Raw genomic sequence first — 72,089 nt, 5'->3', positions numbered from 1 at the left:
AACCAGCACGAGAAAAGGACCAATATAACTGATGTGATGACAAACATGACACTAACAACTAGGGATGGGCAACTGAAAAATAGGTCAAAAGACACCGCAGAGAGGCCGACTCAGGTTTACTTCCCTTGAAAAAAAGCACGACTCAATGATGACCATATGGCAGCATATAATAACTATGTATATGTTTTTCATGTAAGAGGCATAAGCAAACTCTCCATATGATTGGAAGGGGTAACCAATCAGAGGAGTATTGACTCAATAACAAGGTTAAGGTGCTCCTAAGTCAAAATCAATGCCACCCAAGTGGAGGAGAGACTTTCTTTTGAGTGCTTTGTTCAAGGGCAACATGACTGACTCTAGCTGCCAACAAAATATGGAAATGTCATCCCGTTCCCTCTCTTTTTGGAATATATAAATTTTTTGTCTTTTTATTTAGGCTGGAAAAAGAAAAAAAAAATGCCATAGTACAGTGGAAAGAACAAGTGTCAAAGAAACAGATGATCTAGTTCCCGGGAGGGGAACATTCCTATGCTCAATGTAGGGAGACAAAAATGGTCAAGGACACTCAAAGGGATGCTCTTTCCATGGGTAAAGTCAAGTTACAGAAGCTAAGTGATTTCATGGTTGACTTTGCAGAAGACGTGGTCAAATAAGTGGCTTAAACATGAGTCCAAGTGAAGTTGGCTCAAGGCCAAAAGGTGCAAATAGTGAAAATGCAATTCAACAGTACAACTCAACACAAAGTAGCCTCTAGGGTATAAGGCTAGAAATTAGCACAGAAGAAAAGAGAATGTGTCTTCAATGCATCAGTCATGGCGGGACTAAAGAGGACTCCCGAGCCTACTCAGTGTAGCAGCATGGGCAACCAATTTCAGTGAGGTTCTAACTAAGATGCCCATGTAAAGGATGGCTCTACCATCGCATCATGATTTCAAAACCGGCGAGTGAAAATGATTTTCTAACCAAGATATGATGGGGTTGACCCTATGGCTAATGTATCGCTGAATGGAGGCTAGTATGCAAGATGCAGCAAAAAATGGTTTTCCCTAACCTAAATGCCAGTGAGAGAACGATACCTGTCATGACGGTCAGCGATCATGGGATTGAAACAACATCTCGTAGAAGTATCCAAAATTTCCTGTAAAAACAACCCACTCTCGACAATCCAAGCCCACATGTCAAAAAATCCATGAGACAAAAATCAATTTTTGAAAAAATATTTTGCAATTTCAAAGTTATATAATGATTTTTGGACTCACAGTTTTTTCATTTTTGTTTGGAGCAAAGAGGGAGAAAATCTAACCAAGCTTTCCTCTAAACAATTGGACCGTTCAAAACACCCCAAAGTCTCCAGGTAATCCTCAAATCCTACTTGTAATGCTTTATGATAGTTTATAAAAGTTTTTTCAAATTTTTGACTATGGGAAACTATGCCCAAAAATTCAACTCTGCGTACACATGGGTTGGATGTGAGTAACCCGCATATACGATTTCCCTACATGTGATTGTGTGTAAAGGTAACCTGCGTGTACATGAGTTAAAGTTTTAACATATAAATTAGCGGTTGAAACTTCAATTTTTTGCAGAATGACTATCACTTGGAGGGAAAGAGAGCATACCACTATAGATAATGAGGTAATGAATGACCAAAATGCATTGGATGCTCTAAGAGGCTATGGCTTACTCAAATTATTTAAAATGCCAAATATGAAAGCCAATACACACTTGCTAGAACTTTTGATCCACTACTAGAGCATAGAGAACAACGTTTTCATGATCAACCAGATGCCTCTATGGATTGATGTTGAAGATATCTATTTCATTACTGGTCTCTCCCAAAGAGGGGAGGTCGTGCATTCGACAGGCAGGACGAAAAGTAGTCTTTCAGTGGAAGACTATGTCTGTATATATTGTCTTGGACATCCAAAGAAGATTACAAGTCAAATTCCAATCAAACATGTGGAAAGTCTATCCTTGAGGATTTTTCTATTTACCATTGCACGGGTAAATGGGTCAGCTTCCCTGCATCAGGTATCACAAGTATTTATGAGCCTGGCAGTGGAATGTCTTACCACAGTATTTGACTAGTGCACGCCTCTTCTAACTAACATGAAGAGTCAATTTACCTCTTTACAGAAGGGTCAAACGAAGAATTTTGGCTATGGAACGATCTTGTTTTAATTCTTCTTTGAGAAGGTACCTGGGCTACGTCCCAAAGTATCAATGTCCATCAGTAGCCCTAGAGATCCACGAATGGGTAGATGGGTGGACCTGATGAAGCACCTCGGGGGTGGTGACGTGCCTAGAATGACCTTTGATGATGAGTTTTTAACTTGGTGGGATCAACAGATCATCGCAGTCAATGACTACCCATATGTCGGCATGGATTTCCGAGGAGATCCAGACTTAATGTTACCACCAAATGTGACATGGGGAGACATAGGTAACAATTTTTAAGTTTTTGTGAGTTTTTAAAGTTTTTTTGGATTTTTTAGTATGAAATAAACTTAGAAAAAATATTTTTGATGAGACAAAATACTAACATAATATAATGACCATGTTCCAGATGTGGGTCCAGTGAGACTTGATGGATTTTCGAGGCACAGGCGTCGTAGAAGAGGGGTCGAAGAGGCAGTAGCTGAGATAGAGAGAGTCGTTTATTCTATTTAGAGAAACTTGGTGAGACTAACTCACCAGGTACCTATGATAGCTATAGAGGATCTGCCTGAGGAGATGCAGCATCGTGTGGTAGGGGTACCATGGGACTAGGTCCAGATACTTCGGCATGTAGCCAACGTTGTGGTTAACTTTTTAGCCACTCATCCTGAGCCCACTCGATAGATAGATCTATGTAAGACTGGACATGATTATGGGCATAAGCCCAAATTTTGAGGGCATCCTGTCCCAATTTTGTATATTATTTTTTGAACACTCCATCTATATACAGGTAATTTTATGATATATATACAAATTCGATTTTTTTGATGTTACTTAATTTGATGAATGACTAATGTGCCAATCTAATGCCTGATTAGAAATGAATTCTGCCAATGAATTCTCAGATCATGGAATGTGAACATATGTGATATAATTAAATGATCGTTGCAACACTCTAACTCTAAAAAATTGGCGATATAAATAAGGATTACAAACTCGATAAGTGCTATTTAATTGTGACACCACCAGTTGTGAGTCTAGATAAACTACCAACGAATCAATCCCATAAGATATTACTTCGGATAGTAAATTAAGAATGACAGTATATTCAGAATGTTGTTCAAAGTAGGGCCAATACATACCCTCCTCAACACCATCAACTGGCCTGATGGATAATAAATCACCCAAGCCGTGGAAGCAAGATTCCGAGTGTGCCTACTTTCACCATCGAAAAATCTGAAATATATCGAGTCGTCCATCAATGCCTGCCAAAGCAATTCAAAAAATACAGATATCAAAAAAACGCTAGACATATATGTACAAAGATACAATATATACAAACAAGCAATTGCTCAGCTGAAGCCTAAGAAAAATACTTCTTAAGGTAGAGCCCATTTCTAGGCTCCGCTAGCTTGTTCCCTTCAAAATCAATTAATTCATAAGCCCCATTTTCTAAAACATGCTTGACAATAAATGGAGCATACCACATAGATTTGAACTTGCCGGCCCCCAGGGCGTCTTTATCTTGGTCATAGACTAAGACAAGGTCGCCTTCAGAAAAAAACTGAGGACAGACAACTTTATGCTATTGAGTTTTAATCCTATTCTTACGGGCTTCGTTTATTTTGGCTGCATCTCGACGCTTCTCATAAAGATGTTCCAAATGAACAAGGCATTCTTCGAGACTAGATGTCTCCGAAAGAAGTTCTACAACTAGCTTAAGGGACAGAATTTCACATTTGATAGAGAAGATAGATTCCAACCCATCAACTAGTTGAAAAGGAGTAAAACCAGTGGCAGTCTTAACTGAGGTTTGATATGCCCAAAGTGTTGGGTACAACATGATGTGCCATTTGGATCGAGTTTTATCAATTATCCTTTATAGGATGGTTTTAAGGGAATTATTCACAGCTTCAACCTACCCATTGGCCTAAGGATACTATGGAGATGAATGCTCCTGCTGAAATTCCAACATGAGAGCCAATTCAGCCATCAGTTGATTTTGGAAGTGACTGCCATGGTCAGTGACAATCTCTCTTAGGATACCAAATCGTGAAATAAGCTGGTTGAAGAGAAACAAGTCTATTGTCTCACTATCATTTTTGAAAGTAGACATGGCCTCAGCCCACTTTGTAAAGTAGTATACAACCACAATGGCGTACTTGTGATTCCCTGCTGAAGGCGGATTAGAGGGCTCTCTCTTTAAGTTTTAGCTTTGTTTTGAAAGATATTAGACTAGTTATGAAAGTTTAGGGGTTTTGATTGTGTTTGGTGGTCGAATTCAATAGAAGAGGGGTAGGACTGAGTAGTTTAGGCCATTGGGCCAATGGATTCAAAGAAGATGGCTTAACTGGATTTGGTTTCTTAACAAGGGATGGTTTCACAGGGCAAGGTAGTCAAACAGGGAACAAATAAAGACTTAAAATAGATAGAATGGACTCAAAATGGGTGAAGGGAAGTTAAGAATCCTTCAACACATTTGAAAGAGTGAACTTGAATGATTACTAATAAAGAGCATTTAAGAGTTCTTTTCCAAATAATTAAAATGAATAAACTAGGAAACATGAGCAATTAAGATTTCATTGTTTATGCTAGTTCAGAGGAAAACATTAAGAATAATAACGATTGAAAACAGATTGCATTCAAGCACTTTCCAAATTACTCTTTTTCGTTTATCATTCAGATATGAAACATAGATGATATAATAAACAAGGAAAACTTTAAAGCACAAGGTATATAAGACTTATTGATCCGGTGTCTGACTCAATAATTCTGTGAAAAGTCCTTTGTATTAATTCTTCATCCCGCTAGCCATACAAAATTTTGTCCGACGACTCTTTATTCCAAAATAATCAATATTACAGCAATGTCTAATAATCCACACTCAATACTCCAATTGAGGGAGTATTTATACAAAAAAATTTACAAAAAATATCTCATAATAGAGTGAGATATATTCTAGGATGACTATGAATAAGTTACAAGAAAATAGAGACAAATGGTCTCGAAGATACGAGAAAAGGTAAACTGACGTTGTGTTGTTCCTATTATTGTGAGTGTGTTGGAGGCATGCCCTATGATTTGGCTCGCTGCTGCCTTCTTTGGTAACTCTATGCTGGCTGCTGGAATATTTGGTGCTAGTGCTGCTCCAAGAGTTGAAGGGACTGTTGTTGAGACTACTGGTATCACATCGGGAGGCTAAGAGGTTGACTATCCCTGCTTGTCCTTTAATGATTTTTCAAGTTCTTGCTCAGTCTCAGTCAGTCATTCATTAAGTTTTAAGAGGAAATCCATCAGCTCTTCTTCATATTTTTGCTTTATAATCTTAGTAGTTTGTGGATGCCTTGAAGGCGGCAGCTTTAGTTGTTTCCTTAGGGCAGCACTATCTTCATATTTCTTTTTGATTAAGGCTTCTGTAGCCTTCACATATTTGGGATCATGACCCAATCCAATAATTATTTCTTCTAAAGACTTTATTCTGTTATCTTTGGCCTGAGAGGAGGCCTTCTCCAGGTGTAGTTGGGCAGTTGTGTCATCCAAGGAATTTTGCAACCTTTGGGCCATCATTGCCTTACCAGAAAAGGTTGAATAAATCATTTCTCCAGTTTGTTTATGCAATTCAATCTGATCCAAAGGATGAATATCCTTTGCCATGACTTCAAAATCTTTTCTGAGATAATCTGTTGTTGATTTACGCTGTTGCACCTTTGGCTTGAAATATCTCATTATCATTTTGCCTTCTTTGATGTCATAGGCTGACATCAATCTCTGTTGATTTGTGGGGGCCATTTTCAAATATTGATTATAAACTTGAAGCCTCAATGGATCATTCCTGGCCTTTATTTCTGTAAACTTTTTCTTGATATCTAAGGCATCTGTCCCTGGTGGCCTAAAAGAAGATACTTCTGCACTTTGTTGTCTTTCTAGCTCCTGTCTCTGTGAGCTAGTGGATGTTCCTCCTATTGGAAGCATTTGTTGGCTCTCTACTCTTTCTTCCCTCTGATGATCTGTAGTCTCTTCAGCAAATTCCTCCTCTGAAAGGGGATTTAGTCTTTGTCTTTTTGTTCCAGGCTGTCTTGAAGGTTCCCTATCATGGGTAGTTGTTTCCCTGTCTCTCTTTTTGTTTCTTTCCTCATTTAGAGGAGTTTGCAAAACTAGAGGTTCTCCCACGTTGCCCTGAGTGGGAGGAGTATGTATTTGGGCCTATTCTTTGGAAGTTTCAAGCTTCTTAGACATTGTAGACTATTTTGTGGTTTGAATGTTGGTCTCTAATTCCTTGCCTTTTGATATTCCTGTTGCTGGTGTGCTTGTTTCTTGTGAAGGTTTCTGAGAGGTTCCCGTGATGGAGGCACCTATTCATGATCTTTGAGATAACTCAAATGGTACCTTCCCAAAAGAATCCAAGTCAAGAGTTTTCTCAAGATCTCTCATAACATTCTCAATATTGACCTGTTCACTATCATCTTCTACTAGGGCCCCTTCCCTCCATTCATCCATATTTGCAAATTGTTCAATCTCTGGAATCCTATGGTGAATGTATGGTGACAACCTATTTTTCATTCTCCTATCATAGATGAAGCTATTAGGGTCATATGCCCTCCAACCAAAACTTTTGTGCAACTTAAGATGATATTCTAGAATTTTCTCTGCTTCTCTCCATGCTTCCCTATCATTGCAAACAAAAGGGCATAACTAATTTTTTATTCTGAGTTGAGCTTTCCTTTTGGATTTGCAAAAATGAACGATGTCTGTATGTATCATTTGTCTGAAATATTCCAATGCAAATAGTCTCATTGGAACGTATTTTTGTAATTTGAAAGGGCAGAGCTCACATCCATATATCCTGATTTCTGTATGGTTCTTGTATAGGTACCAATCACCTATTCTGTACTTCTTGGAGAGCTATAGGATTATTTTAATGTCACCACTAATCCTAGGAGGGGAAACCCCTGTCGATAAGGTGGTTGCTGGGTAAACAAATTGATCAATGAACTCATTGTTTGAGTAAGGGGATTCGAAGGATGCATGGAAGATGGGACTCCAAAAGATAACAAACCTTGGATTGCCTTTAGTGTCAAGTTTCTTGACAGGGAAAGGGAAGTTCTCTAACTGATAATACAACATAAGATGATAGATGAAAGTGGTGTATTTGAAGACTCCTTCATTGTCGAGTCTCAGGAATTGGTCATGAATTTTATTGGCAATATGGGAGGCATAATCATACTTGATAGCAGGGGGGCGTCCATAAGTAAAAATTGACAACAACACTAAGGTTGTGTCATCAACATACTCACTAGTGTTGAATCCCATGATTAAGGATATCATATCAACAATGAGTCTTCCCATGTCTGTGAAGAAATTTTTCAAATAGGGAGGTGCGCCTTTGGGCTGATGTTTAGGAAACATGAATGTCTGATAGATATGGTTCATTTCTGACTGGGACAATTGAGTGGATTTCTCAAGTAAATATCCTATAGAAAGGGGAGTGAGAGCTTGACCAGGGGAAAATTGCAACATTTCATTAATGGATGCAGCTGTTATGGGGAAGAGGACTGTTTGACTTGGGGACATAACAGCTCTGAGGTTAGGGTCATAGTTTGCCTGGCATTGATGAATTAGATCAGGGAAAACATGGACTCAGGGGAGAAAATACCTGGGAAGGTTGGATTCCCACAATCCCAGGATATTTGAGCCATTTAGGTAGTGGTCTCTAGCTTGTCAAAAGACTTTAAGATGGTTTTTATCAGTGGATAAGTCTTTTATCTGAAAGTCTTTATCCGCAAGAGGCAGATAGTCTAAATCTCTATGAGGGGCATTCATGGGTGCAACAAACAAAGCCATAAGGTTTCCATTTCTGGTTCTTGTGGATTCGGAAAGGAATTTGGGTTTTTGGTGAAAGTGGGCAAATTAATAGGTCTGGGAACTTATATGATGAAACAAAGACTAAATTTGCAATGAATTTTGCCTTTCTCTATGGATATTTTATAATGTAAAACCAAAACTTGCAGGGTTTAGGCGGAAATTGGATAAATACCTGTATTTGGGGGAATGAACAGTGTAATTACAGGTGCTGATAGTGGCTAATAGGTTATGGGCTGCATCGGCTGCAATTTTCTTATTAAGGTGGGGGTTGGAAAGCTTTGATAGTTGACTTGGACGTCCTTTGCATGGGAGCACGGGTTGCTGTACAGAAGAATGAAAACGACACCTTTTTGGTTTTATTCACAAAGCCAAAGTTGGCAGGAGTTTTTATTATTCAGGTAGATGACGTAAGCAAGAAAGGATGTTTTTTTCTATGCGGAGGGCAGTAAGTGGTATGGTATCACGCCTCTTTTGGAGACGGGCAGTATTTGGCCGGGAGCAAGCGATTCCATAGGTTTTGCGATGCGTGGTGGGGTATTGTGCGGAAACCACTTTGTGATCGTGTGCTAACACGCAGTCACAAAGTGGTGCATGATATCGTTAATGGTTATTGGATGATGGAGGCACGATCGGACGACTGACAGGAGGCACGATGTGGTGGGGTTTAATGTGAGCGGGCCCGACCCAATTAAAAATTGTTTAATTGTATCAGGAGTGATATGATTGGTTGGGGAGGGTTCTTAATTAACCGTGAGGGTTAATTAATCCCAATTAATGCAGTGGGGGATTAGGCTGTTAACTAGTTACGGGTTAACTAGTTAATCCTATTTAAACATATTTATGGTTATAATTAACCAAAGGGGTGGAATATATAAAATTGGGGATTTTTATATATATTTAAATATTACAGGAAAGGTTGAAATGATGTGGGATTTATATAATACACAGGTTAATAGTTAATATGATAATGTAATGAAAAGCACCAAGTAAAACATTAGGATTGTGTATTTAACTTAGGTTTAAGTGGAAAAAAGGGGTTTTTATGTGATATTGTGTATTTTTCCTAAGTAAAATAAGATTTTACTTAGGAAAAGACTTATGAGAGTGAATGAATGATGATTTTCAGTACTTAGGCTTTTAAATTATTGGGCCGAGGGTTTGGTCCCTCCAGAAGTTAGAGAAATGCTCTGAGCCCTTCTAATTTTCAAATGCCTTAGTACTTAGGGGGAATTGTGAATTTTTTAGGGAAAAATGAGAAGGGGAGTTAATTATTTGACCTTGTCTTCCTTGAAATGCTTCCAATGTGATCTGCCTTGCACTTGTGATGAAAGTGAAAATTAACACATTTAGAGTCATTTATCCATCACATGTAATTCTGCAACATCATCTACCTACCTTACCTACTTTAACCTAACATTTTTTCTTCTTTATTTGGGTGCACTTAAATTGGCAAACCCTTATCACACTTTCTTTTCTTTTACATGTATAAATCTATCTAAGTCTAACCTTATTACATCCAAGGGTTCATATTAAACTGTTGAGCTCCTTTTATTCACTCTACCTATCTACTTATCTGCCAAGATTAAACAGTTTGGTCAGATTTTATTCTCTATCTCTAAAACAGAAAATTGAAAATATGAACTAGTCAAGATTAAGTTGTCTGACTATTCATCAATTGTGGCATAAGTCACATGTTGCACACAATTTGTTTATTACATACGAGTAAAATGTAGTGGCATTTAGACTAGCACATTTTCCTTGGTCTTTATTTTGGTGGGGTTCATTTTCTTTCACTTTTTTTTTACCATTTTATTCTTTTCACCCTTTGATTTTTCTTTTAGGGTATACCCTCTTTACATTTTTTAAATTTTTTGATTTTTTGACAATATGGAAAACCTTTGCAACAAGTAAAGGTATGAACATATTACATAGCCCATCAAGTCAATCATGAAATATGACACCTATTGGTATAGGAGCATAACACTGGCTCCACTTGGGGATGGATTTTCCTGGTGGAAAGTCAAGAACAGTAGGTCGGATGGCCTCGAAATGATTTTAGCTGAACTCTGGAATCTACTTCTGCTTGTTGCTTTATTGTATGTATGACAGTGACACTTTTGAAGCTTAGGGCCTTCTCTTCGGGCTTCAACTCCAGCAAGTTACTATCCAATCAAAACTGTGACATTACAAAGGATATAGTATGTACATGTTAAAAATCAAGATACATTAATAAGCAGGATCAAAGTAATGTTTCAACATCCGACCATTAACTGGCCCTTCTTCTGTTTTTGTGCCATCCAAGTTTTTCAGATAATATGTATTGTTTCCTTGTAAGGCATAGATAATATAAGGTCCTTTCCATAGGAAGTCAAACTTCCCATGTTTTCTCTTATCCTCTCTCCTAGAATCCCATCTTAACACTTTGTCTCCAAGGTAGAAATCTTTTGCCTTGGTCCTTTTATGAAATATTTTCTTAAGATTTTCCTGCAACACTTGGGATCTTTGATATATTTCCTCTCTGGTCTGTTGTAGATTGATGATCTGGTTTACCCTCCTTTGAATATCATTAGGTTCCACCTGAGCTTCTTGAAGTAATTTCATTACAGGAACTCCTAAAGATGAAGGAAATACATCCTCTAGGCCATAGACTAACTCATATGGACTAGTTCCAATAGATTTTTTGGTGGTGAGTCTGTCTGCCCATAGTGCATTTGTAACTTTCTTGTGCCAATTTTTCTTGTTCTCCTCCAATAATTTTTTAATAATATTAATGAGGCTCTTGTTGGAAGACTCAGCCAGAGCATTACCTTAAGGGTAATAGGCTGTGGAATGGCCTAAGGTGATATGGTACTTGTTACAAAAAATTATCATCTTCATGGATTTGATGGCAGCAACATTATCAGTTATGATTTTATCAAGATAGCCAAATCTAGACAATATGTTGGTTTCTAGGAATCCTATGATCACTGTCATTTTCTTGTCTGGAAGGAATGGTTTCTATCCATTTGGTGAAATATTCTGTGGCAATGAGGATCCATTTGTGTTGGCCAGAAGAGGGAGGATGGATTTCTCCAATGAAGTCCAGGCCCCATTGTTGGAAGGGTTTTTCAGTGGAAATTGGTCTCAGGGGTAAAGCTAATACTTTTCTTTTGCCTTCAAAAATTTGACATTTATGGCAAGCAGTGACAAATTTCTTTACATCGGTGAACAAGGTTGGCCAATAAAATCCATCCCTTAGGATCTTTTCTGCAGTTGATATCCAGTGAAGGTGTCCACCATAGTGTCCTGCATGAAATTCTTGGAGAGCCTTGTTAGCTTCTTCTTTTAATAAACAATTCAATAGAATTCCTTCATGATTTTTCCAAAAAAGAGCATTATCTAAAATACAAAACTTTGAAGCTTTAATATTTAAAAACCCTTAATTTGTTCTAGATAACCCTGGAGGAGCCTGCAGGTTTAATAGTACATAAATTACATCAGCATACCAAGGTGAATCTAAGAAGGCTTGGCTGATTTGTGGAGTCGTCATCTCTTGTTCGTTATCCAGTTCATTAATGTCGGGGCTTGACAATTTGTTTTAGTCATGAGTTTGGCTAATCCATGTCCTTTTATTAGCTTTGTAGGTTTTATTTCAATATCATACTTGAATATAGTAGCAATCCATTTACCTCTTTTTACCTCAATTCCATCCTGGGTTAAGATGTCTTTGAAAACAACATTTGGTACATAGGCTATCACATGGGAGTACAATATGTAGACTCTAAAGTCTTTAATAGCTTTTACAAGTGCAAAAGCTTGTTTTTCCATGATTTTGTATTTTAATGGTGCATCCCTAAGTGCTTTACTAAAAAAGGCTATGGGTTTCTCACATCCTTGATCATCCTTTTGTAATAGAACAACTGCTATGGTGTGTTCTAATGCAAATGAAAATATTATGAAGTCTCTATCAAACTTTGGACTTGTAAGGACCAGTGTTCTGGTTAAAGCCATTTTAATTTCTTCAAATGCTTGTTTGGCTTCTACTGTCCATTTAATACTTGAATCCTTTTTTAACATATTATTAAGCAATCTAATTAGTTCAGCTAAGTTAGATATGAATCTTCTCAAAAAATTTATCTTTCCTAGGAAAGCTTGAAGTTCTTTGACATTTCTAGGGTGGGGTATCTGCAGAATAGCTTCTATTCTAGCAGGATCAATTCTAATACCATCTTTGGAAATGATATGGCCCAAGAGTTTACCTTCCTCTAAACCAAACAAGGACTTCTTTGGATTCAAAGAAATACCATATTTTCTGCATTTTAGGAATACTTGTCTAAGATGATCCAAATGTTGTTGATCTGATTTAGAAAAAACAGTTAAGTCATCTAGATATATAACTAGAAAATCATGAATTTCTTTTGCAAATGCTATGTCCAATGCTCTTTGGGAGGTTGCTCCTGCATTTTTAAGTCCAAATGGCATCTTGATGTACATGAATGTGCCCCATGGTGTCATAAAAGCAGTTTTTCCTGGTCATCAGGATGAACCAGAATTTGGTTATACTCTGAGAACCCATCTAAAAGTGAAATTCTAGAAGCACCTACTACCCTTTGTAAAATATGATCCATCTTGGGTAAAGGGTAATTATCCTTCAAAGAAATCTTGTTTACATTTCTTAGATCAACACATAATCTGATTTCTCCAGTTTTCTTCATAGTAGGTACTAAATTAGATAACCACTCTGAAAACTAATAGGAGAAATTATCCCTGCTTCATACATACGTTTGATTTCTTTTTCAATTAAGGGCAGCAGTACAGGGTTAATTCTTCTGAGCTTTTGTTTGAATGGTTTCTGATTTTCTTTCAGAGGTATTGTATATTGAATTGTAGAGGTGTTATATGATTTCAAGTCTTCATAGTTCCAGGCAAAGAAATCCTGGAATTCTCTCATTAGTTCAAAATATTTTAGTTTTTGGTCAGTGGGCAAAGATTTAGATAACTTTACCATTTTCAAATTTTCTTCAGTCCCCAAGTTATATTCCTCAATATCTGCTTTTAATGGTTCCATTTTAAGTTTCTTTGGAATATCATTAGAATCAGAGAGATCTTCTAGAGGAGTTAATACTTTAGGCAAATGATTGTCTTTTAAATTAATGACATCAGATTATCCTTCAATATTCTCATCAGTATCCATTTGCTTAAGGTCCTTCATTTCTTTATTGGTGAACTTTGTTGGATGAAGCATTTGAATTGCACTTTCTTGTGAAATGTCTATTTTTATCTCATTTGTTTGATCAAATTCAATCACTGTATCTACATCTATGTTACTGTTAGAAAATTCTTCATCTAAAGTCAAGAAATTATTAATCTGCTTATCACTATCAAACACTTGCTAGTTCTTTAAATTGTCAGGTATGTCTGGTCTGTGTCTAATCTCAGCTGTGAACTGATGATTAGGTTCGAATGGTAATTTGTAGGTGTTGGAAAACATTGCCAGACTATGAGCTTGCAAGTTATGTTTTCTTGGGATTTTAGCAAGCTGAGTTTCCAGAAATGTATTGAGAATCTCTATAACTGTTCCTCTGTAATATCTCAATCTGGGATCATTTGTTAGATACTTCCCTTTGATCTGTTGAATTATTAAATCAGAATCTCCTATGACAGATACTCTAATTGCCCCTAATCTTTTGACAAGTTTAAGACCTAGCAACAGAGCTTCATATTCTACCATATTATTGGTGCACCTAAAGTTTAATCTGTAGGCATGGCCTTCAGCATGATCATTTTCAAGGTTGTACACCCAAACTCCTGCTCTTGCTCCTAATTTGTTAACTGAACCATCAAATTCTAAGTGCCAAAGAATTTCATGTTCATAATTGGTATCAGGAGTCTCAGGAATCTGTTTAATAGTGAGATCTGGTTTTTTACTTTCTTCTGGTTTCTCTTGGGTATTTGATGTTTCATTGTTCTCAGAGATTTCCTAGATTTGAACACTAGACTTTCCATTTGTAATTTCTTTTGGTTCTGCTACTAAAACTTCTAATTCATTTGAGGGATCACTTTCAGCATTGTAAAGAATGAAAGAATCCATATCAGAGTGTACTGAGTAGATAGGGAAATTTTGGGGTTTCTCCTGACTACTTACTACATATTTCATTAAAGTTTCTCTGTATAGTTTCTTAGGTTGGCCGAAAAATGAAATAGTAGCATATGTCATATTTAATTGAAGAGATCCTTGAAGCTTTGCACCCCAAGATCTGGACAATAACATGCCATACTTTGGTGGAATATCTGCTACTACTATGTCCATTAAGATTGTTTTGGAAGGATATTGAACTAGTGAAACACACAAGTCTTTGATTAATCCTAAACATCTCACCTGACTCAAATCAAAAGAAAAGAGGTCTTTGTATGGCCTGGTGATGTCTAGGTCTAATTTTTCCATTACAGACTTAGGCATTAGGTTATGAGATGCCCCAGAATCAAACATGGCATTATGAAGTATTTTATCATGTATGTTTAAACTTACATAGAAAGGAGGAATTCCTCCATCTAAGGGTTTTCCATTTACTTCAGGACCAAAGATTAATTCAGGTTGGTCATCAAAAACATTTAATGAGTCTTCATTTCCAGAGATTTTGAGTGATCTATTAATTTGGCTTTGGTAGACATCATGTTTAGCTAATTCAGACAATGGAACAACGAATTTTAATTTGCCTACTTCAGTCTCCAGATTAAAAGGTTTTTTAGTCTGAGTTCTTGTATTTCGAACAATTGGATTCTCTCTATCTTCTGTATTTTCTATGTTTTTCTCCTTTTCAAGAGTGGAGTTATGAGCTGAAGTTGTTTCCAAATCAACTTCTGGAGGTTCTTCTACATTTCCTTTGGGAGGAAGAGAAGTGGAGAGTTGTTTGTTATTAGGTTGATTATCGGATACATCTTCAATAATTGAATTAGTAGGATTAGGATCTGATCTAGAAAGAAATATGTACGGGGGTGGTATTGGTCTTACCTTTGTTGGGCTATTTTGTAGCTTTCTGTTTGTTGGTTTCAGGGACATCAATTCTTCTGCTCCTCAGATTATACTGCTTGTGGACTTCATAAATGGTTGTATCATATCCTTCCCTGAAGTCAAATGATTCACCTGACTGAGTTTGGAATTGTTTAAGAATGTGAGCTTCTTGATCCTCTTGGGTCAAGAAAACTTGTTGTTCATTATTGAGTCCCATCAAGTTTATTTGAGTATCTTCTGATGGTTCATCAGAATTTGAGGCTTCAACATAATTTTCCTAGAATGGGGGCCTAATGTTTTGATCAGGACCAGTCTTTCCAGTGTTCTAGTTTTGATTCTTCCTGAAATTTGGATTTCTCCCATTATTGCTTGGTTGACCATCCCAAGGGGATTTCCTTTCAATTATTTCTACTCTATCTCCTAACCTATCCATACCTTTAATAATAGCATCTAGTTTTTGTTCAAAGGCCGAGGGTTCTTCTTTTAATGGTATCCTCCTTTCACTTCTGGCTTTAGCTCACTTGGATATCAGGTTGGCTTCAGCACTGATAGCTATACTTTGCATATCTTCTAAATTCCAAGGAGCTCTTTCCCTAATCTAGTATGCCATATCATAATCAAATCCATCAGGGAATTTGATTAATGCTAAATTTGGAGGAGGTCTGAGGTTTTGAGGGATAGAATTGTAAACATTATTGAATCTAGTGCAGTAATCTTGCACATTTTCTTGTGTTCCTCTCTTCAGGTTTTCATATTCTGATAAGATTTGGAGAGGATTTTTCTTCTTTTCCCATCTATTTAAGAATGTTCTATAAAGAGCTTCTAAGTAATTTATACTATTTGCAAGAAGGGCTCTAAACCAGGTTCTAACTTCTCCAGTCAAACTTTGAACAAAAATTCTTATCCTTACATCATCTGCATCTATTTCATATATCTCAAAGTAATCAATCATTTTTTTGGTATTTCGTTGTGCAGTGTAAGTACCAGAACCATCAAAATGAGTGATTTTACTTTGATAGTCTTGGAGCATAGCCCGTGGATTGGCTGGTAATACCAAGGGAGTATATCTATTTTCCATTGCAGTAGATAGTGATGAAATAATAGTCGGGGTTGGTCTTGGAGTGGTGGATGGAGGAGTGGAAGGGGTGGTTTGAGGTTGAGATGTCTGAGGAAATGTTGATGAACTTGGAGAGGTTGTAGTGATCACAGAAAGGTTTGGTGTTCCTTCAGAGGTAAGCTCAGATTGTATGGAGTTCTACAAATGTCTATCAAGATGTGAAGTGACAACTTCAAGTTGTAAATCTTCAATAAATACTGGGTCATGAACCAAGCAGACCAACTTAGACTCAGAAAAGGTTACAAATAAAGAGGTCTCAAATTTCTAATCAAAGGGTTTGTCCTCAAGGTAGATCCACTTCACAGGACAGGATCTTGATTTGTATAGAGGCCGAGAACTAGCAGAACTTTCTTGGCTTTCTTGTCTCCTAAGAATTTTTGGGATTAGATTAGGATTTTCAAACACAAGTGGTGGATTTGGATCAAGATTAGATCTAGTGTAATGAGTCCTTTCTGAAGCCAGGATTCTAGGTATATTTTTGGTTTTTTCTCTAAGTGGGTTTGACAATACAACTTCAACAGTTTCTTTAAGAGGATTTAGGTATGGGATTTGAACTTTCTTAAAGACATATTTGACAAGAGGAACTGATCAAATGTTTGAAACCAAATGTTCAATCCATAAACTAGACCAGATATAGATTGAACCAACCTTCATTTACTTATGCAATTGCAAAGCAAAAGTAGTTCAAAGGCTACCTGGCTAACTTCAGGCTCCATCAGTAGTTTATAAAATAAACAATAGTAACAAACAAATTATTCAGGTCCCCAGTATGGTTGCCACTATGTTATCTCTCAGATTTTCCTTGAAGTTGTTGGGAACAGGAAAGGGGTCCGAGGTAACCCAAGCCAACTTTTAGATACAGAATCTAGCCAATCTGTACCCAGAGAGGGCTCTCTCTTTAAGTTTTAGCTTTGTTTTGAAAGATATTAGGCTAGTTATGAAAGTTTAGGGGTTTTGATTATGTTTGGTGGTCAAATTCAATAGAAGAGGGGTAGGACTAAGTAGTTTAGGCCATTGGGTCAATGGAGTCAAAGAAGATGGCTTAACTAGATTTGGTTTCTTAACAAGGGAAGGTTTCACAGGGCAAGGTAGTCAAACAGGGAACAAATAAAGACTTAAAATAGATAGAATGGACTCAAAATGGGTGAAGGGCAGTTAAGAATCCTTCAACACATTCAAAAGAGGGAACTTGAAATATTACTAAAAAAGAGCATTTATGAATTCTTTACCAAATAATCAAAAGGAATAAACTAGGAAACAGGAGCAATTAAGATTTCAATGTTTATGTTAGTTCAGAGGAAAACATTAAGAATAATAACGATTGAAAACAGATTGCATTCAAGAACTTTCCGAATTACTCTTTTTCATTTATCATTCAGATACGAAACATAGATGATATAATAAACAATGAAAACTTTAAAACACAAGGTATAGAAGACTTATTGATCCGGTGTCTAACTTAAGAATTCTGTGAAAAGTCCTTTGCATTAATTCTTCATCCAGCTAGCCATACAAAAAAATTTCCAACAACACTTTATTCCAAAATAATCAATAACATAGCAATGTCTAAGAATCCACACTCAATACTCCAATTGATGGAGTATTTATACAAAAAATATCTCATAATAGAGTGAGATATATTCTAGGATGACTATGAATAAGTTACAAGAAAATAGAGACAAATGGTCTCGAAAATAGAAGAAAAGGTAAAATGATGTTGTGTTGTTCCTATTCTTGTGAGTGTGTTGGAGGCAGGCCCTATGATTTGGCTTGCTGCTATCTTCTTTGGTAACTCTGTGCTAGCTGTCGGAATATTTGGTGCTAGTGCTGATCCAAAAGTTGAAGGGACTGTTGTTGAGACTACTGGTATCACATCAGTAGGCTAAGAGGTCGACTCTCCCTACTTGTCCTTTAATGCTTTTTCAAGTTCTTGCTCAGTCTCATTCGGTCGTTCATTAACTTTTAAGAGCAAATCCATCAGGTCTTCTTCAGATTTTTGCTTTATAATCTCAGCAGTTTGTGGATGCCTTGAAGGTGGCAACTTTAGTTGTTTCCTTAGGGCAGCAATATCTTCATATTTCTTTTTGATTAAGGCTTTTGTAGCCTTCACATCTTTGGGATCATGACCCAATCCAATAATTATTTCTTCTAAAGACTTTATTCTATTATCTTTGGCCTGAGAGGAGGCCTTCTCCAAGTGTAGTTGGGCAGTTGTGTTATCCAAGGAATTTTGCAACCTTTGGGCCATCATTGCCTTACCAGTCAAGGTTGAATAAATCATTTCTCTAGTTTGTTTATGCAATTCAATCTGATCCAAAGGATGAATATCCTTTGCCATGACTTCAAAATTTGTTCTGAGATAATCTACTACTGATTTAGGCTGTTGCACCTTTGGTTTGAAATAGCTCATTATCATTTTGCCTTCTTTGATGTCATAGGCTGACATCAATCTCTGTTGATTTGTGGGGGCCATTTTCAAATATTGATTATAAACTTGAAGCCTCAATGGATCATTCCTGGCCTTTATTTCTATAAATGTTTTCTTGATATCTGAGGCATCTGTCCCTGGTGGCCTGAAAGAAGATACCTCTGCACTTTGTTGTCTTTCTAGCTCCTGTCTCTGTGAGCTAGTGGATGTTCCTCCTACTGGAAAAGTTTGTTGGCTCTCTACTCTTTCTTCCCTCTGACTATCTGTAGTCTCTTCAGCAAATTCCTCCTCTAAAAGGGGATTTAGTCTTTGTCTTTTTGTTCCAGGCTGTCCTGAAGGTTCACTGGCAGGGGTAGTTGTTTCCCTGTCTCTCTTTTTGTTTCTTTCCTCATTTAGAGGAGTTTGCAAAACTAGAGGTTCTCCCACATTTCCTTGAGTGGGAGGAGTATGTATTTGGGCCTATTCTTTGGAATTTTCAGTGGTTTGAATGTTGGTCTCTAATTCCTTGCCTTTTGATGTTCTTATGGCTGGTGTGCTTGTTTCCTGTGAAGGTTGCTGAGAGGTTCCCGTGATGGAGGCACCTATTCCTGATCTTTGAGATAAATCAAATGGTACCTGCCCAAAAGAATCCAGGTCAAGCGTTTTCTCAAGATCTCTCATAACATTCTCAATATTGACCTGTTGACTATCATGTTCTACTAGGGTCCCTTCACTCTATTCATCCATATTTTCAAATTGTTCAATCTCTGGAATCCTATGGTGAATGTATGGTGACAACCTATTTTTCATTCTCCTATCACAGATGAAGCTATTAGGGTCGTATGGCCTCCAACCAAAACTTTTGTTTGTTGGAAATACTGAGAGAGGGGGGGGGGGCGTGAATCACTATTTCTTACTATTTATTTTTTAATTGTTCTAGTGATTTCCAACAACCTATATAGATATGTATATGTATACACAGAACACAGAAATCAACAGTTGAATTTAATTCTTTTATTAAAACTCAAGACAGTGCAAAGAAATAAATACAATATAAGTATAAATCTGATTATGAATAGTTTCCAAGCTCTAACTTGGACTTCAGTGAGGCTTCAACGTCCACAGCACCAACTCTGTTTTGTAGTGGTTCTGCACTTAGGAGCACCTACCCCAATGAGTTCAGTCCTGTTCAGTTCTGAGGCTCCAACCTCTTGGGCTCCAACGCAACCTTGGTATAAAAAAGTATGCTGCTACACTCTATTCAGCTGAGGTTGTCTCACTCTTGCTCTCCTATCTCTGCTGCTTCTGCTGCCTCTACTATCTCACGCTTGGGTTCTTCACCACCATAACGGAACCAACAGTTCTCTGTTTCTACTATTTTATACATTCCCATGCCTTTGTCCATTCGTTTCCGCTTACACCGACTCTTAGGCTTCCTCCTCAGTCGCTGTCGTTTCCTCTGACTCGCTTGATCTTTTAGCTTCCCAATACGACCAAATCCATTTATTCCTATCTTGGTCCTCTCCTTTACCGAGGATCTTTGAACTCTAGGAAGGGCCTCTGTTGCAGTAGCTCTAACTGGTTGTAAAGTCATAGCACTCTGACATTGTAAGGCTGAACCCTGGCCAAACTTTGCAGTAGATCTGAAGAAATTGCTTCCAAATCTTCCGAAAGGCAATCTAACTGTGCCATTGGTGCTAGTTATCTTCGATCGGATCTGTGCATCAACCTCCACAAAAGGACGATGATTTTCACGAAACTATCCCGCCGTAACGGACGATCTCATCATGGTGGAAGTCGCCATTGCCATTGCGATCCAAAAACCAAAGGAACGAAATCTAAGAAAACTGATATAAAAGTCTAGAAACACCCTTTTGCCCCGCCATTTCTATTTTATTCCAAAAAACCCTTGTAATCACGCCCATATTAGCCTCTTCCGCATTCGCAATCACAGCCGTTGATCATCGCGATCCAACGGTCACACTCCTTTTTTCCCGCACGTTAAACATCGTGCATATTCCTCGCCATTTGACCATCCGTCACACGATCAGACAACAGTCGCAAGCCCCGATTGCGAAATCTGCATATGCATTAACATGCGGGGGCAGCGGTTCTCATCCGCCATGCGTCGTATTGTGACTGGATCGCACGGCAATATACGGATACCGCCATCCTCCCGTGGGCGGTGCGGGGGATACCACTAGCCCACGAAACCGCCTTTTAATACAGCCCTCTCGCTCGTTAACCTGCATGCATCTTTATCGCCCGCGACCATTGGATCTACCCATCGTGTTGTATCTGTCGTCCATCCTTCGAAATACCCGCTTCAAAAACATTCAGTGGCAGAATCAATAATCAAAACAGCACAATCGCCCTGTGATGTACCTGTAATCATGTTCTTGATAAATTCACGATGGCCTGGTGCATCAATGATGGTACATTAATACTTGGTTGTCTCAAACTTCCAGAGAGCAATGTCAATAGTAATACCACGCTCGTGCTCAGCCTTAATCTTGTCAAGAACCCAGGCATACTTGAATGACCTTTTGTTCATTTCCGCAGCTTCCTTCTCAAAATGCTCAATCACACGCTGTTGGAAATAATACTGAGAGGGGGGGTGAATCAGTATTATCAAATTCTTTTCAATATATCTTCCTTATTTATACTTTGAATAATTCTTCAAATATTGATCATTACTTTGTATGTCAGTATCATAAAATAATGAGCAGGAACAAGAAAAGCAAATAGTCACACAAAAGAACACCAGATATAAGGTGGAAACCCAATGTGGGTGAAAACCACCTGCTGCAATATGTCTCTATCTTCTTTTAATAAGAAACTCCTTTTACAATGATTTTGTACTGGTGCAGCCCTTTACCAGTACGCAGGCTACAACCTGCAGAGAGCTACAACCCTCTTAGCTCTTGTACTAGCCAAGATACTAGTACGTAGGTGCTGGCCTACTGAAGGCTACAACCTTCTCTTTCTTCCAGGGACCACGTTTCATAAATTTTCAGACTGGATCCATGAACATCAATCAATCATCAAGCATATATGCATCAAACAATCTCCTTTTCCCAATTAGCACTGAATCAAGTAAACACTTCTCTGACAGCTGTACCCAGAACACAGTAACAATAACCACACACCAAATTCTGAACCCAGAATACTGCAGAAATAGACAGAGGCAGCTAGATCATAATTTAAAGATATACGCTACTTCAACAACCTGAAACCTGCGTGCAGATCTATAAAGGATAATTCCTTCTTTCAAATATTCAGACACTAATTAACCCAGATTGTCAGATTTATAGATCAAGCATGCACCTCATATAATAGATCAAAATCATGCAAAGATACTATTATTCAAGCATAAAGATTATGACCCATCAAAAGAACTTATCCTTCTTTATGCGCTAAGGTTCCTCCTTCATTCAGATCCAGATCTGCACCATAACCCAATCAAAAATATTTCAGATCTAGCACTTATTAGATATTCAATTCATTCGATGATGCTTTGCCAAATGATCTCCTTCATCTTTTATAGTCTTAGGCCTTCCACAATACCATGGTCCAAAACCATAGGATCAAAAAACTGTTGGACTAATACCATGAACCAACCATGAAAGAGCATGAGATCAATACTTTTGGATGCAATACCATGAGCCAAAACCATAGGATCAAAAAACTATAGGACTAATACCATGAACCAACCATGAAAGTGCGTGAGATCAACACTTTTGGATGCAATACCACGGACCAAAACCATAGGATCAAAAACTGTCGGACTAACACCATGAGCCAACCATGAAAGTGCGTGAAATTTTCTCTTCATGAAAGGAACTTTTCTCTGCATGAATGTGCGTGAACTTTTTCTCTACATGAAATGAACTTTTCTCTGCATAAAAGTGCGTGAACTTTTCTCTCCATGAAATAAACTTTTCTCTGCATAAAAGTGCGCGAACTTTTCTCTACATGAAATAAACTTTTCTCTGCATAAAAGTGCGTGAACTTTTCTCTACATGAAATAAACTTTTCTCTACATGAAAGAAACTTTTATCTTCATGAAAGTGCGTGAACTTTGCTGCACTATAATTTATCATCTGAGATGAGTGGGTTGCCATCAAGTACAACATATGTATCATAATGCCAACAATCTCCCCCTTTGGACTTGATGGCAACAACAACCAATCACTCTCCCCCTTTGACATCAAGGGCAAAGGGTTATGCTCCCCCTAAGAACATGCTCCCCCTGACTATAAACCAGATCTGCAAAGAAGAACCATAATCCATCAAACACCATAAATGACCATGAAAGAGATAGAGACGTATTGCAGCAATATTCAGACCAGCATCCATGATCTCCTTTTGTACTTCCTCCATAATGCCAACAATGCATGATATGCTCCCCCTGAACCTGTGCCATTCGATCTTTGACCAATCCGCAACCCAGCACATGTATGCATATACTTCAGATGAACCTTGCGTACAACCAACAATCAGAAGAGATTCAACAACAAGATGATGCATCAACAACCCCCAGCTTTTGCCTGAGGTATTCAAAGGTCTCCCTAGGCAATGGTTTGGTGAGTATATCAGCAACCTGTTCCTTAGAAGGAACATACTCCAACTTGACCTTTTGTTCAAGCACTTGTTCCCGGAGAAAGTGATACTTGATTGGTATGTGCTTGGTTTTTGAGTGCATGACTGGGTTCTTTGAAATGTTGATTGCTTTGTATTATCACATAAGATGGAGATAGGTGGTGTACAAGTGATTTGAAAATCCTGCAGGGTTTGCATCATCCAAAGGAGTTGAGTGTAGCAAGATGCAGCAGCAACATATTCTGCTTCAGCTGTAGACAAGGCAATCGAACTCTGTTTCTTGCTGAACCAAGATACTAATCTGGAACCCATAAAGAATGCACCACCACTTGTGCTCTTCCTGTCATCCACGCTTCCAGCCCAATCTGCATCAGTATATGCATGAAGTGTGAGATCTATATCTCTAGGATACCATAAGCCATAATTTTGAGTCCCTTGAAGATATTTGAAGATTCTCTTTACTGCCTGAAGATGAGTTTCCTTTGGATTTGCCTGAAATCTTCCAACTATTCCCACTGCATGCATGATGTCTGGTCGGGTACCTGTCAAATAAAGTAGACTTCCAATCATAGATCTGTAGGTTGGTTGATGTACTGCTGTTGATTAATCATTTGCACTGAGGCTACATCCTATGACCATGGGTGTACATACTGGTTTTGCATCTTCCATGCCATATTTCTTCAAAATTTCCTTGAGATACTTGGTTTGAGACAAGAAGATCCCTCCTTCCTTTTGTTGGATTTGCAGGCCAAGAAAATATGTCAATTCTCCAAGCAAGGACATTTCGAATTCTTTCTACATCACCAAGGCAAAGCTTTGACTCATAGATTCTTCATTGTTGCCAAAGATAATGTCATCTACATACACAACAAGTATTAGCAATTTATCATTTTCAATTTTTATATAAAGATTGCTATCTGCTGATCCTTTTGAAAAACCTTGTTGATGAAGATATTTGTCCAAACGATAGTACCAAGCCCTTGGAGCTTGTTTAAGACCATAGAGAGCCTTTTTCAGTCTGCATACAAGATTTGGATCATTTCCAAGAATGAACCCATCTGGCTGCTCAATGTATACTTCTTCTTCTAAGTCTCCATTCAGAAAGGCTGATTTCACGTCCATTTGAAATACTTTGAACTTTTGAAAGCTTGAGAGAGCAAGGAACATTTGGATGGCCTCAAGTCTTGCAACAGGAGCAAAATTCTCCTCAAAATCTATTCCTTCTTGCTGTGCATACCCTTTACAAACAAGTCTTGCCTTGTTTCTAATTACTTCCCCATTTTCATTCAACTTATTTTTGAAGACCCATTTTGTCCCTATAACATTCTTATCCTTTGGTCTAGGAACCAACTCCCAAGTGTTGTTCTTTTCGATATGCTCAAGTTCTTCATCCATTTCTTTGACCCAACATTCATCTTTGCATGCCTCTTTTACATTTTGTGGTTCAGTGGAGAGTAATGCCAAATAGCTTGAAGCTTCTGCAATTGTTCTTCTTGTTTGTACACCTGCTTCTTTCTACCCCAAAATCTGAGATTCTGGATGATTCTTCTGAGCGTACCGGGATGGAGTCTTCTCTTCTATCCTTATCTGTTCCTCTGGTGATTCTTGAGGTTCTTCTTCTTCATCATTCTGTCTTTGAGGGTAGTCTTCATCTTCTTCGATATTTTCATGATTTACTTGCCTAGGAATGTATCCCTTTTCATCAACCACTACATCAATGCTGTCAACAATTCTTCCAAGTCTTTTATTGTAGCACTTATATGCTTTGCTGTGTGGAGAATAACCAAGAAGAATGCCTTCATCTGCTCTAGGTTCAAGTTTGCCAAGTTGCTCATCAATATTCTTAATGTAGCATTTGCTCCCAAAGATTTTGAAGTGCTTTACCGAAGGAGTCTCACCATACCAGAGCTCATGAGGAGTTTAAGTGTTGTTCACTCGGACATTTGTTTTGTTGAGAATAACAACCGCAACATATGCGGCTTCACCCCAGAAAGTTGCGGGAGTTCCAGACTCATCCAGCATAGCATGAGCCATTTGTTGGACTGTTCTGTTCATCCTTTCCACCACTCCATTTTGCTGAGGAGTTCTAGCTGTAGAGAATTCTCTTCTTATCCCATGTTCTTCACAGAAATCGAAAAATTCATTTGAGGTAAACTCCCCACCTTTGTCAGACCTGAGGCACTTAATTTTGTAACCTGATTCATTTTCAACCAAGGCTTTGAAGGATTTGAATTTCTCGAATGCTTCGTCTTTGTGCTTCATAAGTCCTAACCAAACAAACCTAGAGAAATCGTCAATGAATAATATCAAGTATTCTTCTCCTCGAGGTGTCCTTTTCCTAAATGGACCACATACATCTATATGGACTAGCTCAAGAGGCATGCTAGCTGATCCTTCCTTCTCTAGAAAGTTAGTTCTGGTTTGCTTTCCAAACTGACATGATTTGCATATGGTGTTGTCTGGAATTTTGATATCTGGAAGACCACGAACAGCCTGATATTTGCATGCTTTCCTTATTTGTGAAAAGCTTAGATGCCCCAACCTCCAGTGCCATAACCAATGTTCATCATCCTTGCTCAAATAGCATTGTTGTTGTCCTTCTTCAAATATGTATAGATTATTTGGAGTTCTTCTACCTTTGATCATTGTTTCACCTGTATCAAGATCACGAACACGACATCTGTTTGATCTAAATATCACCTTAGTTCCTTGATCACACATCTGGCTTTGACCTTTTCTTTTAACTGAGCAGTGCCTTTTCCTTTTATAGCTGCAGGAGTATCATTTCCAAAAGAAACTTTCTTTCCCTTTTCTAAAGCAGAATATGATTCAAGTTTTTCTTTATCACCTGTCATATGTTTCGAACATCCACTGTCAATGTACCATAGATTTTCTTGTCCTTCTGCATAAAATGCTATCCCACATCTTTCTGTTTGTGGTTCCTTTATTCTCCATGTTCTGGTGCTTGAGGTTTGTTCCTTTGTCTGCTGAAACCTGCTCTTGCATTCATAATCTTCATGACCAAAGTTATTGCAAATAGAACATTCAACTTCATTTTCAAGATCCGAAAAGTTGTTATAGGTCCTTTTTGTAATCCCGATCATACTTCTTTGTTTTTGAGCTTCTCTACTCATGATTGTTTTATATGCAACACATTGAGTTGCTTTGTGACCAAAGTTATGGCAAGAGAAACATTGCCCATTGAAGAAACTTCTGCGATTATCAAATCTACTGGCCAAATGATTGTAATTTCTATTGTCATCCATTCTTGAAGCAAATTGAGAAGATTTTACTTGTGGCTAGTTGTAGCTTGTGTTCATCCTTAAGACAGATTGCCCCTGGTTTACCTGATAGTCTTTGTTCGTTCTTGATGTAATTCATCCCGGCTTTACCTGGTGATCTCCATTGTGCTTTTGCTCATTCCTTCTTGCTGCATCAAGATAACTCTTTGAGGTGGATGCTTGAGATGTTTCTCCATTATACCCCAGACCTGTCTTGTTTAGCAGAGAACGATGTACATTGATGATCTCATCCAAAGTTTCAGATCCTTTGACAAACTTAAGATTAATAGCCTTTGTTTTCTCAATTTCTTTTCTAAGGCCAACAATTTCACCTTCTAACTTTTCAAGATATTTTTCTTTTTCATCAATTTGAAATTGTAGAGTATCAATGATCATATTCTTTTCTTCTATACATGTCTTAAGTCTAGAAATCTCATCATAAAAACTATCCACATCTATATCATCCATGTAATCATCATCTTCAAATGCCATTAAAAGTTTATAGTCATTACCTCGTTCATCTTCATCACTATTTGATAGACCGTCACTGTCTTCATGAGTGTAGTAGCTTTTCTTATTTGCATTATGTTTCTTGTTCCATCTAGCAGGTTCCTTTCCTTTGTCAATCTTATCCTTATGAGGACATTTGGAAGCATAATGACCTACTCTTCCACAAGCAAAACATTTAAAAGGTAGCTTACCTCTAAACCTTCCAGTACCCCGTTGAAGATTTCTGACAAAATTTGATTCTTCTTCTTCTTCTGGCACGTGACTTGATTCATAGTAGTTTCCTTTGCCTGAAGCCTTAAAAACAGCTTCTCTCCTGTCTGATGGACCTCCTTTTCTCATTTCATAAGCAGTTAGAATTCCGTGTAGCTGAGACATAGTAAGAGTTCGTAGATTTTCCTTTTCTTCTATTGCAGATACTTTAGATTCAAACTTGGGGGACAATGATCTTAGGACTTTTTCAACCACAACAGCCTCTTTTATTTCTTCACCCAAGTTTTTCATACAATTAACAATCTCATCTACCCGAAGGAAATAGTTAGCCACACTTTCATCATTATACATTCTGAGATTCTCATACTGAATCCTGAGGGTTTAAAGTTTTGCACGTTTTACCTGTTCATCTCCTTCGTAGCTCAAAACAATCTTGTACCATATTTCTTTTGCGGATTTATATTGCATAACCTTCACGAATTCAGATTGAGATAGACATCCTAGAAGAGTATTAACCGCCTTTGCATTTGTTTCATATTTCTTCTTCTCAGCTGAATCTGTAGGAGTAGCTGATTGAAAAGTATACCCTGTTTCTATAATGTCCCATACTTCTGTACCCAAAGATTGAAGATAGGCAGTAACTCTTATCTTCCAATATAAGAAGTTTGTCCCATCAAAAATTGGTGGCCTAATTGATGCTTCCCTCTCGTAGTTGCTCATGATGTTAGATCTTCCTTCAAGCAATCAAGCTTCTTCAGAAGAACCTGGCTCTAATACCAATTGTTGGAAATAATGCTGAGAGGGGGGGTGAATTAGTATTATCAAATTCTTTTCAATATATCTTCCTTATTTATACTTTGAATAATTCTTCAAATATTGATCATTACTTTGTATGTCAGTATCATAAAATAATGAGCAGGAACAAGAAAAGCAAATAGTCACACAAAAGCACACCAGATATAAGGTGGAAACCCAATGTGGGTGAAAACCACCTGCTGCAATATGTCTCTATCTTCTTTTAATAAGAAACTCCTTTTACAATGATTTTGTACTGGTGCAGTCCTTTACCAGTACGCAGGCTACAACCTGCAGGAGCTACAACCCTCTTAGCTCTTGTACTAGCCAAGATACTAGTACGTAGGTGCTGGCCTACTGAAGGCTACAACCTTCTCTTTCTTCCAGGGACCACATTTCATAAATTTTCAGATTGGATCCATGAACATCAATCAATCATCAAGTATATCTGCATCAAACAATCTCCTTTTCCCAATTAGCATTGAATCAAGTAAACACTTCTCTGACAGCTGTACCCAGAACACAGTAACAGTAACCACACACCAAATTCTGAACCCAGAATACTGCAGCAATAGACAGAGGCAGCTAGATCATAATTTAAAGATATACGCTACTTCAACAACCTGAAACCTGCGTGCAGATCTATAAAGGATAATTCCTTCTTTCAAATATTCAGACACTAATTAACCCAGATTGTCAGATTTATAGATCAAGCATGCGCCTCATATAATAGATTAAAATCATGCAAAGATACTATTATTCAAGCATAAAGATTATGACCCATCAAAAGAACTTATCCTTCTTTATGCGCTAAGGTTCCTCCTTCATTCAGATCCAGATCTGCACCATAACCCAATCACAAATATTTCAGATCTAGCACTTATTAGATATTCAATTCATTCGATGATGCTTTGCCAAATGATCTCCTTCCTCTTTTATAGTCTTAGGCCTTCCACAATACCACGGTCCAAAACCATAGGATCAAAAAATTGTTGGACTAATACCATGAACCAACCATGAAAGAGCGTGAGATCAATACTTTTGGATGCAATACCACGAGCCAAAACCATAGGATCAAAAAACTATAGGACTAATACCATGAACCAACCATGAAAGTGCGTGAGATCAACACTTTTGGATGCAATACCACAGACCAAAACCATAGGATCAAAAACTGTCGGACTAATACCATGAGCCAACCATGAAAGTGCATGAAATTTTCTCTTCATGAAAGGAACTTTTCTCTGCATGAACGTGCGTGAACTTTTTCTCTACATGAAATGAACTTTTCTCTGCATAAAAGTGCGTGAACATTTCTCTCCATGAAATAAACTTTTCTCTGCATAAAAGTGCGTGAACTTTTCTCCACATGAAATAAACTTTTCTCTGCATAAAAGTGCGTGAACTTTTCTCTACATGAAATAAACTTTTCTCTGCATAAAAGTGCGTGAACTTTTCTCTACATGAAGGAAATTTTTATCTTCATGAAAGTGCGTGAACTTTGCTGCACTATAATTTATCATCTGAGATGAGTGGGTTGCCATCAAGTACAACATATGTATCATAATGCCAACACATGCTTGTCGATACCACCAAGATTGTAAATAAGATGACCGGTAGTGGTGGACTTGCCAGAGTCGACATGTCCTATGACCACAATATTGATGTCGGTCTTCTCTTTACCCATGGTTTTCTAAAAACCAAGTATTCTTGAATCAAAAATGCAAATAAGTAGCTTCAGCTTCCCACCAAAAAAGAATCACAGAGCTCCCCTACTTCTCTCTCCACCTGCTCCGATGGCTCTGTGTGATCTTCTTCTTCGGCTGTGTCTGCTCCTCTCATCTCTATCTACTCCTTGAATATTGCTATATTGACATCAATGACAATCCGTGTCCAACAATCTCCCCCTTTGTTATTGATGGCAATATTCTTCTGCTTTCTCCCCCTTTGACATCAATGGCAAAGGGATGCATATGGACTCCCCCTGTCAAACGGCTCCCCCTATCCTGCTACATATTTATGAATGAATTTAGTGATGATAAAGAAATAACCCCCATTTTTTGACGGAGATGTTCGAATGCTTCTCGATGAAGAGGTTTTGTGAAAATATCAGCTATCTGCTCCTTAGTACTGATATATTCCAGGACGATGTTTTGTTCAGCTACTTGTTCACGGAGGAAATGATACTTGATTGGTATGTGTTTAGTTCTTGAATGCATCACAAGATTTTTGCTGAGACTGATAGCACTTGTGTTGTCACAAAAGACGAAAATTGGTTGATTTGTACATACGTGAGATCTTTTAGAGCTTCCTTCATCCATAGTATCTGAGAATAACAGTTTGCTGTAGCAATATACTCAGCTTCGGCTGTGGATAATGATATGGATGATTGTTTTTTGCTAAGCCAGGATACCAAACAGTCTCCTAGGAAGAATGCATTTCCACTAGTGCTTTTCCGATCATCTATACTTCCAGCCCAATCAGCATCGGTGTATGCAGTTACAATCAGTGTTGAGTCCTTTGGGTACCAAAGACCGAAATTAGAAGTTCCCTTCAGATATCTGAGAATTCTTTTTACAGCTAATAAATGGGATTGTTTGGGAGCAGATTGAAATCTTCCCACCATTCCTACTGCTTTCATTATGTCTAGTCGTGTAGCTGTTAAGTATAGAAGGGCTCCAATCATTGACCTGTAATGAGTTGCATCTACTAAAGGGGAGTCATCATCTTTGCTCAGTTTTCAGTTTGTGGTCATAGGTGTGCTTATGGGTGCACAATCCTCCATTCCATATTTTTTGAGCATGGCTTTTAGATATTTGGTTTGAGATATACACAATCCTGCTCTAGTTTGAGATATTTGAAGTCTAAGGAAGTGGGACAACTCTCCTATCATTGACATATCAAAATATTTTGACATGTTTTGAGAAAATTCATGGCTCATTTCATCATTATTACTAGCAAAAATCAGATCATCGACATAAACAAGAGCAACTAGTAACTTACCTTGATTTGTCTTTATGTATAGATTGCTTCCAGCCACTCCCTTTTTGAAGCCTTGTTGTTGTAGATAGTGATCCAGTCTTGCATACCAAGCTCTAGGAGCTTGTTTCAACCCATATAAAGCCTTTTTCAACTTACAAACTAAGTCCTTTCCTGTTGTTAGATCAAAACCTTCTGGCTGCTCCATGTAGACTTCCTCCTTGAGTTCCCCATTTAGAAATGCTAATTTCACATCCATTTGTTAGATTTTGAATCCTTTTGAGCAAGCAAATGCCAAGAACATCCTAATAGCTTCCATACGGGCCACTGGTGCAAATGTCTCTTCAAAGTCATTTCCTTCAATTTATGAATAGCCTTTGCAGACAAGTCTTGCCTTGTTTCTGATAACGTGTCCCTTCTCATTCATTTTATTTTTGAACACCCATTTGGTTCCTATTATGTTTTTGTCCTTTGGATGAGGTACCAGCTCCTATGTCTTGTTCTTCTCAATTTGGGTTATTTCTTCTTCCATGTCTTTTACCCAATGGGGATCCTTACTTGCTTCTGCAAATTTTTCTGGTTCTATCATAGATAGGAGGGAAATGAATTTTCTCTTGGGTGTAATTGTTATCCTTCTTCGGGTCTACACATCTTCATCTTTATCGTCAATGATCTGCTCTTCTGGATGGTGTCTTTGGACATACTTCATCTTTGAAGGGGTATTAGGTGGTTCTCTTTCCTCTTCTTCTTCTTCTTCTTCCTCATCTATTTCTTCTTCTTTAGGTTCTTCTTCTTCAATGAGAGAGTCATCTTCATGTTCTTCACTTTTCTTTACTGGAAGATCTTCATCAACCTTTACATCAATGCTTTACACTATTTTCTTCAGTCGATAATTGAGGCACTTGTAAGCCTTGTTCTGTGTAGAGTATCCAAGAAATATCCCTTCATCAACCCGAGAATCAAACTTTCCTAGTGAACCATAATTTATTTTTATGAAGCACTTGCTTCCAAAGATCTTGAAGTGCTTCACTGAAGCAGGTCTTCCTTTCCATAGCTCATTTTAGAGCCTAGATTTACCTCGGGCTAAAAAGGTAAGATCCAGGGCCAACATCAAACCATGCTCAGCCTGGTAGCTAGCCCTACCAGGTCAAGAGAGGGCTCTCTCTGGGTCAATATCAGCAAATAATGATCTATGGGGCTAGAGATGACTGAAATATCTTCTGATTCTAGACTAGGTATATGTGCAAAAGAGTTGATTTGATAAAATAGTGTTTTGTTGGCTCAAAGGGAAAGGCACATTTTGGGGTTGCGGGGATTGAGGCTCAGTTCTGCAGAGATCTCAATGGGGCAAGGTAGGAATTCGTTTTGGAACTAAAATTTTGGTGAGATGGAAGGAATAGACAGGTGAGGTGTTGAAGAGGGCAAGAGAAATCATGAATCCTCGCCAAACAACTGAAAACATCAAATAACTAAAGCAAACTTCAAGTAGAGCACTCTACTTTCAATGAATTCTACTTACACTCTTGTTTGTTTAGTTCAGAAGAAATAAGATAGACAATGGCATGCAATCACATAAACAAATTCAAAATTACAAAGAGAAGCACTGTACCAAGATAAATTGCCACATGAATCCTAAAGAGCGCTGCAAACCCTAGTCTCAATTCCTTAGCCAAAATGCTGATATGAATGTACAATGAAGCTCAAGGATTTCTCAAGAGTCCAACCATGCTAATGACTGGAAAAAACATAATATAGACAAACATAGCTCATCCTTGCCTCTATGGGTCGAGCTCACATGTTTAGGATCTAATCCAACTGATTCTAAACTGAGAACTAGAAACTAGGCAACATAACAACATGCCTCTAGGAACAAGGGAACTGATTCATTCAGTTTCAAACAACCTCTAACCTGATGAATCTACCTCTACAAGTAAAAATCTAACACATTTACATCATGATCCATCAATTTTCATCAAATTACATCATAAATTTTCCATTAGGAAAGTGAAAAAGTCAAACTAGGCAAAATTGGGTGAAAACCAGAGCAAAACTTGGTCAAACTCGCAATTTTTCCTCTATGCGGTGCGCCTGATTCTCTATGTGTCGCACCTGTTTGGACCCACTTTTGGAGGCCTTCCCGATTTCCAAATGAGCTCTAGGTGTGCTTCCTAGAAATTTCTACCTGTCTACTATCCACCCCAAGTGGAATTTTTCAATTTGGCCTCCATTTTCCCCTCCAAAAGTCCACTCTCCCAACACTACTTCCTGTGTGTCAAAATAAGGGCAGTGAGGTCATTTTTTGAGTGTTTTTGACCTTTTTGAGGGCTCAAAACCTACCCAAATTTCTTGGCCATATGTAGGCAAGTGTGATTTTGCATGAAAAATCAAAAAATGTTGATTTTTTTTTATTTGGAGACCCCTAGCGAAAGCGAGCGCCACATGGCGTGGCGCATAGGGTAGAAAAACCTGTTTTTTGTGCCAAAAATTTGCAAAATGCAAAAATTGCTCCAAATTTCTTGAAATTTGGGCTGAGTCTTCTTTATCAAGCATGATGTTGGGCCAAGGAAGCCTCAGCCAAGATCTGAAGTCCTTCAACCTCTTTTTTCCTCCTTGATGCTCTCTTCAATTTTGCTTTCAAACTCCTGATTCTTGATTGGCACACCAAGTTCTAGGACAAGTAATGATATGACAGGTTTCTAAGCATATTCTTTTCATTGATGGCCTTCTCCAGCTTCCTGTCCAAGTGGATATTGACTCTTTCAAGCCATGACTCACTGTCGGCATTGATTTCTTGCTCCAATGTAGTGAACTCAACCCTCCTCCTTTGGGAAACTTGGCGATTCTCTTGAATGCTTTGCAACTCCATAATCACCTGCTGGTCCTCAAGCTGCTTGTTCCTCTGCTCCAGGTACTATATAGTCCATTGGGCTCTATCCAAGTTGGTAGACTAGGTATCAATGTCTGCCTACTGCTCCTTAATGATTTCTTTAAGGTTTGCGCCCATATTGGTATCATCACCCTCAATGAGGATGAAATCAGTCTCCCGCTCACCTGATGGTCCTTCATCCTATAGTGGCCTTTTGCCTCGGCCCTAAACTTGCGGTGCTGACGATGGAAGCGTGGCCCCTTCCACCCCGGGTGGAGATAACACTCGCTTTGTTGCTACAAACAACCGTCTAGTGCCCTTCTGATAGGTGATGAACACCGGCACACTAGCGGTCTCATGGCCCTCATGCTAATAGGAAGGTCCACCTATCTCATGCCTAGCCTCTGAAGGTCCCTATGAAGCTCTGAAAAACTCACGAGAGATGAAGTCATCCCAAGTGATGCCCTGTAAACCAAGCTGATGAACGACCACAATTTTGATGAAAGAAAAATGATAAATACTGTTAAATTGCTGTTGAGGGGTCTTATGTTGCACAAGAGTGGTCATATTTTCTATGTTTCAGCATATGAAGTAAGGAATGTTCATCATCCGTACCCGAGTAAAATGCATCAGCAGCCTGATTTGATAAGCATACAAGCGGGAGAATCGGCCCTCATAGCTGAAATACTTCATGATGAGTTTCATTAAAGGGGCATATTCATCCTTGAGGTATCGAAAAGGAAACACTCTCTTGAGTTGTCTCAAAAAATCGGGTTTGATGTATGGTTCATAATGCTGCCGGTCAATTTTCTGCCTCTTGTTCCATGGCTCTCCAATGTTAGGTATGCCGGTTGCTAATGAAATGGATTCTGGTGTTAATGTGAAAGTGACACTGGCGAGAGTGGATTTATCTCCATGTAAATGCAACACAAATAAGTGGGCCAACTCATGATGAAACTTAATGCTAGCAACTAGTTCTCAAAAAATTCATAACATGACTGATGCTGGAAATAAAAGATGGCAAGAGGGCATGCCTTTAATTCAACAAGATTGGTTGGTTCCTCTCTGATATGTCTGCCACCTCTATGAGGCCTCCTGGGTGCATGTCCCTTTGTGGGTGAGTCACTTTGGGTGTCCTCTTCATAATCATATGAAGGATAAGATGCCATGGCTATTGGTAGATAAACTGTCTTGGAAAAGTAGGTGCTGATATGTCAAAATGTCTTGAACTGTTTTTGGTGATGTGCTTGACCTTTGCCACCAAGGGAAAACAGTGAAATGAGGGACTGTAAGGGGAGGGAAAAATAGTGGGGGATTAGGGACTGTTGGGATAGATTTAGTTAGGGAAATATGGGATGTGTTGGGAGTTTATGTATAGGATTAGGGTTTGGGGATTTATAATTGGGATTTTGGGAAAGGGAACTTGGGATAGGGGATTAGTGAATGTAGGGTGTAAGGGAACTTAGGGAATAATGAAATCAAGGGACAAATGAGATAAGGGAGTGATGGAGGAATGATAGACTTGGTAGCAAAATAGTTAATCAAACCCTAGGTAGCAAGTTTCTTGGAATGTTAAATAGTAGGGTTTGATTGTTCTTTTTTTTTTTTTTGAACATTCACCATTCATCAATCACCATAATATAAACACCAACTTGGATAATCAACAGAGGTGGAGCTCTACCTACTTGGAACAAGACAAATTCGGGTGTTTTTGGCGATTGGAGGACGTTCTGGCAATTTTCAGACCCTCTAGCTATGTGCGCCGCACATCCAACCCAATGCATCGCGCCCCACGTATGCATCATGCCCGTGTTGTTTTACACTGCGAAATGTGGCCCAATGCGCTGCGCCCAGTGAGTGCATCGCTCCTCCTGCCCAGTGCACCGCGTCGGCAACTTACAACGATTTTTCCCAAACTTCTCACTCACTCACCCAAAATCGTTTTTCGTTGCTTCTCTTTGCTCTTGGAGTCCAAATGAACTTCAAACATTTCGAGAAATGATTTATACATGGAGCTTTTAAATTTTATTTTTTCCAAACCCACTTTCATAATGTTTTGCAAAAGACTTTATTTCAAACTTTGTTTTTGGACTTTTTCACTTCTTTTTAGCTTTGAGATGAACTAAATGACCTGAGCTTTGCTTGTTTTGTAGGTGATGGAGCTTCTGGAGCTAAGGAAGGAAAGCAAGATTACAGATGAAGGAATTTACAATGGGAAAAACAAAATTTTCATGATTTTTTACAATAAAAGCTAAATACTTTGTTTTTTCCTCAAAACAGAGTTTTGAGGAAAAACACATTTTTGAACACTTGGTGATGAAATTTATTGATGTTAAAACCTCCTCATGGCCTGCTGGTAATTATTGGACACTTTGAAACATTTTTTTAATGAAACCCTAGACCTAATTGACAATGAAACCCTAAAGACAACCTTTGCAATTTTAAGATAAAAGAAGATTGTATATGTTTTTTTAAATGAACAAACATGAGCCAACAGGTAGATAACATGAGGGAAACTGGAGGAATGCCACTACCGTCAGATGATCTATGCGCCTAATGGAATGCAAATGACTGGGCGGGACACCTAATATGAAATGAAACAAGAGGATTTGATCTCTGACGAAGGGATGAAGATACCGACACTAACATTGACTCCAATGGGGATGGTAGCTCCTTGGAGGTGCCAAGAACTACAGATCTCTGGGAAAGCAGGCAGTGCCTTCGTCCATTGGGCTATGGAGTTAATAACTTCGAAAAACCAAAACAAATATCTTGACAACAAAACATCAAAACTCAAGACTCAAGACTCAAGACTCATAATTGAAATGAGTAAGACTAACTCAAACTGAAACAAGATACTCAAAAGCTGAAACTAGACATTCAGCAGCTAAAACTAGACACTCAAAACTGACGAAAAAAAATATGACTCAAGACTTACAAAGCTTTTTAATGGTAGCGGACCATCGAGATTTGAGAGCTAGTATATGTTACCTCTTTATTTTATCGTGGGCTTGCTAGATTGATTCGATTGATCGATAGAACCCATGTTACCAACTTATGGAGGAGGATGCTAACTTTCAGTAGCTCATAGAGTGGGTGGTCCCTTTCGTATAGATTTCACTGCTCTAGATGGATGGCTTGGGTAGATGGAATTAGATGGGCTTCAGGCTTTTAGGATATGGTGGGTGGATGTCCATACCCACACTGCCAGGATATGAATCATGATGACAACCACCTGCTTATTGATGAAATATGTACAATCATGTGTAGTGAGCCTTCCAATGTAACCAATCCAACAAATGGCTACTCAATGAAATTCTGTTTTCACTTTCCCCAAGCAGGCAGAATGATGTACATGTAGGCAACTCACAATAACCACTGAAACCAAGGCTTATGATAATGAACCAGGCAACATTTATGTTCTCTAATGATTGCAAAAGAATTCCAAAGGGATCTTGATAATCCTGAAGCACTATTTTGTCTTGATATCCAGCAGCAAAAATACAAGAACTCCCTTCATTCTGATATGAAAGAACCACCAGTTACTGAGTGATAGGAAGGCTATAAGCTTCTGCCATCTGAGTGTTAGCTGTAAATTCCTTGACCGTGAGAAATTCTGGCATATTGTCTCTCTCAAGCTCATATTCCTCAACTTCATGGTCTAGGTCATTCTTAAACAGAAAACAATCTTCAAGATCATCAAACATGACAGCCTTATCATCTTCATGAAATAAAATATTATCTGTTTGTTGATCTATAAAGCTAATTACAATACTATCATCATTTTCAAAAGAGGAAGAAGTTTCACCAACACTTTCTTGACCATGTGCGCACTGCAAATCTGCTTTAGCTTGGGTTGTAACATAACCTTTCAGAAGTTGATCTATCTCATCTTCAGACAAAGGAGATAATACTTTTTGTTTTCTTTTGCTCAAACAGTGATTGTCTTCATTAATTTCAAGCAAAGGAGTATACAAATTTTCCTCATACTGCTGATTCATTTCATGTGTTTCCTGTTGACTATCAAGATGCAAAATTCCTTCATCTTCAAGCAAAGAAAAACCTACTATATGCTGATTATGATCTTGTGTAACAAAGTGATTGGTTTCAATGATTTCCTCATCATCACAACCTAAATCTTCCTCATCATCATGATCTGAATCTAAATCTGAATTAATTGACTTGACTTTATCACATTCTATGATTGAAACTTGACTTTCGTGCATGTTGTCTTCTTCTATGGACAAATCTGAAATAAAACCTTCTCTTTCATCATCTTCTACCATACTAAGATCTTGATCCTGCTACAAATTTTCTTGATCATCTTGATAAGTATCACTCTCTTTATGCTGCTGAAATGGATTTTCATACAGGGCTTCCATGATCTCATCATCCATGAAGTCATCATCTTCATAAACTTTCTCAAGATTTTCAATAAAACTATAAGCATGTTTTCAACAGTTTTGAACCAAATTTAATGATGGATAAGATTCTTTATACCTTTCAAAGAACATGGTATGAAAATATTTCAAACAGTAAATACAAGCAGGCGGCAAAATTTCATACCAAGATTGGGCTTCACCTTCCAAAGTGGCCATGAATATCTTCATCAAGCAATCTTCAGGAAATCAACCTTCAACTTGGGAATATTTATGTGAAATCTAACCAGATTTAAAGCAACATCATTCCTATTATCATCTTTAAACATAGGCAAATTCCTTTGTAAATTTACCTTTGGAATTTTATTTGGAAAACCTGGAATGTGATCTTGGCTCATGGGAGCATACCTTCGATCCAGCGAAACCATTTTGATAACAATGAATTCACCAAGAAATTCTTCAGGCTACTGATTTTTTGAAGGGTAGAGTCGCCATAAAAATTCTGAACCTTGGGATTCTTGACACTGGAGTCGCCAGGTGAATGATTTCAGCCTTCCGATGTCTGATCGTTGTCCACCATCAACAATCAGATCTGAACTTGATTACATTTTACTGAGGAAATTTGCAAGTCAGATGTTTCCGTTTATAAGACTAGACCGGAGATTGACTGAAGTAGCGTTTATCTACTTTCGCTAATGCAAAGTAAGAGCATTTCGAAGGCTACCTGGCTAACTTCAGGCTCCGTCTGTAGTCTATAAAATGAAGAACACTAACAAACAAACAATTTCTTCCCCAGTATGGTTTCCACTATGTTAGAGCCTAGATTTACCTCAGGCTGAAAAGGTAGGATCCAGGGCCAACATCAAACCACGCTTAGCCTGGTAGCTAGCCCTACCAGGTCAGGAGAGGGCTCTCTCCGGGTCAATCTCAGCAAATAATGATCTATGGGGCTTGAGATGACTAAAATATATTCTGATTTTAGGCTAGGTATATGTGAAAAAGAGTTGATTTGATAAAATAGTGTTTTGTTGGCTCAAAGGGAAAGGCACATTTTGGGGTTGTAGGGATTGAGGCTCAGTTCTGCAAAGATCTCAATGGGGCAAGGTAGGCAATCGTTTTGGCACTGAAATTTTGGTGAGATGGAAGGAATATATAGGTGAGGTGTTCAAGAGGGCAATAGAAATCATGAATCCTCCCCAAACAGCTGAAAACATCAAATAACTAAAGCAAACTTCAAGTAGAGCACTGCACTTTCAATGAATTCTACTTACACTCTTGTTTGTTTAGTTAAGAAGAAATAAGATAGATAATGGCATGAAATCACATAAAAAAATTCACAATTACAAAGAGAAGCACTGTACCAAGACAAATTGCCACATGAATCCCAAAGAGTGCTGCAAACCCTGGTCTTAATTCCTTAGCCAAAATGCTGATATGAATGTACAATGAAGCTCAAGGCTTTCTCAAGAGTCCAACCATGCTAATGACTTAAAAACAACATAATATAGACAAACATAGCTCATCCTTGCCTCTATGGGTCGAGCTCACATGTTTACGAGCTGATCCAACTGATTCTAAACTGAGAACTAGAAACTAGGCAACATAACAGCATGCCTCTAGAAACAAGGGAACTGATTCATTCAGTTTCAAACAGCCTCTAAACTGATGAATCTACCTCTACAGGTAAAATTCTATCATATTTACATCATGGTCCATAAATTTTCATCAAATTACATCATAAATTTACCATTAGGAAAGTGAAAAAGTCAAACTAGGCAAAACTAGGCGAAAAACAGAGCAAAACTTGGTCAAACTGGCAATGTTTCCTCTATGCGTCACGCCTGATTCTCTATGCGTCGTGCATGTGTGAACCCACTTTTGGAGACCTTTTAGATGTCCAAATGAGCTCTAGGTGTGCTTTCTGGAAGGATCTTCCTCTCTACCTTCCAACCCAAGTGGAATTTTTCAATTTGGCCTCCATTTACCCCTCCAAAAGTCCATTCTCCCAACACTGCTTCCTATGTGTCAAAATAGGGGAAGTGAAGTCATTTTTTGAGTGTTTTTGACCTTTTTGAGGGCTCAAAACCTGCCCAAATTTCTTGTCCATAGGTAGGAAAGTGTGATTTTTCATGAAAAATCCAAAAATGCTGAGTTTTTGTGATTTGGACTCCCCTAGCAAAAGTGAGCGCCACGTGGCACGACGCATATTGTAGAAAAACCTGTTTTTTGTGCCAAAAATTTGCAAAATGCAAAAATTGCTCCAAATTTCTTGAAATTTGGGCTGAGTCTTCTTTATCAAGCATGATGTTGGGCCAAGGAAGCCTCAGCTAAGATTTGAAGTCCTTCATCCTCTTTTTGCCTCCTTGATGCTCTCTTCAATTTTGCTTTCAAACTCCTGATTCTTGCTTGGCACACCAAGTTCTGGGACAAGTAATGATATGACAGGTTTCTAAGCATATTCTTTTCATTGATGGCCTTCTCCAGCTTCCTGTCCAAGTGGATATTGACTCTTTCAAGCCATGACTCACTGTCAGCATTGATTTCTTGCTCCAATGTAGTGAACTCAACCCTCCTCCTTTGAGAAACTTGGCGATTCTCTTGAATGCTTTGCAACTCCATAATCACCTGCTGGTCCTCAAGCTACTTGTTCCTCTACTCCAGGTATTGTATAGTCCACTGGGCTCTATCCAAGTTGGTATACAAGGTATCAATGTCTACATGCTGCTCCTTAATGATTTCTTTAAGATTTGCACCCATATTGGTATCATCACCCTCAATGAGGATGAAATCAGTCTCCCACTCACCTGATGGTCCTTCCTCCTGTAGTGGCCTCTTGCCTTGGTCCTGAACCTATTGTGCTGACAATGGAAGCGAGGCCCCTTCCACCCTGGGTGGAGATAACACTCGCTTTGCTGCTGCAAACAACCATCTAGTGCCCTTATGATAGGTGATGAACACCGGCACACAAGCGGTCTCATGGCCCTCATGTTGATAGGAAGGTCCACTTGTCTCATGCCCAGCCTCTGAATGTCCCTATGAAGCTCTCAAAAACTCACGAGAGATGAAGTCATCCCAAGTGATGCCCTGTAAACCAAGCTGATGAATGACCACAATTTTTGATGAGAGCAAAATGATAAATACTTTTAAACTGCTGTTGAGGGGTCTTATGCTGCACAAGAGTTGTCATCTTTTCTATGTTTCGGCATATGAAGTAAGGAATGTTCAGCATCTATACCTGGGTAAAATGCATCAGCAACCTAATGTGATAAGCATACAAGCAGGAGAACCGCCCCTCACAGCTGAAATACTTCATGATGAGTTTCATGAAAGGAGCATATTCATCCTTGAGGTCACCGAAAAGGAAACACTCTCTTGAGCCGCCTCAGAAAACTGGGTTTGATGTATGGTTCATAACGCTGCCAGTCAGTTTTCTGCCTCTTGTTCCGTGGCTCTCCAATGTTAGGTATGCCAGTTGCTAATGAAATGGATTCTGGTGTTAATGTGAAAGTGACACCAGCGAGAGTGGCTTGATCTCCATGTAAATGCAACACAAATAAGCGATCCAACTCATGATGAAATTGAATGCTAGCAACCTTCTCACAAAATTCATAACATGACTGATGCTGGAAACAGAAGATGGCAAGAGGGCAGGCTTGTAATGCGGCAAGAGTGGTTGGTTCCTCTCTGATATGTTTGCCACCTCTATGAGGCCTCCTGGGTGCATGTCCCTTTGTGGGTGAGTCACTTTGGGTGTCCTCTTCATAATCATATGAAGGATTAGATGCCATGGCTGCTGGTAGATAGACTGTCTTGGAAAAGTAGGTGCTGATATGTCAAACTGTCTTGAACTGTTTTTGGTGATGTGCTTGACCTCTGCCACCAAGGGAAAATAGTGAAATGAGGGACTGTAAGGGGAGGGAAAAATAGTGGGGGATTAGGGACTATTGGGATAGATTTAGTTAGGGAAATATGGGATGTTTTGGGAGTTTATGTATAGGATTAGGGTTTGGGGATTTATAATTTGGATTTTGGGAAAGGGAACCTGGGATAGGGGATTAGTGAATTTAGGGTGTAAGGGAACTTAGGGAATAATGAAATTAAGGGACAAATGAGATAAGGGAGTGATGGAGGAATAATAGACTTGGTAGCAAAATAGTTAATCAAACCCTAGGCAGCAATTTTCTTGGAATGTTAAATGGTAGGGTTTGATTGTTTTTTTTAAACATTCACCATTCATCAATCACCATAACATAAACACCAACTTGGATAATCAACAGAGGTGGAGCTCTACCTACTTGGAACAAGACAAATTCGGGTGTTTTTGGCGATTGGAGGACGTTCTGGCAATTTTCAGACCCTCTAGCTGTGTGCACCATGCATCTAGCCCAATGCACCGCACCCGTGTTGTTTTACACTGCGAAATGCAGCCCAATGCGTCGCACCAGATGAGTGCATCACACCGGCAACTTACAGCAATTTTTCCTCAAACTTCTCACTCACTCACTCAAAATCATTTTGCCTCACTTCTCTTTGCTCTTCGAGTACAAATGAACTTCAAACATTTGGAGAAATGATTTATACATGGAGATTTTAAATTTTATTTTTGCCAAACCCACTTTCATAATATTTTGCAAATGACTTTATTTCAAACTCTGTCTTTGGACTTTTTCACTTATTTTTGGCTTTGAGATGAACTAAATGACCTGAGCTTTGTTTGTTTTGTAGGTGATGGAGCTTTTGGAGCTAAGGAAGGAAACCAAGATTACAGATGAAGGAGTTTACAATGGGAAAAACAAAATTTTCATGATTTTTTACAATAAAAGCTAAATACTTTTTTTTTTCCTCAAAACAGAGTTTTGAGGAAAAACACATTTTCGAACACTTGGCAATGAAATTTATTGATGCTAAAACCTCCTCATGGCCTGCTGGTAATTATTGGACACTTCGAAACATTATTTTAATGAAACCCTAATGAAACCCTAGACCTAATTGACAATGAAACGCTAAAGACAACCTTTGCAATTTTAAGATAAAAGAAGACTGTATATGTTTTTTTAAATGAACAAACATGAGCCAGTAGGTAGATAACATGAGGGAAAATGGAGGAATGCCACTATCGTCAGATGATCTATGCACCTGATGGAATGCAGATGACTGGGGGGGACACCTAATATGAAATGCAACAAGAGGATTTGATCTCTGACAGAGGGATGAAGATACCGACACTAACAACTCATAAAGAGTTTTTTCACAATTTGGTCTTAATTGAGTTCGATTCAGTGTATAGATAGTTGTTCCTACTACTCTCTAGAATTTAGGTTGTAAGTCTACTACTAATAGCATAGTTCTTGCCATTTCTTGGATTGTTCAGTTTCTTCTTTCAACTACCCCATTTTGCTGAGGTGTTCTGGCAACTGAGAATTCCCTTTTAATTCCATGAATATTATAGAACTCACTAAACTCATTTTATGTGAATTCTCCTCCTCTATCTATTCTGAGGCACTTAATTTTTTAATCTTTTTCATTTTCTACAAGGGCTTTTAGATTCTTAAAACATTCAAAAGTGTCATATTTATACTTTATGAAATATATCCACATCATTCTAGTATAATCATCAACAAATAACACAAAGTACCTTTCTCCTTGCAGTGCTTGATTTCTAGTTGGCCCACACACATCGGCATGGATGATCCCCAAGGGCTTCGATGTATAGAGCTCTTTTGTCTTGTGGCTGGTTCTGGTCTGCTTTCCATGTTGACATGGACCATACACTGCTTGATTTGGTTTGGACAGCCTTGGGATGTCTCGTACAGCTTTGATCTTGCTGATATTGATCAGATTTTCGAAGCTTGTATGTCCAAGTCGCTTGTGCCACAACCAAATCTCATCTGTCTGACTTAAGTAGCATTTATTTTCTTGAATCTTGTTCAGAATGTAAATATTTTCTAATGTTCTCACCCCTTTTGCCACAATTTTCCCTGAGGCAGAGTTCCTTATTTCACAGTCTTTGGTGTTGAAAATGACCTTATGTCCTTGATCATAGATTTGGCTGACACTCAGGAGGTTGTGTTTGATCCCATCAACTAGCAGAGCATCTTGAGCTTTTCCTTTTCCATTGATCAGAGTAATTGTTCCTTTTCCTGCAATTTTTCCTGATCCACTTCCAAAGGACACATTCCCTTCCTTTTTACTCAGTGAGATAAACTTCCTTCTGTTTCCTGCCATGTGTCTGGAGAACCCACTATCTACAAACCATTGATTTTCATTATTTTGAGCATATAGAAGCAAGCCACATTTGTCCATGCTGGAGTTCTTGTTACTCGTCTTTCTTCCTTTGAGTGGGCAGTCTTGTTCACAGTGTCCATTATTGTAGCATAAAGAGTAAATCAGATCAAATTTGGTCAAGGGATCAAATGAATTGAACGTTTTGATTTGTCCCTGCCTTTTGGGGGCATATGAGTTGATTATTCGGTCCTTTAGCTTTGTCTTTTCACCTCTGCAAGCCATACAATGTCTGGCTTGATGATCGAAGTTTTTACAGTGAAAGTAGTGTCCAAGAAAGATGGTTTTGTACTTGTTGAAGCAGCCATGGTTTGAGTCGATTTCCTTCTTGGGAATTACTCCTCCCTCGTTCTTTGGATTTGCGATGGGCCCTTGGTGGAGTACAGGTTTGTATTTGCTGTAGTGTCCATGATTCAACTCCACATTCTTCTTTGGAGTAATTCTCTCTTCATTCTTGGGATCTGGGATGCACTTTTGATAATATACTTTTTCATCTTTTGGATTGCACGAAAGTGCATCAGCATAGCTTTTCGCATTTTTCTTAGTGCTTGAGGATTCTCCTTTGAAACCTATTCTAGGCTTTTCATGTTGATGTTTTTGATTTTTCAGAATAGTCTCAAGTATTTGAGAGCTTTTACAGCCCTTTTTAATTTTCTCCAACTCCTTTCTCAGAGACACTATTTCGGCCTCGCGTTCTTCACAAGTCTCTTCATTTTCTTTAAGCTTTGCTTGCAAGACATCTTCTCTCCTTCTTATTTCCTCATTTTCCACTTTGAGATAAATGATTTTGTTTCATAGTTTCTCATTTTCTTCAATAGCACTTATTAACAGTTCATCTACATTTCCTTCCAGCCCTAAGTCATCATCATCTGTGAGTGCCATGAATAATGCTTCTTGGCTTTCATCATGATCACTTTCCTCATCTGATCTATTTTTGATGACCATAAATTCATCCTCATCAGACTCATCTTGCTTAGGGAAGAAGTTTTTCTTATTGAACCCTTTCTTTTTATGTGCCATTCTTTTAGAATTTCCTTCATCATCAATGTCATGTTTATGAGGACATTTTGCTGCATAATGACATATTTTACCACATTTAAAACAGATAAGAGGATACTTGCCTTTAAGCTTAGATCCTCTCTTCATATTTCATACAAATTGAGCCAATTCGGATTCCACATCTGACCCATCACAACAGTCATTCCTTTCTTTCCCCTTCTTTGACTTTGAGGCCTTGAATGTTGCATCTTTGGAGCTTGGGCCACCTTTCCTCATTTCATAGGCAGTGAGAATTCCATGGAGTTCGTCCATTTTGAGGGTATCTATATCTTTTTATTCTTCTATAGTGCTTATTTTGGAGTCAAACCTATCTGGAAGAGACCTTAATACCTTTTGAACAATGGTACTTTCTTCCACTTTTTCATCCAATCCTTTCAAGGAATTTACCACTTCGCTACTCGGAGGAGGTATGCTGCAATATCTTCTTCATCTTCCATCCTCAAACTTTCAAATTGTCTTCTCTGAGTTTGAAGCTTTTCCTTTTTGAATTTTGAGTCTCCATCGTACAAGCCAACTAGCTTCTCCCACATTTCTTTGGCAGAGATATAGTGCATGATTTTTGTAAACTCGGAATCAGTGATTCCACTAGTGATGGATTTCATGGCCTTTGCATTTGCGATGTAGGCTTTCCTCTCGTCTTGTTCTGTTGGAAGAGTGGAAGTAGTTTTATATTCATTTTGAACAAAAATCCAAACTTCAGGTCCAAGGGACATTAAGTAGTAGGTCATTCTTTTCTTCCAGAAACCAAAGTTGGTGCCATCGAACAAATGAGGTCTTCCTTATGCTTCGTGATTTCTCATCATGGCTGCGGATCCTTCTTCAAGCTGTTAGGCTAGTATGAAGAAGCTTGCTCTGATACCAATTGTTGGAAATACTAAGAGGGGCGGTGAATTAGTATTTCTTACTATTTATTTTTTAATTGTTCTAGTGATTTCCAACAACCTCTATAGATATGTGTATGTATACACAGAACACAGAAATCAATAGCTGAATTTAATGCTTTTATTAAAACTCAAGACAGTGCAAAGAAATAAATACAATATAAGTATAAATCTGATTGTGAATAGTTTCCAAGCTCCAACTTGTACTTTAGTGAGGCTCCAACCTCCAGAGCACCAACTCTGTTTTGCAGTGGTTCTACACTTAGGATCACCTACCCCAATGACTTCAGTCATGTTCAGTTCTGAGGCTCCAACCCAACCTTGGTATAAACAGGGATGTTGCTGCACTCTATTCAGTTGAGGTTGTCTCACTCTTGCTCTCCTGCCTCTGCTACTTCTGCTACCTCTACTATCTCACCCTCGGGTTCTTCACCACCATAACCACACCAACAGTTCTCTGTTTCTACTATTTTATACATTCCCATGCCTTTTTCCATTCATTTCTTCTTGTACTGCTATCCCGCAAAACCGCCTTTTAGTATGGCCCTCCCGCTTGTTAACCTGCGTGCATCTGTATCGCCCGCGACTGTTGGATCTGCCCATCATGTTGTATCTGTTGTCCATCCTTCAAAATACCCGATTCAAAAACCTCTGGTGGTAGAATCAATAATCAAAACAACACAATCGGCCTGTGATGTACCCGTAATCATGTTCTTGATAAAGTCACGATGGCCTAGTGCATCAATGATGGTACAGCAATACTTGGTTGTCTCAAACTTCCAGAGAGCAATGTCAATAGTAATACCACACTCGTGCTCAGCCTTAAGCTTGTCAAGAACCCAGGCATACTTGAATGACCTTTTGTTCATTTCTGCAGCTTCCTTCTCAAAACGCTCAATCACACGCTTGTCGATACCACCAAGCTTGTAAATAAGATGACTGGTAGTGGTGGACTTGCCAGAGTTGACATGTCCTATGACCACAATATTGATGTGGGTCTTCTCTTTACCCATGGTTTTCTAAAAACCAAGTATTCCTGAATAAAAAATGTGAATAAGTAGCTTCATCTTCCCACCAAAAAAGAATCGCAGAGCTCCCCTCCTTCTCTCTCCACCTACTCCGATGGCTCTGTGTGCTCCTCTTATTCAGCTCTATTTGCTCCTCTCGTCTCTATCTGCTCCTCGAATATTTCCATATTGACATCAATGACAATCTGTGTCAAACACCTCCTACTGGAAAAGTTTGTTGGCTCTCTACTCTTTCTTCCCTCTGACTATCTGTAGTCTCTTCAGCAAATTCCTCCTCTGAAAGGGGATTTAGTCTTTGTCTTTTTGTTCCAGGATGTCCTGAAGGTTCATTGGAGGGGATAGTTGTTTCCATGTCTCTCTTTCTATTTCTTTCCTCATTTAGAGGAGTTTGCAAAATGGAGGTTCTCCCACGTTTCCCTGAGTGGGAAGAGTATGTATTTGGGCCTGTTCTTTGGAAGTTTCAGGCTGCTTAGACATTGTAGATTGTTCTGTGGTTTGAATGCTGGTCTCTAATTCCTTGCCTTTTGATGTTCCTATGGCTGGTGTGCTTGTTTCCTGTGAAGGTTGCTGAGAGGTTCCCGTGATGGAGGCACCTATTCCTGATCTTTGAGATAACTCAAATGGTACCTACCCAAAAGAATCCAGGTCAAGTGTTTTCTCAAGATCTCTCATAACATTCTCAATATTCACCTATTCACTATCATGTTCTACTACGGTCTCTTCCCTCCATTCATCCATATTTGCAAATTGTTCAATCTCTAGAATCCTATGGTGAATGTATGGTGACAACCTGTTTTTCATTCTCCTATCACAGATGAAGCTACTAGGGTCATTTGTGCAACTTAAAATGATCTTCTAGAATTTTCTCTGCTTCTCTCCATGCTTCCCTATCATTGCAGACAAAAGGGCCTAACTGATTTTTTATTCTGAGTTGAGCTTTATTTTTGGCTTTGCAAAAATGAACCATGTCTGTATGTATCATTTGTCTGAAATATTCCAACGCAAATAGTCTCATTGGGACGTATTTTGGTAATTTGAAAGGGCAGAGCTCACATCCATATATCCTGATTTCTGTATGGTTCTTGTATAGGTACCAATCACCTATTCTGTACTGCTTGGAGAGCTGTAGGATTCTCTTGATGTCACCACTGATCCTAGGAGGGGAAACCCTTGTCAATAAGGTGGTTGCTGGGTAAAAAAATTGATCAATGAACTCATTGTATGAGTAAGGGGATTCGTAGGATGCATGGAAGATGGGACTCCAAAAGATAACAGACCTTGGATCACCTTTAGGGTCAAGTTTCTTGATAGGGAAAGGGAAGTACTTATACTGATAATACAACATAAGATGATAGATGAAAGTGGTGTATTTGAAGACTCCTTCATTGTCTAGTCTCAGGAATTGGTCATGAATTTTATTGGCAATATAGGAGGCATAATCATACTTGACAGCAGGGGGTTGTCCAGGAGTAAAAATTGACAACAACACTAAGGTTATGTCATCAACATACTCACTAGTGTTGAATCCCATGATTAAGGATATCATATCAACAATGAGTCTTCCCATGTCTATGAAGAAAGTTTGCAGATAGGGAGGTGGGCCTTTGGGTTAATGTTTAGGCAACATGAAAGTCTGACAAATACGGTTCAGTTCTGACTGGGACAATTGAGTGGATTTCTCAAGTAAATATCCTATAGAAAGGGGAGTGAGAGCTTGACCAGGGGAAAATTGCAACATTTCATTAATGGATGCAGCTGTTATGGGGAAGAGGATTGTTTGACTTGGGGACATAACAACTCTGAGGTTAGGGTCATACTTTGCCTGGCATTGATGAATTAGATCAGGGAAAACATGGAATCAGGGGAGAAAATACCTGGGAAGGTTGGATTCCTACAATCCCAAGATATCTGAGCCATTTAGGTAGTGGTCTCTAGCTTGGAAAAAGACTTTAAGGTGGTTTTTATCAGTGGATAAGTCTTTTATCTAAAAATCTTTATCCGCAAGAGGTAGATAGTCTAAATCTTTATGAGGGGCATTCATGGGTGCAACAGACAAAGCCATAGGGGTTTCAATTTCTGGTTCTTGTGGATTCAGAAAGGAATTTGGGTTTTTGGTGAAAAATGGGAAAATTAACAGGTTTGGGAACTTATATGATGAAACAAAGACTGAATTTGCAATGAATTTTGCCTTTCTCTGTGGATTTTATAATGTAAAACCAAAACTTGCAGGGTTTCGGCAGAAATTGGATAAATACCTATATTTGGGGAATGAACAGTGTAATGACAGGTGCTGACGGTGGCTAACAGGTTCTGGGCTGTGTCGGCTACAATTTTCTTAGTAAGGTGATGGTTGGAAAGCTTGGACGTCCTTTGCATGGGAGCACGGGTTGTTGTACAGAATAATGAAAGCGACACCTTGTTGGTTTTATTCACAAAGTCAAAGTTGGCGGAAGTTTTTATTATTCGGGCGGATGACATAAGTGGGAAAGTATGTTTTGTTGTATGCAGAGGGTGGTAAGTGGTATGGTATCACACCTCTTTTGGAGATGGGCAGTATTTGGCCGGGAGCCAGTGATTCCACAGGCTTTGCGATGCGTGGCGAGGTACTGTGCAGAAACCACTTTGTGATCTCGCGCTAACGCATGGTCATAAAGTGGTGTGCGATATTTTTAATGGCTGTTGGATGATGGAGGCAAATATACATATTCATAAGTGATTCAGGATTAGAAGTAAATCAAATACACTAATGCAATCATACAAATACACCAGTATATAGGAGCAAACCAAGATAGCTTTATTGATAAGTAACAGGGTTCAGGAAGAGATACAACCCATAGGGCTCCAATCCAGCATCTCCTTCCCAGCAGAATGGAATTCCTTCTTCAGCTCCCTTCAAAGCATTAAGCATCCAATGATCCAACCACAAACCAACAACAATTCTTTGCAATAACAAAATTCCAGCCTCTAGATCCCATGGAGGAGAGATCTATATATAGTTATTTTGGAGAGAGGATGAGTCAGCTTGAGATCTGACTAGTGTCCTCTCCCTCTCTCAGTTCTTGAGTCCACTTGGAGGTTCTTGCTTCCACTTGGAGATTTGGAACCTCTTACTCATCACCAGTCGAATTCCTTGATACAAGTGTCATTTTGGAAGCTTCCTGGGCATTGACACATTGAAGAATGAGCCTGCCAATTGTCCAATTACGCTCAGCGCAGGTAGCCTTTGTTGGAGTTGACATTCAATGCAGGTAGACAGTGGAGCAGTTGACATTCAGCGCAGATGCTCAGTGGAGCAGTTGACATGATCTAGAATTGGCTTGTTTTTGAGTGTTTTCAGGTGGAGAACTTCTGTTAATTGTTGTGGTTAGCTGGCCTTGTTCCTCTAGGGGTAGGAACAACATGTTTAGGGACTTTGGATCCCTTGATTATGGAAATTTCATGCCCAATGCTGTAAGGCACAAAAATGTCTATAACAACAGACCACGTGTCCCAACGGGTTTCCAAAGGGAACGAGGAATGTTCACTTCTTAAGGTTTAGCAGAATCTGATGTCATCGGCAAGTATCCAGCATCAAGTGTAAGTTTTCTACATGGTGTTTAACTAATTTGAAGACACTTCAGTCATCTAGATAGACCTCCAAGAACTTGTGGATGTATTCTTTGAATGCGGCAATAACGATGTGTGAAAAGATGGTTGACACATTCTTTAATCCAAATGGCATAACGGTGTATTGAAAGTAGCCCCATTCCATTGCGAAGGTCATCTTGCTCTTGTCTTCCAGCGTGATTTTGATCTGGTGGTACCCTGAGAACCCATCCATGAACAAATATGCTTCTTGTTTGCCAACGTTTTCCAATACTTCATCTGTGAATGGTGTCAGGAATGGGTCATGTACACAGGCGTCATTCAACTTCCTGAGGTCCACGCATATTCTTATTTCGCCCTTCTAATTTTTCTCCTATACTACCATAGGGCTCACCTAGTCAGATTCTTTCACTGGCTCGATAATTCCAGCTGCGAGCATTTTGCTTAAATCTACGCAGACCTTTTCCTTGTACTTCGGATTCAAGCGGTAAGGCCTCTTCTTGACTAACTTCACGTCAAGTTTTAGGGTGATCTTCATCAGCCCTAAGTCGCCAACAATCCCTTTTAAATCCATAATTTTGGTTGGGAATAAGTCTTGGTATTCATGGAGTAACTCAGCAACCTTATCCATTGTGGCATCATCCAAATAGTCACCGAGCATTGCATACTTTGGTTCCAACTCTGTCCCAATGTTTACCTACTTTGTTTTTAGTGATGCAGTGATGTCGGGATCCTCAATAAATGGTCCTCAAACCTCGTGACAGCCTTCAGTTTTGGGAATGTTAATATTCCATGGGTCCTCTCATCCTCCTCAATATTTACATTGTAACACTCCAATGCACAGCTTAGCTGTGTCTCCCATTCCGGCTGAAGCACTTCCATTGGTTCCTTGGGTATTTTGAGATAGTTGCTTTTACTGCTTGTAGTGCATCATCAATCGTATCCCACCAACAATCTTCAAATTTGAAGGTTAACAAGAATCCTTCGTGCAAAATATCCCATTCGCTCGTCCCATGGCGAAGCTCTATCTCAGTATACCAATTCATGGGTATGACAGAACAAATGCACCCATTCAGGTTGTGGCTCTTCCCCATATACCTTGGTCCATTTCGTGAGGTGTGCACATGGATCATCTCGTCCATCATACTTGTCTGTTAGTCGCATCTGCGGTTTCCCAAATCATAGGCACATCATCCTTCTGTATCCCCACCAGTCCTTAAAATTCCGCTGGTGTGTTCCCCACCACCTTGCGAGCATAGCGCGCAGTGCCCATTTCAAAGCATCAAAATGCTGTTGTTATGGCGCTTCTCTTTCAAATTTTTTCAGCAATTCATCCATCGCTGTCAAACAATCATACATAAGTATATCCTTTACCTTTGTTGTCACACAGTGCCGTGATCTTACCATCATGTTGCAATTGAGCGTGGTTACCTCATGTAATGAGTTTTACCATCATTATATTTCTTCATCTGAATTTGATGTGTAGGTGTTTTTTCACTCCCACGAAATCTTGCCATCCACTGTATGATTTATCTAATCCTGTTCCTAAGTGGTTATCTTGTAGATATAGTCTAGATCGTTGTCACTTTCGTCATTGCACACTAGATTTGTGTAGCCTGATCCTTCTGCAGGGTCTAAAGGTACCACTACGCGCAGTGACTTTTCTCAAAAATCATTTTGCACTTCTTCAGGTTTATCACTCCATTCAACTACGCGCAGTGACTTTTCACAAAAATCATTTTGCACTTCTTCAGGTTTATCACTCCATTCATATCAATGGCCCAATTGATTCCCAGTAGTGCAGGATAGGGATTTCTATCATCGACAATCTCTATCACTTCGAAATCTGCAAGCACACTCGCACTTTCGATGTCTACCATTATTCCCGGCAATCTTTCCATCGGTAGGATCTTCTATTGGTTTTCCATTCACAATTCAAAAGGGGACCATTGTAATGCAGGCCTACCCATGCGCTCCCATGCCTGCTTTGGTAGTACGTTCACCTCCGATCCTAAATCCAGAATCACTTGATCCATTTCAGATTCCCCAATTTGTGCAGTCAATCTCATCTCCCTTCCTGTTCATGTTGTGTGCATCCTGAGCTTCCAGACTATGCATGGTTCTCCTGACCTAGCGCACCTAGTAATGAGTTCTTGTAGTCCCTTCACAGCTTTTCTATCGCGCAGTTTAGGTTTTAACCCCGTATAGATATTATCTGCATATGAATTCTAAAACACATAAAATAAACAATGCGAGAGCATAACACATATACACAGAGATTTTCCCCTGGATCCCAAAACTAGGACTACCAGCTTGATTTTTTATTATGTTCCTTTCAATTTTATAATACATATTTATGCATGTTGAAGCATCCAATACCATGGACCAAAAACCATCGCATCCAAAAACATGTGCAAAAATCATGCACAAAACAATAGGTGGGTCCGCCCAACCTAACAAAGGTTCCAAAACCAAACTTTTATAAAGTGGGGTTACCTGCATCCCTCAAACCCCTATGCCCCCCCCGCTATGCAATCGGCACGACAAAGGGAGGGGCTTCCCCCCCCTCTAACCCCCTGGTTAACTACATGGGCTACTTGTGGAAAGAATATAACACAACCCAACATTCTCCCACTTCTTGTTTTCCTTCCACAAGGGGCCACAAAAGAGCTTAGTCATTTATCCAACCCTGTAACGCCCATTGTTTCTCTACACCAAGAGAACTTCTCAGAGCTCACATATTTTGTCAATGCATCTGTAGTATTATTCACGTGTCCACCTTTACCAACAACACCTTTTTGTCTTCTATCATGTCTCTCACAAAGTGATATTGAACATCAATGTGCTTTGTCTTTGAATGATATGCAGGGTTCTTTGCCAAGAAAATTGCACTTTGGCTGTCACAGTCTATCCTTATAGTTCCATGTACTAACCCCATACTTGAACACAATCTCTACAACCAAACTGCTTCCTTTCTTGCATGAGTGGTTGCCATGTATTTTGTCTCTGTAGTTGATAGTGCCACTACAGATTGTTTCTTACTCATCCAACTGACTGCACCTCCAAATAGGTTAAACACATACCACTTGTAGATCTTCTCTGATCTAGATCTCCAGCCCAGTCTACATCAACAAAGCCACAAATATCCAACACTCTGTCCAATCTTGGTCTTCCTTGGTAACACAAACCATAATCACTAGTGCCATGCAAATACCTAAAAACCTACTTCACTTTTGTCCAATGCTCCTTTCCTAGTTTTGACATAAACCTGCTCAATACTCCCACTGCATGTGTAATGTCTGGTCTAGTACAGACCATTGCATACATCAGGCTACCGACTACACTGGCATATGGAGCATGGGACATGTCCTCTTCCTCTTCTTGTGTCTTGGGACACTGTTCAAGAGATAACTTTACACCTACATGAATAGGAACCTTCACCAGTTTACTATCCTACATATTAAATCTTTGCAATATTGTCTCGACATACTTCCTCTAGTTTAACCAAAGCTTCCTCTTTGTCCAATATCTTTTAATTTCCTGCCCAAAATATAGTTTGCAGCACCAAGATCTTTCATGTCGAATTTGGAGGACAATTGGATCTTCAAATCCTGGATAATTTCTTTGTCATTTCCAACCAACAACATATCATCCACATATAAGATCAGATAAATAACACGGTCACCAATTAATTTAAAATACACACAGTAATATTCTTTGCTTCTAGTGAAGCCAAGTCCCCTTATAAATGTATCAAATTTTTGATAGCACATCCTTGGTAAACCCATACAAAGACTTCTTTAACTTGCATACCAGTACTTTCTTACCCTTCACCGCAAAGCCTTCAGGTTGCTTCATGTAGATTTCCTCTTCCAGATCCCTGTGAAGGAATGTTGTCTTTACATCCATCTATTCTACCTCAAAATCAAAATCAACAACAATAGATAAAAGTAATCTAATAGATGTTACCTTGGGAACAGGAGAAAAAATATCACCAAAATCAATTCCCGACACCTGGGAATAACCTTTTGCTACCAACCAAGCTTTGTATTTCTCCACCTTTCCTTCTGCATTTGTATTCTTCTTGAACACCCATTTTCTGCCAATGACTTTATTTCTAGCCAGCAACTCCACCAGATCCCAAGCCTCATTTTTGTGCAAAGATTCCATTTCATCAACCATGGCCTCTTTCAAGAGTTTTCCATCCTCTAAATCTACTGCTTCCTTCACAGTCTTGGGATCATCATCAATAATAGATAAAGCAAAATTTGAACAGAAAGCAGATGGACTATACCTTTCTGGCTACCTTCTTTCTTGAACTAATCTTTTCACACCCAGAGTTTGTGGCTCTTCATCTTCTGATTCCTCCTCTGCTGTAGAGTCTGATTCTTCCTCCTTTAGCTCAAACTCTATCTTCTCAGGTTCCTTTGGTTGGACTTCATGTTTAATAACATCTTTCACCTCTATGAACACCACATCTTGGCTATACACAACCTTCCTTATTACTAGGTTCCAAAGCTTATAACCCTTTAAACCATCCTTATACCCAATAAAGATGCACTATTCAGATTTACTATCCAACTTGGTTCATTTCTCCTTTGGAACATGTACATATGCATCACATCCAAATACCCTCAAATGTGAGAGAGAGGGTTTCTTACTAGTCCATACCTCTTGTAGAGTTTTATCCTCCAAGGTTGATGAAGGTGATCTATTGACCAGGTAACATGCTGTCTCCACCACCTCTACCCAGAATTCTTGTCCTAACCCGGCACCACTGAGCATGCTTCTTTCCATTTCCATCAACGTCTTGTTCATTCTTTTTGCAACTCCATTTTGCTGAGGTGTATATGGAGTAGTCTTCTGCTATGCTATACCACACTTCTTATAGAATTCTTCAAATTCCTTACTACAAAACTCTCCACCGTTATCTATCCTCAATACCTTTATCTTCTTCTCTATCTGGTTTTCCACCAGAACCTTGAATTCTTTAAACCTGTCAAAGACTTTAGATTTCTTCTTAAGAAAGTATATCCATGTATTCCTTGAGAAGTCATATATAAATGATACATAGTACACAGACTTACCCAGTGATGGAACCTTCACAGGTCCAAAGACATCACTATGCGCAAGCTCTAATATATGTTTCACCCTCTTACCACCAGAGGGGAAACTCACCCAATTCTGCTTCCCATATACACAATTTTCATAGAAATCAAAATCCAGAGAGCTATTACTCATACCTTCTACCATACCTTTACCATGAAGTATTTGAAGGCCCTTCTCTCTAATATGTCCAAGACTTTGATGCCACGGCATGGTATTCTCTCCAGAGACCACTCGATTTTCTGCCCTACTTTCAGGAACCACAAAACTGTTGCACCCATCAACCACTGTGCTACCTTGCAGCTTGTACAGAGTTCCAATCCAAACTCCCTGCATCAATACTAGTGCTCCCTGAACCATCTTGCAGGTATCCTTCTCGAACACTATTTTTATACCTGCATCATTCAACTTGCTTATAGAAATCAGATTTATGACTAATGCAAGAATATGCAGAACACCCAAAAGTTTTCTAACCCTTCCACCTTGCAACTTCAACTTTACTTTTCCGCAACCAATGATTCTAGCCTTCCTATCATCCCCTAAGAAGACATCACCACCATCGTATTTCTCATACTCGCAAAACCACTCTCTATGGGGAGTGAAGTCAAAGGATGCACCTAAGTCAATAAACCATGCCTCATGGTCTACATGTGTACTTGAAGAAGCCAAGTACACATCCCCACCTTCATCTGAGGTGGTTTGTGCCTTTGCAGAAGGAGCATCATCGGATCCCTTTCCTTTATCAGGAGCTTTAGATTTACAGTCTCTTTTGTAGTGCCCTTCCTTTCCACATTTCTAGCACACCACCTTTATAGGTTTTCTTGAAGATTTAGATCTCCCTCTAGATTTAGATCTCCCACTCGATGACTTATTTTTGTTTCTATTCTGGGACCGTCCTCATACAGACAAGGCATCACCATTCTGGCTCTCCATATTTTTCCGTCTCATCTCCTCCGTTAGCAAGGATGAGACTATTTCATCAAACTATAAGGAAGTTGCATTGCTACTTATTGCAATAACCAAACTATCCCATGAATCTGGTAGAGAACACAACAAACTGATGCACTTATCTTCATTTGAAATTTTAATATCAATAGATGCTAACTGACGTACCATAGTATTAAATGTGTTCAGATGCTCTGTCACCGAGTTTCTATCTTTCATCCTTAGGTTATACAGCTTTTCTATAGGAACATTTTATTCACCAGAGACTTAGATTTCTACAAAGTCCCTAACTTGTCCCACAAAGCCTTCATCGTATCTTCTTTTGATACATTCAACAATATTGAATCTGAGACACGCAATCGTATTGTGCTCTTTGCCTTCTGATCCAACTTCTTCCATTCTTCATCGGACACTCCCATTGGTTTAATACCCAGATCTACCGCGATCCACTGATCTTTATCCACCAACAGATCCTCCATCTTTAGTTTCCACAACTCAAAAATCTGACCATTAAATTTCTTGATCTCTATCTTTCCACTTCTCGCTATCTTCTTTCACCACCAGAATCGATCTCGCAAATCTCCCACTGAACAGGGTCTACCACAGGCCCGAGTGAAACCCCTCAGCAAGAAAGGTGTCCCCTTGAATCCAAAACAGCTCTGATGCCAAATGTAGGTTTTAACCTCGTACATAAATTATCTGCATACAAATTCTAAAACACATAAAATAAACAATGCAATTGGCACAACGAAGGGGGGGTCTCCGCCCCCCCACTAACCCCCTGGTTAACTACATGGGCTAGTCGTGGAAAGAATATAACACAACCCAACATGCAGCAACTTCATGAATGTCTCCAGAAAGGCAGTAAGCATTGACAGGTCCATCTCTAGTTCTAGTTTTTCTTTAGTAACTGAAGTGGAGGCCTCCATGAAGCTCTTCTTAGCTTCCATGAGTGTCTCCTTCAGGCGCTCTAAATCAAACTCCAGTTCCTTCGTTAGCACCTTGCGAACCCAGGCACTTTCTTATGGCTGCTTACCCTTGTCATCTCTTGTCGTGATACCACTTCGGAGAATGATGTTTACATTCAGGTCCTCTTTGCGCGTCTCGGACCTTGTCATTTGTAGGTTCTGAGTTGGGGGGGGCTAGAGGATAGAGTATTCCTTTATCACACAACCTCGCTATCAGTGTAGGGTAGTCCTCCATCTCATGATCAAACTGATTACAATATAGACATGATGTTCTCATTGGATTTGTACAATCACGGTCATAATGCCCTTGCCCTCCACAATTGTAACAAATCAGCTATTTGTGACCCCTTCCTAGCCCCATTCCACCTCGACCTCATTCCCGCCCCTGAAATCCAGTGCATGCCATCCCTACATTTTGATCGAGGGCTCACATTTCGGTCTGCACCCTATAGGTAGGCGTCCGATCCATCATCAGTTCATAACTTCTACACGTGTGTTAATCATGGCCTACTGATATGCAGAAATTACAAAACAACTGTTGGGACATCTGCATATAATTTTGTAGAAGGTGATAGTTATCTGTAGCATGCTTCCCTCCTATCTGACAAATCACGCACCATAATGCAAGCACCATGCTCGGTCCTGCTTGTGCCTCTGGTCTTAATGGCAACGGCCCTACTCCCGCCAAGTAGTTCGCAAAGACTGGACAATGGTCCTTGTCGTGTCCCTGTCCCTTGCACTTTATGCACCATACCTCCTCACACACCTCTGGGTGAGTTGTCCTGAACTGTTTCAAACTCTGCATTTCCTGACACAATTTTTTCAGTTGCATGTGGATTTGTTGGACTCCCATTCCAAGATCTTGTATTGGTGTCTCGTGCAGTCTCATTGCAATCTCCAAAGCTTTGGCCTGGGTGGATAACTTCTACAGCGACAGTGTCGTCCCTAGATGCGGCATTAGTGATGCTACAAACCATGCACAGTGTTGCCCATCTGTCAAGGTCATGTTGGCTTCGCGAATCATACCCTTCAGCCTTTGATCCAGCTCTCAAAGGGTCTTGCCTGGAAGCATCGCAATTTCCTTAAACCTGATAATCGACTGTGTCTCTGATTTTTGCGTGCTAAATTCCTTGTTCAGTGTAGCTTGGATATCCATGACCCCTGTATTTGGATTGTCATTGGAATGCTTAATGTACCATGTCAGTGCGATATCCTGCAACGTGGTTACCAACATTACCTTCTTTATGTTGTCATCCATGACTACTTGTGCTTCCCATACATCTTTTACCATGAACCAAAATTGATCTAGATCTTCGTTCCCTACTCCTTTGAAAACCAGCAATTTTATCGTGCTTGCCATATTGAACTGTGGTGGTGGCGTGGGTGGTGTGGGCAAAGATGGGGGTGAAGATGGTGAGACTAGTGGTGGTGTAGGTGGAGGTGGTATGCGTGGAATTCGCTGCCTTATTAGAATGATCGCACTTCTTGGTGAAACTTTTGCGAGCTCTTCCTCGTTTTCTCGCCGAGGTGAAATCAAGGGGCTATTCTCTATTCTCTATCTCTGTGCTACCTTCATTTCTATAGATCCTCCCACTCCACGTAGCCCAAAACATTAATTTATTCGCATAACCCGCTTTTCACACAATAGCATTTTAATCCAAGTGTTCAAAGATTTAATGTACTTAACTCACGGCCCTTTGAGGAAGCGTCATTCTACCTCACTGTAGCTAATTGACATGTCTACCATGAACTTGGTGATAAATTCTCCTATAATTTGATCGAGCCAGCAGTCCACAACATGTGCGATCTTATCTTCTAATGATTCTAGTCTGCGCACCAACTCTGGAGTCCACACAATTAGTTTGTCAAGCCTACACCTTTCTTGACTATCTGCTAGCTTCGCGATCCACTCATATAACTCAGAGGGGAAGGATGCAAAGAAAATTTCATGGATTTCTGTATATAAGTAGCACTCTAACCACTGTTCCTTTGATACTCATGGATTCCTGTTTTCCTACATCGCGAACTCATTAATATTTCTGTCCAACCACCCTTCAATTTCTTTCTTCGTCGGATTCTAGTGACATGACATTAGACATCCCTTATGCAGATCCCAGTCCCAGAAACGGAACCATTTGTTGGCTTGTTGGGGCCTGACCTAGTTTTGAATTTGATTTAGCCAAACAAATCCTGGTACTACTAGCCCTTTCGACAACATTCAGTGGATTTTGGACTGAGGTCTCACCCGAAGTAGTATGAGAGGGGTGCTAGAACCAGGATTCTGCACCCTGGAGATGTCTGATGAGTTCAAGTGGTCCGCGGTTTGACCTTACGTGCATGTCGCTACACGCACTTACCCATTCCTCACATCCTGGGGTGTTGCCTTTGTGCAGCCCTACTTGGGGGTCGAACAGTGTTATTACCCAAGTCCTTACTAGTAATCCGATATTAGTTGATTAACTTAGATTATTTGTATGCTTTCAGTTATACTTAACAATATTCACAATTCATATAAGTGCGCGTGATAAAGAAACAATATATTCGCAAATGATATCAAACATGTAATAACTCAGATTCGATACATAGAATTGGTAACAAAACCTTTCTTTACTAATCTCTTCTTTGATTACAGAATCAACTCCACCAAGTTCACTCAGCTGCAGGGGTCTGCGCACTTAGCTTCGGACTCTACTAGGCCTCTGCACACTTAGCGGCAAAGACTTTCTCTACTCTACGACTCAAGACACACTTCGCACTTCGACTTAATCTCTAAGTCCTTTCAAGCCCATTCTCTATTAGATGTTTTTACAACTTAGAGCTTCGCTCTATTTATACAATCCCATGGTCCGTGGACCATGAGTAGGCCGAAATTACATTACAAACTAGGGCGGACAACCCTATGACTCTAACATACTTCCGCACCCGCAATTCACGGGGCTTTACAACATTATTTGGTCAAAAATTGGGCTTTGAGCCCAAAAACATGCTCCCAAGGGGATTATATGCCCTACACTATTTATTGTTGAGAAACAATGGAAAAACCTAAACATCCAAAACCCTAACCCTAGAAGATGAAACACCAAACTGTGGGCCCTATTTGGGTAAATTGGTACGTCAACTTCCTGGGGTCATAACTTTGGCATACGATCTTCGTTTGTCGCTCACAATATCTTGTTAGAAAGATCTATCTGACTACTGCAAATTTGGGAAGAGAAACATTGGTCCGGGAACCTATTTTTCTCTTAGATTTCCCAAAAAATGTCGTTTAGGGCCTCAAAACGGCTCTGGAAGTTTAGGACCTAAAAAAGTACTAAAAATAGTAAATTGTGCTACAATTACGGAAAGTGAAAAAGTGAAAGAGACAATTATGGGGGTCCAAGTGTGATCTAGGTGGATATTGGTGGCCACAAGCCAAGTCCGCTTGAACTCGCACCATTGTTTCTTTCAGCTTTTCTGTTTCCTTAATTGTAGCATAGTTTACTATTTTTAGTAGTTTTTCGAGTCCTGAACTTCCAGAACCATTTTGAGGCCCTAAATGATGTTTTTGGGGAAAACTAGGAGTAACATTGGGTCAATGGACGAATGTTGTTCCCAAAGTTATATTTCTTGGATAGATCTTTCTAACGAGATATTGTGTGAATCAAACGGAGATCGTATGCCAAAGTTACGATCCTGAGAAGTTGATGTACCAATTTACCCAAACGGGGCCTACAGTTTGGCGTTTCATCTTCTAGGGTTAGTTTTTTGGATGTTTATGGTTTTCCATTGTTTCTCAACAATAAATAGGCCTTTGAGCCTCATTGTAAGACAGTTCAGATTCATGTAGCCACCACATCTCTTCTCAGAGATAAGCTACCATCGCCCTAGCTGGTTTATTTCCATTTCTGTTCGTAAGCATATTTCAATATTTTACATTAATGAAATGAAGTATTATTTCCACTACATCTCTATGTTTATGGTTATCTCTGTAATTTGTTGTGTTCCTGTTTAAATCCAGATCAAAGTGGGATAGGTGGGTGCCCACCAACATCCACCTGGGTCATTTGTCCCCCCTTAGGAAGTAATGGTCCCCATTACGTTGAGTTCCCCCATCTACTGAACTTGGTCCGTGGTGAGCTTTTCCTCAATCTCGGATGTGTCCAGTAATGGTGGGAAGCATGGTCAAGGGAGGTACATATTCGATACTTGGTGCAAGCAAAGAAATGAGGGAATGTTATGCTCCAAAGTATTATTTCCAACAGCCTTGGTAATGGTGTAAGGACCATGTCAGAGTGGTCTAAGATTCTAATGGGTTATGGTAAGGCGTTCTTTCTTCCGATGCAACCAGACTTTGTTTCCCACCTGAAACTTGTGTGGTACCCCTGTCAGTGAGGATAAGTTGTTCCTATCTACTTTCATGACCGTATCCATCTGTTGTTGCTGCTGTGTGGAGGAACACTTCACGGGAGTCATGGATGTGGCGAGGATCTTCCCCTTACTTTGGGAGTGAACCAGACAGAAAATGAATTTCCTAGTCTGGGAGATGAGTTTGTTGCCTTTCTTAGCAGTGATCAAAGAGGTGGTGGTAGGTGGGGCTACCTCCAGTATCCTGTATAATGAATTACCCAAAGTGCTAATGATAGCATGAGGCCTTAACTCATACACAGCATGTCACCTCCACAAGTATGGCTAGCCTAATAATACATCACAAACATCCAAAGGTGCAACATCACACAATACCTCGTCTATGAAGGGTTTGATGTTATAGGGAAGGCAGCACTACTGGCAGACTTGGAGATCTCGCCCTTGGTGAAGCCACCTGATACTATACGGCTACGGGTGTGGCGTAGTCGGTAGGCCCAACCACTTCATGACCTCTACTGAAATAATGTTATTTTGGCTCCCACTATCAACAATGAATTGCAGCGGCGAACCTTTCACCCACATTTGTGGGTGGAAAAGTCACTCCCCCTCCTCTGGATCTTCGGACTCATTCTTCTGGATCTTAGTGATGGCTACAGTGGCGCTGGGCTCCGCACAATGATCTGCTTCCCTTTACCATTCCCCTTGTTGGGTTCTGACTCCGAGTCAGAACATGCATCTAATTCTGAAGCCTTCAACTCAGCCACCAATGACTACTTGGTCTGACACTCACTTGTGTTGTGAGTGGGACTCTTGTCAAACTCACACCACTTTCATGTGTCCTTCTTCGACTTCGTGGCATTGTCCTTTTCTTGCGGCTTCGACGGGTTGTCTTTGGTCATCCCACCTTGGCTTTGTCCTTTAGTCTTCGGATTCACAAATCCAAAGTCTCGCTTCTTTTGTTTGAACTTCTGCACGATTTGGACAGTGTATCGGTCTGTTGTGCTGAGTGAGGAGATGTTCAGGAACTCCATCTCTTCCTGGATGTATTTGTGTAGGCAATCGTGGTATTTGAGTACCAAATGTAGCTTAGATTCCTTGATACCCAACTATGTACGAAGGGTACGAAAAATGTTTGTGAGCTCTGGCACATCTTGGTCCCTTCCCTGCCACGACATGGTCCACTTTATGTATTTGTCCTCATAGATTTTGACAGGGTAATACTACTCCTTAATGGCATCCTGGAATGAATTCCAAGTGGGTGCAGCTGAAAATAGTGAGCACGTACTTTCATCCTTCTGCTCACAGTAGGTTTCCCACCAGTGCTTGATGTGGGGGGTTTCTTTGAGAAGAGCGAAAATAATCTTTTCTCGACTTGAAAAATCATGAATAGAAAAATACCCTTCTAGTAGATTTAACCATTTATCTATAGCAACTATGTTAATTTGACACTCAAAGATGGGGATTTCAAAATTAACTTGTACCTTAATGGGTGTGGCATTTCCAGAGTAGCTATTGGAAGCCAATGTGTTGCCTCTGGGTAGTCGGTGAAGGATCTGGCAAAGTTGTCCATCATCGCATTCCTTTACCACTCAAGGGCTTATTCGAGATGGATTTTGATAGGATCTTCTACCCCCTCATCTTTCTTTTCATCTGCCATGGGAGGCCATCGGGATTTGCGAGGCTGGTCTTGCAAAGGTTCGACCAATTCAAGCCCTAACTCCTTATATCCTGACCTCGTTGGGGACATGCAAAGAAAAACAAAGAAAAAGTAGACTGCTTTGATACCACTAATCCGGATTTAAACAAGAACGCAACAAATTACATAGATAACCATAAATACAGAGATGCAACGGAAATAATACTTCATTTCATTAATGTAAAATACCGAAATATGCTTACAAACAGAAATGGAAATAAACCAGTTAGGGCAATGGTAGCTTATCTCTGAGAAGAGATGTGGCGGCTACATGCCTCTGAACTGTCTTACAATGAGGCTCAAAGGCCTATTTATTGTTTAGAAACAATGGAAAACCCTAAACATCCAAAATCATAACCCTAGAAGATGAAACACCAAACTGTAGGCCCCGTTTGGGTAAATTGGTACATCAACTTCCCAGGGTCGTAACTTTGGCATACGATCTCCATTTGACGCGCACAATATCTTGTTAGAAAGATATATTCGAGTACTACAACTTTGGTAAGACCAACATCAATCCATGGAACCATGTTGCTCCCAAATTTCCCAAAAAAACATCGTTTAGGGCCTCAAAATGGCTCCGGAAGTTCAGGACCCAAAAAACTGCTAAAAATAGTAAATTGTGCTACAATTATGGAAACTAAAAAACTGAAAGAGAGAGTTGTGGGGGTCCAAGTGGGATAGGTGGGTGGCCACCAACATCCACCCGGATCACACACGTTCATCCCAAAAGGTTACCTAGCAAGCTACCCCATCACCTTGTATGGGAAAATGGTAACAGTGGGCATTGAAGTTGTAGATACAAAGCTCGACTATAATCTCTTGTTGGGTCGCAGTTGGACTTACGCCATGACTGCCATTGTGTCTATTGTATTTCACATCATCCTATTTCCATTGGATAGAAAGGTAGTCACATTGGACCAGCTGTCCTTTCGCACCCCTGATTATTCCCCGTTACCAAGCAGCTCTCTACCCTTAGTGGGTGGTGTACCTAAATCTTACTTTAGTATCGGTACCGATATGCTAAAGGGATCTTCCCTGATGGGTTGTTTCCCTCTTCTACCTATTAGTGTCAGTGCTTTCACACTACCATCAGTGACAAAAATTCACTCTTTTGCATTCATATTACGAGTCTCAATCTCATGAGTTGCATTCCATTAGGTCATGGATCAACTGATGGTAAGGTTCATTTTAGTTTTTCCCTCATGATATATATCTGCTGTCCTTTTCTTAGGTGCAATTCAGTCAATGGTTCAAGTTAATGTTTATTTTCAAGCCATTTTATTAAATAGGTTTTAGGGTTTCAATCTCATTAGGTATTAGGGTTTCACCTTGTCAAATTTCCTAAAATCATTGATGAATAATGGTCAGCAGACACTTGAGGAAGACAATAATTATCAGAAAGCTTTAAATTTCATGATTTGTAAACTTAATAAGTTTTTCGAGTGGTTTACTATTCGTAAATTTTATGTAATTTTATGGTTCCTATATGTAATAATTGTTCATAAGTTGCTCCTAGTCAAATTGCCAACTCTTGCCACTGCAAAGACAAACAAAAAAGCATTAGTCCACCTGTCAAAAGGTAAAAAAGTCAAATATCAGAAAAAAAGAGTATTTCAAGACAGCAAATAGACATTATAAAGTGGGTTTGGAAAAAGTTAAAAAGCTATATAAAGGTCATTCACATCTTGTGCCATCTCATTGTTGAAAGTTTAAATTGCTAAGGAAGAGCTAAAACGCGATTTTGAGCTATTTTTGAGTGAGGAGAAGGAGTCACAACGTTTTTGGAGAAATTTGCAGGCGCTGCGCATAGAAAGTGTGTTGTGCACTTGGGAGATTTTCACAGTGTTAAATTGCACATGCCCTGCGCATAGAAAGGGCATTGCGCCCCTGTGTGAGGACGCTACGCACCTATCAAACAACTGCAAATCACTCCAAATTTCTTCAAAATACCTCGAATCTTCAAGATCATCATCTTACAAGTAAGTGCATTGATCCTCCTTGCTAAAAAGTGTTCTTGTACAAATTTCACCTAGTTTTTCTACAAGTTGACTTTTACTCTCATTTTGGATGAATCTATGAATGTAAATGATGCTATGTTATGTAAATGTAATTTTAAAATCACTCTTGCCAATAGATACATCATTTTGAGGTGGTATGGGGGTAAATGAATGAGTTTCCTTGGTTTTAGAGGCAAGCTGTTCCACTACCTATATTCCTGTTCTTAGTTTAGATATGCTTGAAACCACTCCTCTTCTCATGGATTTGACCCTTGATAGCTAGCATAGGTGGTTTGATGCCTATATTATGTACTTTCTTAGTCATTTTTATAGGTTGGACTCTTGTGGATGTTTTGATCTTCATTGTACATCACTACAGCAGTTTGGCAAGGAAATAAACCAGGGTTTGTAGCTATTTTTGTGGGATTCTTATGGTAATGTGTCTTGGCATTGTTTCTCCTTTTTTATTATTATTTTTTTATCATGTGTTATATGTGCCAAAATCTATTTCATTCTTCTTAACTAAATGAATCAAGATAGATAGATAGACTACATTGATAACATTGCTCTGCCTTGGGAATACATTTAGTTTTTGATGTTTTCATCTGTTTGAAGAGGATTCATGACCTGTGCATGCCCTCCTCATCCCCTCACCAGTATTAGACCTATCATCTCACTCAATTATAACTGATAAAACACCTACCTACCTCGCCCTACAGAACACCCTGCAATTCTGATTTCATTTCCCGGACCCAAATCTGCCTGCTCCATTTGATCCAGCAAACAACTCATCAAAATCAACCAAAAAACTCTAGAGCTACTATACCTAGCCTAAAATCCATATTCATTTCAGTCATCACAATTGAGATTGACAAGGAGAGAGCCCTCTCCCGACCCAGTAGGGCTAGCTACCAGGTTAAGCTTGGTTTGTGGTTATCCTAGGATTGCCTCCCTTCAGCCTGAGGTCAATCTAGGCTCTAACACTACCATCAGTGGTTCCACGGACAGTCAATATGGTTTCATGCATTCCTCATGTTGGCTTGTGGGGGCCTAACCTAGGTTCAACATGAGTTAACCAAACAAATCCCTACACTACTGGCCCTTTCGACATCAACTCGTGGAACGCGGAATAAAGTCTCACCTGAAGTAGTATGGGGGGATGCTAGAACCAAGTTTCCACACCCTTGAGATGGATGTGATGTCGGTTTATTCAAACTATGCTTGCCTTCATGCAAGTTGCTTATCCCTCTGCTCTACCCATTAGTACCTTAGCGAAATGTTACAATCGACTTCCGCATAGCCCTAACCAGGGGCTGATATTCTTTCGCGCTACTAGGGCAGCGAACTGTGATATTTCCCAAACTACGCTAAGTATCTTACTTGATTTATTAAAAGATCTTAGTTAGCTTCGCATAAACAGATGCTCTTACTTGCGTTCACTTAACCAATACAATTATACACATTTGCGCATCATATAAGCATTAGAAGTGAAATTCATACCCAATGTAACAGATGCATAAATAGGAAATAAAGACACAAAAATTATAGAATACTTTTGTTTATTGATAATTCTAGACGATTACAGACTCAACTCACCTTGCAGACTCAGCTGCAGGGGTCCATGCACTCAGTTGTGGACTTCTAGGCCTCTGTGCAATCAGCGGCAGAGCCTCTATCTATGCTACGACCCAAAACTTAGACTTCTACTTAGATTTATCTCTCATACATCATCCAATCGTTGATTCTTCGTGTCTTGATATATCCTTCTCCTTAGAGCTTAGCTGTATTTATAAAATCCCATGGTCCACGAACCATGGGTAGATATTTTACAACTGACATTACATTATCAAAATAAGGGTAGACAACACTATGACTCTTTAACATCTACGTGCTCCGCGACCACAAAATGTAGAGTCTTTACATTAGGATTACAAAATTTGGACCAAAATCTGGGCATTAAGCCCCAAAACTACCCTTGGGGGATCCCATGCCCAACAGACCCCAAACACAAACATCATGATTTGCCATCGAGTCACTCTATAGGTGCGGAGATCTTAGCGCGAAGACCTCTCAACTCTGTTTCGATCACTGCAACGTCGACAACGCACTGAGAAGTCACCTACTGGACTTCTTCCACATGTTGTTTGGCGATTGCTACTGAATTGTTGTTCGAAATATTCTACTGACCTGCTTGTAGTTTCGCAAGCTTCCCTTTAATGGAGGTTGTGATTGCGTAAGCCTCATCAATCCATGGTTGTAGGCATTCTTTTAAGACAACTTCCTTATGTCGAGTGGCATCCACCTGTTCCTTGAGCGCATTTTCCTCCTACATCCGTGCAAGCCTCTGTGTAAGGGCAACCATCTGCACATTCCCTTTTACCTCATCATACCTCTGTTGTAGCTCGTGTGCCTCTATCTCCAAGTGCTCTACATAATGATTGTTTGAATAGCTGCATGCAATCTTCCAATGCACTGTCAACCACCGTTGTTGCTATTGTAAGAGCGGTGGTGCATTGTTCCCTGATCGATGGTGGAGTTGAAGGTTGAGCCTTCAACTGCAGTTCTGCAATCTGCAAGTTCAGCTCCAGTTGAATCCTGGCCATCTCTACTCGAACGTCGCGCACCCCTGTGGCCAATCTGTGGATGTGTGCCTGCACCGGTTCTTCTACCTAAATATCCAACTCCGAGACCATCCAGAAGGCTTCCTCCACAACCTGCATTATCTTCCTATTCTGCTCTACTACTTCATTGTGCTACAGGCCCAACTGTTCAATGTTGATGTGCCTCTCATTCGTCACCTGTAGAGTGCATCTCTCCTGTGCCCGAGTTCTGCGGTAACTCCATTCTATAAGAGGTAGAGCATATCCCAAGGGAGCGCAGCCATTTTCAATCCTACCCCTTTCAGACTGCTAACCTTAGGCCTGTCGACCTCATTTTCTATAGTGAGCGCCCCATCAGGTAGCAGTACCGCGTTGGTCACCCTTGTTCGCAACATCTGCTCGGCAGCTAAAGTGCCGATTGCAAGGCTGGTGGACACTATGCCAACCTGTGGAGTGTGAACCTGCAACTCCTGTAGTTTTGTTTGAAGAGCCCCCAATATTAGCTATTGTTGTTCTTCAAATTGTTGGAGGGCCTCCGCAGTAACATCCCTCACCATATCAGCGATGTCATGCAAATCCCCCTCTGTGAGGGTGATTGGGTCAAAAGATGTCTTGGATGCCTTGGTTTTCTTTCACGACACTACCTATTATCATGGCCACGGATGCTTGAGTTGGGTGGATGTTGTCTGTGGACCCACACCACCTTGTTCTATCTTTGTTTCTACCTCAGTGCCAAGCAAAGGTGACTTTTTCCTTTGCGTTTTTCTTCTCCTATTTTATGTTGTTTTTCGGCCAATTTCATAGTGTCGCACACTGCTTGGGCCTTAGTCTCTACTTCCTCTTTCATGCACTTCTCTACCAGCTGCGCCCTTTGAAGCTTTGTCTCTTCCTTCTTCGACTGTGTGGTGAACTTGTCCACTTCCACTGCAGAGCCAGCGGGAGCGGGCCACTCCGGTGGCCAAGACTCAAGGACTTCAAAAATGACATCGTCAGTTGCCAGGTATGGTAGGTTATGCCATGTCTTCATAGGGTTTTTCCGCGCCCTAATAAAGACATGGTGGAAATCCGCTTTCAACTTTGTAAATCTCTGTAGACTGGCATATACTATGGGCGACAACCGTAGCTTGTGATTGATCCCCATCCAGATATTCATCTCCATTAATATCCAAAATATATTGCTCTCCTTTATCCGTTGCACATCCCTGGTTTCCCATAGCAAAGCGTACTTCACTTCCTCTGGAAGGTCCGGCGCGACCGAAGGGAACTGGCTGTCTTCGGGCAGCTCCCATGCCACTAGTACTATCGACAATAAGAGCCATGCGTAATGAAACATTTTGCCCTGCTCCTGTGCCTTGTGACAGTTCGCAAGGAACTCGCCGCATAGATAGTTCACCTAGTTGAACTGGACTCCTTCTGTACATTGGGACGATAGTGTAACCACGAGCATGGGCACCTCATCCACACAGCACTTCCGCATCACGTTCCCTACCAAGATTTGTGTCATGACCTTAACAGCAAGGTTGTTAATGCTGGAGATGGTGTATCCTCACTTCTTCTTCTCCAACTTGAACCTCTTCTTCATTTCTTCCGCGAGGGCCAACTCGCCACCTTTTCCTTCGAAAATATTGGCTGGATCCTCCCTTGAGTAAGGCAGTCGTGTAATCCGATGAATCAAATGGTCTGTGATAGGGATGGGCTCTTCTAGCCACAAACACCCATCAGGCACCAAGTAGTGCAGTTGCCTGATGACGAAGAAGGTCATTGGGGCATGATGGTAATGCAACAGCCAAAGCCGGTTTAGTAACCCGACTTTCTCTACACCTCTAAGCCATGTGCATGGCTCTAATTCAATCGTTCCAGTTTTCGCGTCCACCCTCTAGCACATTAGCTTTGCAGTCACTAAATGTGGGAACTTCTCGTGTTCTACAAGGTCGCAATATTCAAACTTCAACACAAGAACCCGCCCCAAGTACGGTACCTCAAAAACAATATCGTCTAGAAGCAGGGGAGTTTGTAGAGAGCTCTTGCTCTCATCTATATCCTTTAGAACCTTGGCTTTACCCTTGTGCAGAGGAACATAGTTAGGTAACCGTGTAATAGGGTCTGCACCCTAGGTTTCAACTTCCATCTCTACATCCTCCTCCTCCACCATGATTTCTTTAGACTCCTCCTCATCGGCCTCTAGATTAATGGCCTTCCCTTTTTCTTGCAAGGTGAACTTGGTCCTTAGTGGATTTCTAGGCGAGACGCGCACCGAGATCGTGGCCTACTTATCCTTCTTAAGTCAGAGTGTTCTTGGTGATTTGGGGATCTCAACTATCGCTCTGACATTCTCTAGGGCTTCTACCTCTGCAATTTCCTATGCAGCTTCCTCGAGTGTTGACATCATTCTGATCAGGAGGTCTTGCATCTCCTTTAGCAATGTTTCAAACACTAAACTTGCTCTCAAAGCCTCAAAGTTCAAAAGGTCCATACACATTTGATAGCGCAACAACTCAATTCGCAAAATGCTAAGTGCTTTTCACTAGATAGCCACTTGTAATTTATAGGGCCTCTTGAATTTGAATGCAACTGTTCCCCCCACATTCGGTCCATTAATGCTAGATTTGCAGTAGATTTTCAGGAATCTAGCCCATAAATACCGCCTTAAATGCCTATCGTCCACTCCATTTTCCCTCGAGACAACCAACAAATCATGAATAGTGACTTTAACAGTCACTTTCTGACAGACCTACGTGTGAGCGCAACTGTCTTCATGTTGTTGTGAACCCTATGACACTGTACTGCTTCATGCAGTCATGAAACTGCATAGCTCCCAGGAAGTGTAGTTTATAGTCCTACGCCTCCTTTCAGCTGCCTGGAGCGCTAAGATTGTGCTTCTGTTAGCTATTCAAATGGTCGGGCCACCTATGTATGGCTTCAAATGAGTGCCATTCACTTTTCCTGGGATGTGATCTCCATTCAACCTAACCAAGTGGACCGCGCCACCATCGATAATCTCCTGAATAACATATGGCCCCAACCAATGCATTATGAGTTTTCCCAGAAATTTATCAAACTTACCATTATACAACAGCACCAAGTCATTCACCTTAAAGGTACGCAGCTTAATATGTCGATCATGCCACACCTTTTCATGCTGCTTTTGGACCTTCTGATGAAATACAGCCAAAAATCTCTCTTCTTCCAACTCATCCAACTGTGCAAACCTTTCTTCTAGGGCTTTGTGATCTGTCATACCTATGAGCACTGCTATGCATAGACTAGGCACGATGTATTCCATAGGCATCATAGCTTCAACCTCATATGCCAACCTAAAGGGTGTCTATCCTGTTAGCCTTTTACATGTCATTCGATAAGCCCATAATACTGCAAGTATGCATAGGTCTCAATCATTTCGCTGAGCATTGCATACCTTAGTCAACGTGGTCTCCAATAC

General features: G+C 39.7%; 1 pseudogene; it reads right to left on the bottom strand.

Annotated features, from left to right (window-relative positions):
• Nucleotides 1–46,934: 46,934 nt before the first annotated feature.
• On the bottom strand, nucleotides 46,935–47,411 carry LOC149146108 (elongation factor 1-alpha pseudogene; annotated as a pseudogene).
• Nucleotides 47,412–72,089: the final 24,678 nt, after the last annotated feature.

The sequence above is a fragment of the Pinus tabuliformis genome, chromosome X, assembly GCF_031772625.1.
Source record: "Pinus tabuliformis cultivar Carrire ecotype Pingquan chromosome X, CPIR1, whole genome shotgun sequence".
In the NCBI taxonomy this organism is placed as follows: Eukaryota; Viridiplantae; Streptophyta; class Pinopsida; order Pinales; family Pinaceae; genus Pinus; species Pinus tabuliformis.
The sequence above is the reverse complement of the archived record's forward strand: the minus strand, read 5'-3'. Positions and strand labels throughout refer to the sequence as shown.